Raw genomic sequence first — 61,974 nt, forward strand, 5'->3', positions numbered from 1 at the left:
TCTCTCTCTTTCACACACACACACACTCTCTCTATATATATCACATGAGAATTATCTCCCACTTCTTTCACCTGAGCATTTCATGTCTTCAGGGGCCTTTGAGGCAGAACTGAAGAAAGGAAAGATAAACATCAATAGTTCCTGTGGATGAAGTGAGGAGGGGAGCCATCTTAACCCGAAATTGAGGCAAAAGAGGCGATTCGATGCCGTGTCTCCAAACTTCATCCTGACTTGACAGAGGGAATTTTTGGGGCGAGATTCAGTCATGACGCTGCTGCTGCTGCTGCTGCTGCTGCTGCTGCTGCTGATGATGACTCGTAGAAAGTTCATTCAAGTTGCTGTGCAGTTTGAGTTGTTGACTTTCCAGTAACTCAAATCAAAGTATCCGCAAGGGTCGTTTCTAGTCCTTAGTTTGTATGATTTTCGTGCTAGTCAGCAGTTTCCACCTTGCAGAGCAATGAGTGCTTGAGAATTGGATGTAAATAGCAAAAAAGAAAAAATCTAGTTGCTGTAATGTACCAACTCATACGGCATGCAACCCAAACAGATGACTTCCAGATTCTCCCCCCTGTCCCTCCATCCCCGAGGAGCACCTGACTTGTGTGTCGAAAAAATGATAATAAGCGTGTTGAAGTTTGTTTGCCTGCATGAGCGTCCCATCGCAGCTATATTATTCAATGACTCAGTCGGCTGATGTGCTGTTGGCTGCTGCGTTGTACTCAGCCGGCACCCCAGCTCGTCTTTTCAAGGCTGCACAAACCCCAATGTTTTCTTTGTTTCTGACCTAAGGCACCGCTGGCCTACGGGGAGCTTCAGGCTGGCATGCTGTTCCTGCCTCTGTGCTTGTTAGAGTAGAATATTGGAGTCTCCAAGGAAATCCATTCAGAATAGACGGGCAGAAACCCACCGATATAGACATAATGCATGTGAAATGAGAGATGGATAAAGGATGCCATTTCAATTGTGGGAGTGAAAGAAATGTAATGTATGTATGCATGTGTGTGCATACTGTATATGTGTGTTTGTGTGTGAGAAAGAGACAGAGGGAGAGGAGCGCAAATGTGTATACCCATCATATAAAGGCATGCAATGCAATGTGCATGCGCTCCAGTGGGCACACGGATGTACACACACACACACACATCCTCGATCTCTGTCCCTCATCCTCACCTGGGCTTCCCCCTCTCCCATGGGTGTTCCCAGATTTCAAAGACTTATGTTTCATGTCGTTTAGACTCTCCCCGACTCTACCAGCAGATTTGACTGACATTTTAATAGGACTAGGTGCAGAGAAGAGAGAGGGGCGTGCGGCGTGTGAGGCGAAGATACGGGGGAAGCGCTGGGTATTTCAAATATCAGACAGATAACAAGTCACAGACTGACACACGTCTGATTATCTATTACTATCTCCCTATGGTTCACCACCTCGAGAAAACCCACTGTATGTCTCTGTCTGTTTATCTCTGTCTCTCTGCATGTATGTCTGTTTGCTGGTCAGTGCGTCTTTCTGTCTTTCTGTCTTTCTGTCCATCACCCTAGATCTACGATTCCAAAAAAAAAACCTATTCCCCGTCCCCAGAACAGGCCGTGCGTAATTGGATCCACTTCAGGCAGTCAGGCGGATGACTTTTCAGGGACTTACAGATGCATTTCTGATTCCTCTTAATTGGCTTTTGGAGGTATATACCATAGGACACCGAGGGACTTAGCCTTGGTCAGTCAGACCGCCTCTGAACCCCGCACCTCCCCAGGTGGTGTCACTGAAAGGTTTACTGTGACGTAAAGCTAAAAAATGGTCCCCAGGTTCCTTTTGGCCTTACACACCCTTGAGGGCGTCCTAATGACAAGGATTTAACAGAGTGGTGGACCGGCCCAGGCTTTCCAATGGGATTCCAAATAAAATAGTTCTCTCTCCGTCTGTATGTGTCTGTCTCTCTCAGCGCAAGACACTTTTTTTCTTCCCATAAGGCTCTACATCTAGGTTAATATATGTCCATAACTCATAGAGCAATTACAGAACGTCAACCTGCCAGTGCGCCAGTGAGCAAACGTACTGTTCTTTGAGTCCTTGTTTGCTAACTAATTCCACCTCCAAGGGAAGCGAGACCTCTCTCTCTCTCTCTCTCTCTCTCTCTCTCTCTCTCTCTCTCTCTGTGTGAGCCTCTCCTCTCCTGTACTGAGGGAAAACTCCAGAGAAATGAGGAAGGAGGAGGACAAGGGCCAGAGGAGCAAGAGTCCGGGGAAGGAGTGATTTATTCCCAGGCATTTTCAAGGAACATCATGAATAAAAATTCAGAGCTAAGTAAGTATTCATACATGGCTCTCTGATTGTTTCCCCTGGTCCCTGTGGAGAGAGAAGGAGGGATATTTCTGTTCACAGTGTGTGTGTTTTTTTTTTTATTATTCTCACATTTTAGCAGGGAGATAATTCAGCATGCATTCTACAGTATATCTGCCTCAACTCATGGATATTGTATCATCACTCGCACACTATTTGTGTTGCATTACTGTTCAAAATGTGTTGCGCGATCACATCTGTAAAAAGTAGTCTGAAAATATGAGGATGAGGATACTTCACATTGTAAGTCCCCAAAATGTGATTATAGCACACATTTGTTCACTGAAAAGTTCAGTCCAACACTCAAAAGCTGCGTGTTGTGTTAATGGAAAAGGAGAGGCTTTCTTCACACACACATTCACAGCACAAGAAGCCAAAGAAAGGAAAACCCATCATAGGAAAAGAACTGGACGTCCATATTCATTCAACAGCAACATTTCAATCAAATAGAGAGCATGTTTGATAGCAACATTGTTGGGAGGAGAAAAACAGTGGGTGGACATCATAACCATCATAACCTTGTCCTGTGAACTGATTCACACACACTAAACTGAACTGAACTGAACTGAACTGAACTGAACTGAACTGAACTGAACCCAATCCAATCAAAGCCAGTCACGGGCTAAATATTTATAAGAGGACATGATCTCTACTGCTTTTCCCTTGATGGTGAGAGGGCTTTTTTCTGCTTTGAATGTCAATGGCTTCTCCCTTGTCTTGAACTTCCTTTGACCCCTTCTGACAGTCACGCTTATGCTCTGACTGATCAGATGGCTTCACTAAAGCTTCATGTTCTCTCTTGGTGGACCAGGCTGAACAAGAAAAGACAGAGATATAAACATATTCTGTATTATAGGAGATTGCAAGACTGAGTTGAATGGCAAACGGTCTTTCAGATGCATGCAAGTTGCACCATATGTTCGTTATCTCTGCGGCTTGCATCAATGTACAAGAAAGGACCTTATGACAATGTTTTTTTTCACAAAATACGTTGCATATTTTCTCTGATGCTGAAAGTGAGAGCACCATCTGTATTTCCACCCAGAGAAAAGAGAAAGACTGTTAAAGAGGTTTGAGGTTTGATGTGGTAGGTAATTGACTTCCTCAATAATATAGAATAATATAAATTATTCAGTATTGTAATACCTCCTGGTTCCTAAGACATTCCTTATCCTTGAAACTTTTTCTTTTGAGATGGTTAAAGTCACCCTGAATGAAAGAGGGAGCAGCTCAGCTGTATGCATCAATCAGTAAAAACCTCAGAATGGGAGTTTCTTTCAAGCATTTTTGGACAACTAGACACTTTTACAAAGATAGACATCCATTCACTCACTTTTTCTTACTCAAGTTGGCCCAATTACTTTAGAAAAAAACATATAAAACCTCTCTCTCTCTCTCTCTCTCTCTCTCTCTCTCTCTCTCCTCATGACAGAAAAGAGGAATAAAAAGGTTGAAGAATGCTACGTTCTGTAAATGGAAAGTGCAAAGAATTCAAAGAATAGTTGGGTTATTGATCAGGCCAAAAGCAACCTGGAGAACAGTCCAGACAGCCTTGTCAAAGAATGAAGGAGAAAGGTAAAGAGGTGATAAAATTATAAAATAAAGCTTAAAGGAGTTGTAGAAGAGAGAATATCGCTTTATGGGCCACTTCAAAGACAACGTAACAGACATTCATCTTTCCACGTACCCCTCCTGGACACACACCCCGCCTCCACACACACGCATTTGCTCAGAGAGCTCAGGATGGCCTGCAGTGCATTTCCCCTCCGGCGGTTTGGGCTTGAGTGCCTTGCTTCAGAGCGCTTCGACTGTGACGCTGTGCACTGTGGGTGTCATTCCTCCCACAGCTGGAGTCCACCCTCCTGTCGGTGCCAGGACTCAGACTGATTTGCCTTTTGGTTAGCATCTTTTGTATAGCACTTTTCTTGTGACTGAGTTGCAAAGTGCTGTAAAATAAAAACAACAAAATGATCATTGACAGCCAGTGGCTAAGAGAAGACTCGCACTTCTGGCTCCATAAAGGCCAGCTCAGCAGAGAGTAATATTAATGTAACAGCATAGCAGATGGAAAAGAAATCCACGTCTGTTTGGCCTGTAGTCTTCACAACAAAGAAGGTTCTGAATATTATTCAAAGGTGCCACAACACACATTTACTGTGATTCAAGTGAACTTACACCCTAAAAAAAAACAGGTACAGAGTCGTACAATAGCAGTGTAATGTGCACACACCCACACTGGGTGCTGGACAGAATCATTCCTTAAAACAAGGACAGAGCCCGCACACGTAACTGTGCTTTCCACCATTTACTGTGAAGACAAGGACAGTGGCGAAGATCCATGTGTGTTTTTACACAGCTGTACAATCCAATTCCAAGGTACATTTGACAAAAAGCTATACTGCCTCAGTGACAAAAGGTACAACTCCACCTTATTCTGATAGTGTACTCATAAAATGGATGTAAAAGAAAAGAAATCTAAGAAAAAACAGAGAATAGGAGGAAATAGGGAAGAAAGAGGAAGGAAATGAAGGTTGTAGTAGATCTCGAAAGCTGTTTCAAGACAAGCCCACTGCTTATTGGAGAATTGATTAATGGAGCCGGCCAGAACATGGAATAAGCAGCGGCTCCCTTGTGACTGTGCCGCAGCACACACCGGAGATAGAAGCACTTCTTACTCGCTCTTACCACCGCCAATGACTGTCAAGGAGAGGCTCGAATACAATTGGAGATCATTCCGGACGGCATGTTACAGGAGAGAAAATCAATATCGAATGTACAATTATATAAGTTTCATTGCTGCTTATCATGATCACTTTCAGATTCAAGAAGCGCGCCTTGACTCATCTTCCTCGTCTTTTCTTGTGGATATCTCTTTCCTCTTGATAAATGAGTAAAGATATACATACTATAAACTATTCTCCATTGTCTTCTTTCCCTTCTCTCACTCAACTCCAGTGTGGCTAATAATAACAATCTGTTGCCAGGCTCCAACACTTGGGGGATTTTATGTATATATATGCCTCAAAAGGTATTGCACTTCTGAGTTATTGAGCTTCTTTTTACTCCAACTTTTAAACAAGTCTAACTCTTAACACTGAACAGGAGGAGGACAGATTGATTTTGACACAAAAACACTTGAAGCTCCCAAAGCAGGCAGGTGAGATTAAAACCAATGGACATCGATATGAGCTGCCTTTCATGGCTGAGCAGAGAACAGATGGCTGAAAGTTATGAAGACGATCATTGCTGTATACTTAAGCATTTTATATGGCTCATCGTGACTTCAATCAGCGTGGAGAGTATAACGAGAACTGGCACTAATACAAATGTAGGGAGACACGTATGGATTGTCTAAAATCCAGTATGTTGTCTCAGTGGTGGACCAGCTCACTCTGGGGGATCCCCCGCATTGATAGATTTCTTTAGGGCAATTCCATATCTGCAACATCTAGCTCATAACATCTTATTCCCCTGAGTGTGTGTGTGTAAGCGTGTGTGTGCATGTTGAGTAGCTGGGGGGGTAGCAGGGAAATTAATACTATATGTGTGTTTTTTCCCATAGATCTCACAAGAATGTCTATACTAGGCTTACCTACAGTACAAATTACCTGAAAATATGTGCAGGAATTCCTCTTGCTTTTTCTGATGTTTCTCAAATTGTCTGCATGAATATTTATCTCATTCAATAGTTGATTTTCAGTGTTTTAGGACAGTGGTTCTTAATGTGGGGTCTGGGGACCACCAGGGGCCCTTGAGGTTGTTCCAGGGGGATGAATTGTTAAACTTCACCATTATTTCATTTACAAGAAGTTACCACAATTAGAAAGTGTAGAAGAATGATTATTTTGATCATAGTTTGACTGTTTATCTCTTTACCTACAATACAGATAGTCATGGGATTCTGGACAAAATCATATCTAACAATACAAATATTCTCAGATTTGTGTCCGAGGGACAAAATCTCATCAAATGGGGGTCTGTGGTCCTAATGTGTATTAAATTAGGGGTCCTTGATATGAAAAAGGTTGAGAATCACTGTATTAGGACTGGCATCATCATCGGTGTGCAGGCCTTTTTCAATATCTGTCATTACAGGTGATTTCACACTGCAAAACTACCTTTTCAAAATTGCAACAATGGAAAAATAATTTAGAATTTTCCAGTTCATATTGCAGGAGTTCAAAATGTATTTATCAGAAATGGGATGTTTTTGGAAAGGGGGAGCATGGCATCCTTGCTGTGCTGCTAAAAGGTCTGCTGTGTAATAAATCTACCCAAGCAATGCTTCAGATGCCAGTTTTAAACCCCCGCTCATGCTGATAAAGACTGAAAAACCTGCAGGAGAGCCTTAGAAAACGCTGCAGGCAAGAGCATTAGCTCCATGTGAAACTAATTTGTTTCACATCACTGCAGGGTAAATGCCTTTTCAATAAAAGATCAACCATTTAAGGTATTGTTTTACAGCGTATACCAGGGCATCTATTTGAGGGAACCCACTGAAAAAGTCAATACTTTGAGATAAAATAATACACACATTGCCACCATGTTTGCAGTTATACAGTAGCCAGTAAATGTGTGACCAAGAATCAATACAAAGCAATTGTTTATTGTACCTCAGAGAGCAATATCGCAAATAGCTACTGTCCATCAACTTTGATAATCTTGCGCAGTTACTGCTCTTTACCCTGTTGTGCACAGTCAGGCTGAGTAATCAATGGAGCTGCAGAGCAAATCGTAAGCACAAAGAAATCAATGATGCCAAATGATGAAGGAAGAATACAGACAGACATTTAGGCCACTTTGTTTGTCTCTTTTCAAACTATTGGCACATTGTCAACAATAAAATCTCTGCATGCTCAATATGACTCTGCTCTCCTCTCCTCTCTCATCTCCTCTCCTCTCTTCCCTTCTCTTCCCTCCTCTCCTCTTCTCTTCTCTTCTCTTCTCTTCTCTTCTCTTCTCTTCTCTCCTCTCCTCTCCTCTTGTCTCCTCTCTCCTCTCCTCTTGTCTCCTCTCTGCTCTCCTCTCCTCTCTTCCCTCCTCTCCTCTCTTCTCCTCTCCTCTCCTCTCCTCTCCTCTTCTCTCCTCTTCTCTTCTCTTCTCTTCGCTTCTCTTCTCTTCTATCCTCTCCTCCCCTCTTGTCTCCTCTCTGCTCTCCTCTCCTCCCTTCACTCCTCTCCTCTCCTCTCCTCTTCTCTTCTCTTCTGCTCTCCTCTCCTCTCCTCTCCTCTCCTCTCCTCTCCTCTCCTCTCCCACTCCAGATAACCATTATTGTTCCTTGACCTCTAACTGAAGAGTATTCCTTTTTCATCCAGAAACACAGACTGGCTTTTACAATCCAGAATAGGAGCTCTATGGCTGAGGAACACAATTTTGAAAAATGTGTTTGTCTTCTAAAGCTGATCAGTTTCCACAAGGTAATTACTTTACTTTGTTATTTCTATTTCACTGAGCTCTTGCATTCCTTTCTGCAGGCCTTTCCATTGTAAACAGATAAGGTTAAAGCTGCCGTCGTGACCTCTGATGATCAATGTTCTTTCCTAGAGTATACCGCCTACTGACTATGGATTTAAGGCTGAACGTTAGATCCATTCAAGAAGGTAATGTATATATTACAGTATTACTATAATCATGGTCTCCAAAGGTCAAATCTTCAATTAGAACTGTAGCGAGAAGGAAATACACCTCAAAGAGACAACTTGCTATATTTCACTGTTGTCATGTGAAAGCCGTGTGACTCCAATTTTGGTGATTTTCATGCTTTAAGTTCAATTCAAGGATTATGGTCCTCTGGGGGCTGAGAAAATTATCCTACAACCTTGAGATTGTGAAACCCTTTCAAAACCCATTTGATCAAAAACAAGACTGTTTTTCTTTGTTCCTGAAAAGTTGAGGAGAGATACAAGGTTTTGACCCAACAGCAACGATGTGCAACTTAACCTATGCTATACCCTTGGAGGACAAAATAATGTGAACACCACATGAAAAAGGACTTTCATTTTGAAGTTACTAAATTGTTACTTTTATGAAAGCAGCTACAATTAGCAAAGGCAGCTACACAGGTGTCATATTAAGTTTACAGTAATGTCAATTAGCAGTATTTGTCACCTTTAAAAGAGGTCAGACAATCACTTTTATATGTGAGTTTTCAAAGCAACATGAGGCAACTAACAGAGTTCCAAAGACACTAAATAGTCGGTGGCCCGAATTACAATGGTCACAAGTCAAAGCTCACTGACAAGGAAAGACAGACACTTAACAGGACAGGAGCTAAACATCACAAAATGATGGCCCCAACAATGACCACAGAATTGAATCAACATCTCTGTGACGCAGTCCGAACAAAACTGTGCGTCATGAGCTTCACAAAGCTGTTATTTATGGCAGGGCTTCCATTTGGAAACAGCTTATATCCAAGACCAACAAAGACCCATGACCTGTTGCAAGGAAAACAAAACCTGGACCTCTGAGCAATGGAAAAAGAAATATGGTCTGATGAGTCTCTTTCACCCTTTTTACTCCATCCAGATGGGTTTATGTTTGTAAAAAGCCAAAGGATGCCTTCAAGCTACACTGTCTGTTGCCTTCTGTTTAGCAGGGTGGTGGATTTGTAATGGTATGAGCAGCCATGTTGTGGGAGTCATTAGGTCTGATCAAAGCTCTGCACGGGCTTATAATAGCCAAGGAATATGAGGCCAGTTTACAGGACCAGATGCACCCTATGGTGCCAACACTGTTCCCTCATGATGTATGAGGGAACACGATGGTAATGCTGCTATACACACTGCTAAACAAATTCAAGAGTAGTTTCATGACCGCCAGGATGAAGTCAAACGCCTTCCACAGTTTCCCAATCACCAGACCTAAAATCATTGAACCTTTATTTGAAGTACAGAGTGCAAAGTAGATTTCCACCTCTGTCACCTCTCAAATAACTGGAGGCTTTCCTTCAGGAAGAATGGTCCAAGATCCAACTACACACAGTTCAGGACTTGTATAAAAGCACTCCAAGGAGGACTGAAGCTTTTCTGATGACAAAAGGTGGGCCTACTCCTTGATAGGTACTTGATACTCATATATTATTCATAATTGTTTCCATTATTTTGTTTACCCCTGTGTTCTATTTTTTATTGTTTATAATATCCTATTCAAGTGTAAACCCCTTGGTCTCACGTTAACCATTATAAAGCCAGACCCAGATGTCAGGACACACCCGTTGTCGAAAGAACAACGGTGTCAGTGTGTTCCAAAACTGTGGCCTTTAAGGTAAATAGAAAAATTGATGAATGAATATCGCCTAGATGTGTCCTGCATCGTATGTTTCAAGTGCCTGTCCTGTGTTTGCCCTTCACCCTCATTAGATTTGCCTTCCATCAATGTGACACCCATGTGGAATTTTCCTCTCAATCAAAAAGATGTAGAACATTTTTAAACAGTACCAACAGTGGATATAGGACCCGTTATCAAGACAGTGCATGACGGTCACGCATGGCTAATTATCTTTGCAACTGGTTGGTTACGTGCTTGTTATGCAAATGAGGATGGGTACTGTATCTTCCATTACAACCACTCTTCGCCCAAGCCATAGTGTTTCCCCAGTGAGGAGGAAAAAACTGCTCTTTGATGAGACTAAGCATTCACGCCAACCATTCCACACAACAGACAACTTTCTAGCATCAGCATGCCAGCATTATTGCATTCGCTTTCATCTTTCATCTTATAAATTGTCATTTGGCCTTTGCAGCCCTATTGTAATCCATTTGCCTGTAGCCATCACTCAATTAGCCTGCAACTAGTATCATTCATAGAGTGGAATCACGTTCTATTGGCTGTAATGTCAGTAGTGAAAAAGCAGATAATATACATTGATGCAGCCGTTTGCTGCTTTGCACATTCTACAGTGTTATTAACTCATATTTAACCAGGCCATAGCATATTTTTTTATTTATTTGTATTTAACCTTTATTTAACCAGGCAGGTCAATTAAGAACAAATTCTTATTTACAATGACGGCCTAGCAAGAGGACAAAAGGACCTCTCGAAGGGTAAAGGGAAAAGGGGACAGCAAAGGCCTGAGGGACTAGATGTGGGTGGGAGGGAGAGGCGCATATGCACACACACACACACAAAACACACACAAACACACACACACACATTCAACTAGGAGCTGCCCTTTTCAACCACAGTTTTGTGCCCCTGGCCACTGTGCAGCTCTACTGGGGCAGTTCAGAACTTTTTATGTCACTTACAGATGGAGTGAAAAGAGCTTGGACTCGCTGGATTTTTTTTCCAGCCAGTTTTTTTTTGGTCCAGGGAATCAAAACGGCAAACTTCACAAGCTGTACTGTATATCACACTACTGCCACACCTCCCCCAAATCTTGTTCAAAGTCAAGACTCACAAAAACATTGTTCCACATTGGCAGTTTTATGCAGATAATATTGCATGAAGCACAAAAAACAATGACTTACTTTTAAGTATTGTCCCATTTCATTCCTTTATTAGAATTATAATATTATTATGATTTTATGACATATTATGATACCATTTCAACTGTCAGATTCTTATGTTTGACATTACTCAGTTAGCCTTTGGAGATCATAATACATACACGTGAACTGATGTGGCCATTTCTAAATATCGTATTGACATTGCAAGCAAAGTCAGGGTCTATATAAAGGCTTTTTATTGTTTTAATTTTGATTCTGTTTACATGAGGTCACATAGCCCCAACAGTGCCAGTCTTTTGACATTGATAAATCTTAAAGACCCATTGCTTTATGTTCAGCACAGTTCACTCACACACAGTGGGTCTTTATACTCTCATGGTTCCATAAATATTCAACTTATATACCACTGGTGCTCATTAATTGCAGTATGGTCCACTGCCGCAAGACATTCTATAGAATTGGTGTGTGTGTGTGTGTGTGTGTGTGTGTGTGTGTATGAAAAAGAGAGAAACTAATGGTGTTTGTATCGGCGTCTTACACATTGTGTTATTAGGGATTTGTTTTCTCTGTGCATCCCCATGAGAATCTTGTGCATGTATGTTTCACCAGAGAGGAGGAGTGCTGCTGCCCTAAAGCGAGTATTGTGTTGTGAAACATTGACCTCCAGACACAGGAAGGTCTCTCTAGCCTCCCTGCCACTCCTCGAGTTTGTGTTGTGAGCTTTGGTGCATGCATGTGTGTCTTATGTGCTTAGGTCAGAGGTGTTTCATTACAGTGTTATTGATAAGGGTTTCTGTGATTGGTTTTCCTCTGTTCCCGGACTTCAATTTCTGAATCCAATTTGTGGCCCTGCCTGCCCACTAGCAGTCTATTGCAAAGTCTGTCCTCTGAATTTTACAACTGCTCTTGTCCGTAAATGGATATAATGACTTGTGCATGATTGAATGAAGTGTGTCGCAATTCTGTCATTCTAAATCATTTCAATTACACCGGTAGGTCAGTAAATATAAACAAGGCACGGACATGAGCTGCTCTATCACATGTTTATGGAAATGCATTATCGGTTATGCATACCTAGGACCCACAGCACATACATCACTTAGAAAGCTTTTCTGAAAGACACTTATGACCTGCCATCAGTATGTGGGTTGACAATTGTGTGCGTGGGCTGCAGCGGTGAGCAGGATGCATGCACACGTCAGTACATATATTTGTGTATAAGTGTTTCATAGGAGGCCAGTTTCTCTAAGGTTTTGTGTTATTTGTGAAGAATGTAAGTCAGTGGGATATCACCACAAGCAAATGCAACACACACTAAGCACCTGTGTGTCTGTAGGTGGGTGTGACATTGTGGAGTCAAGGCTGAAGATGAGAAAAAGACAAAGGACTCTACATCAATGGCCCATGAGGGCAATTCTCTGTCTCTTTCTGTATACACGGTGTAGAAGCGTGGAAAACAGAATAGGGCACATCAGCGGCATTTTCAGAATGCAATTGTGGTGAGAAGAATGGAAACTATCAATCTGAGCATAGAGGCGAGTCTATCTGTGGACAAACAAAGTGACTCTCTCTCCATTCATATAGCGGTTTCCAGTGTGAGCGAGGCCGAGCGATCGATTTATGGATGACGAGATTCTTAGCACCTCCTTCTCATTCATGTTCAGTGTTTTCTGGGATTTGCCCCAAGATATTATACAGTTGGTCAAAATCCAACTCTTTTTTTTTTCCACTTCTCAAAGCCAGCCCTTGAGCTTTCTAATAAATTTGCTCTTGTTCAAGGATGACATAGGCAGAGATTGGAAAAAGTTCACAAAAACTGTTGGAGTGTGTTACTCTGACAACCCAAAGAGGCAGTCGGTGCTCCTATAAAGACCCACGTATCTAAATTTTGTCAAGTTTTTGTAAGGACTGAATAACATTATAGAAGTTGGACACAGTTATTTGAACTGTGCGCACTAGCTTGCTCGTTTGCTAATCTGATTTTAAAGCTATCTTTGGTTCAATAATGACGCAAAGACATAAGCTTGAGAGATAGGCTATATACAGTAGAGAACATTACTGCAACATCAAATAAAAGCTTAACAGACCAACTAATCAGCTCACACTGGCATGCAGGGAAGCCTTTTTTATCATTTCCATTACTCACACACTGTGCATTTTGAATACACACTGTAATGAAACATTAGCTACATCAGACGACTGTGGTATAATGTGTCAGTCGTGTCACTTCAACAAGACCAAGTTTATTCTGGTACATATAAATAGCAGCATAGCGACATTAAACCTCATCTATTTACAAGACCCCACTTGGCCCAGCAAAGACTCCATGGCTCCCACACAGATCAGCTCTCCCATTACTCTTAAAAAAAAAAAGACTCTTAAAAAATACCAGCCAATGGAAGGAGGAGGAGGAGGAGGAGGTCTATTATCGTTGGAGCCCGTAATAGGCCGGGCCTGCGTGAGCCGTTTTAGACAATCATGGTCTTTTCAATCTGTCTCAGATGGTGTGATTAGAGAGAGATCTACAGCAGGCAGCATCATCCATGAACCTCATTTTTAGAGCCGTCACAGTGATTTCTCCATCTGGTTGCTGGGACACGGCTTCCCTCCTTAACTCAGGTAGACAGGCGTCAGATTGGCCTTCCTCCTGATTCTTGGAGGGCCCAGTTTTAGGATGCCAATAGGGACGGTATTTGTGTGAGACAGAGAGAAACAGAGACAGAGATGGAAAGTATGGGACTGTCTTGCCGGCTTTTGGTAACACAAGCAATCCTCCACAAACCTTAATCAAGAAGATAACCAGCGTTTCGCCTTCCAGTTGGAGCCGCTTGAACTGAGAAATACCATAAGACACAAATACAATGCCCATACACACGCGCAACCAATCACATTAAGACCTTGCAAGATGCTCGGCGGAAGCGGTGAGGCAGGTGCATGGAGAGCTTTTTCTCGCAGGATGTCCTTGTCGCAGTATCAGAATCCGGCTGCAGCCCAAGCCAACAGGAGCGACATGGTGGATCTACAGCTGTCATGTTCATGTAAATGATCAAACGGGATTCTGCTATATTTTTAATAATCTTTTCCCCACACATGGGCTATAATGGTAAAATAAGATTAACAGGAAGGAGGTATAAAAACAGGACAGAGAGGGGGCGTCCTCTCAAAATATAGATTATCAACATCAAATAAGAAGTCAAAACTGCTTTGCACAACATGTGATGTGCTTCTACATCCCAACAAGTCAGATACACAGCCAAAGCAACTTGATAAAGAGTTTGCCACACACTAAAAAAGTATCAAACTGACTTCTTTCAATTATATATTCTTTTTACATATATTATTTAGTAGCCAGTGAATTATGTACTGTTGTTTTCGAGAACGCTGTGTTGTTACATCAACTTCTATAGTATTAATGCTTAGGAGTTTAGAAGGACGCTCAAATTGCATCAGCAAAATGTGCAGTAAGAGGGATGCTATAACAAAACAGAAAGCTTGAAAACTACCATGATGACTACCAAACTGTCGTTTCCATAAGGCAGACGTAATGAATACGCTCAGTGATGCCCCCTAGCAGCTGTCTCCACAATGCATTTAAACCTGCAGCAATAGCCTGCCTAGTGGATCCATATGATTGATGTCCAGTAGCGCTCTTTGGAGGCCGTGACAGGCCAGGCAGGACCTTAGGGTGCCATGGGGGCAATGCAGTTTACCCTGTCAGTTTAGACTGTTGCCAACTCCTGTTCAGACTTTCAACTCACCAAACACATAAGAGAGTAAGATCTAAATAAAAAATCTCCTCACTGGTGAAAAGGGAGAGATGGGCAGTGACCCAGTTTGTTCTAACATGTGATGTTTGTCCTGTTTTAGGTGCAGGAGGCACAGAAGATTCAGGGTAGGACACTGAAGGACACCCATTCTTTCCAAGGAGGTCGGCTTCTGTGGAGGTTAGGAATCAACTTATTATCCTTATACATCCTTATCCTTATATATTCAGTAAGTTGATAGGTGCTTCCGACACACTTACTTCAATGCAAACTAAGCAAGTACAGTTCCATCATTGTAATTATTTTGGAGCTGCCCTAATTAAAAAGTGCTTTAGAAATCCAATAGAAAAGTCCTACATGATTAGTTCCAAAATACAGTGGATCCCAGTTGGAGTCCACTGTATTTTCTGGGATCAATCCTGTAAGACCATAATATACTGTCAACCACTTACAACATTCAGTCTAACAGGGTTTTGTATTGCATTGTTTCCCATCATCAACTTCAGTCTGAATGTTTTAGGGCTCTAATAGTCCTGCTGGACCGTCCAGACACATTCTACAGGTTTGCTCCAAAATAAAGGAGGTTCTGACAGGATTGCATCATATTTTGCAAAGTATAAAAAATATAGGTCTACACCTTTTGAAAGTGTAAGTTGGAGAAAGAAGGCAACCTATTTACAGCAGGAACACAGCAACAATACCTATAAGAAACAGCAGTAATACCAACATCTTTTTTAGTTTGTCTTTTTGGCATGACATTGATGTTTACTGTTATAAAATAAACTTTTTGAGACACCCAGCTCATTTAAAAGCTCAATTTCAGAGTCAGACCATATAAAATCTAATCAGTTGTTAACTTCTATCTATATCCTGAATTGATACCTTTTTTCTATCTGTAAATTGGACAGCAATAAGACCTAAATAATGTTTTTACGGACAATTACTTTGAAGACAAAATACTATTTTCCTAAATGACCCCGTATGAAGTTAAGTGTGACACTACCCTCTTCTGGTAAAAAGGTTCAACTGCAGGAAGAGAAATGATTTGTAAAGGGAAGGCTGCATCCTGATTTACCACAATGCTAAATTCATTTAGTTGAATTCATTGTCTGGCCAGGAACAGTTCACCTGGACAAACGGATGGAAAATAAGTAGGCCTACAAATCTGTGATTATATGAATTTGTTGACTAATAACTGACATTATCAAATAGTTTATTAGATTGTTGATTCATAAAAGTTCCTACTAAATTATTGTTCCCTTGCAAATAATGGAATTGCGATTAATGAATATTTGTGAATGTCACTGTGATGTAATATTATGTCTGAAAACAATTAATCAACTAAAAGATCCTAACAAATAAAAAAGTAACTAAAGGAAGGAAGGATGAAGACTGTGATATACGGTTGGTTTGACTACTGTTTACAAAATGTACTTATTGTAAGTCGCTTTGGACAAAAGTGTAAAAAATAACCAAATATGAACATAGTTGAATATATATACAGTGCTATGGAATCAATACTAACACATAAACTTGTGATTCAGAAAATCAAGTCTACTTTTTCATCAGTACCTTCACTTAAATTCACAGGATGAGTGACTGCTCATACTGAAATGGGTACTAGTCTTGGTATAAATCAGCAGATGGGAAATTTCAGTTTGCCCTCTGATATGAAATCACAAATGGGAGACACATAAGTTAAGTTGAATATTGCTTCATTTATCTTATTTATGCAAAATGTTCAATCACAAAAGATGAAGTAAACATCTTGCTGAATCCTGCAGCAACTGTGTAATTATTAGTAGAAAGAAGTCAAAATGAAGCTGAAACAACTCCCATAATCCCATTCCCTTGATTCACCACAGCTCTAGCAGATGGTAAAACACACGGAAAGCTGAATGGCACAGACAACAAATATAAAGATTTTTTTTAAAAGAGATGAAAGTCAAAAGGAGCAACAGCACAAACATGTAAAACAGACTGAAAGCTCTAGTTAATACTTGGTAATACTTCTGAGTCGGTTTTGTGGCCTTGATCTCTATTTGCGGGTTTTCATTCCAAAATTCCAATTTGGGGGAAGAAATGTTGTTCACTGATCAATATTTCAAAAACACAGATGATTACATCCTCTAAAATGTTGCTCATTTGTAAGGAGAAACCTCCAGATAACTAAGAACTTTGAGATTATTTAATCATAAAAAAATCTTTCATGTTAGCAATCATTTCATCAGAGCAGGTGTCAGATTTCTCAGTGTTGCCTCTGGACCAGGTGAGTCATCATGTTAATTAATTTCCAAAGAACATGTAATTAAACCTTCTCATGGCTGAGGCGCTCTGATCCTCACGCTCAGTTTCCACTTCCACACTTTTCAAAATGTAATATTGTCAGACAGCCAATCTTCTAAGCGAGAAATGCCTCTGGCTTTTACAATATGAAAATGTTTTTTTAATTGCCACGACAGCAGAAATAAAAAAAATGATTTTCTCTTCATCAGTTTTTCGCTGTGCTATAAGTCACATTATTCATTCTATAATTAGCTGAGGGAAATAACGCACTGTGTTTTTCAATAAGACAGACATGATCAGTTGTGAAATGGAAATGAAGATATTTGACTGACAGAGAAAACATGAAGTGCTTCTGGGTCTCAAAAAGAATGATGTGTGCAATGACTGAGACTTGAGTTGGTAATTAGTATTAATCATGCAGCACTTCATATTAATCCTGCTGCTACTTACAATACGATTATTGAGGACAATTCAATACTAGCCTATTGTTTTGAACTGAAAGTGACTGAAACTGAGATTTCTGAGTTAGGGTTACTACACAAAAAGTTAGTTATGATAAAAAGTTAAAAACAAAAACTATCCTATCATTCACTGCATGGTGAAAGCCATTAATATGACTTCTATTTAAACCAAGTAATTTGATCTAAAGTGATAACTGTCCTGTAACACCCCAACTGACACAAGCTAACTTTCCCACAGTTATCAGAGTGAGCTGTTAGTCTCTGTTAGTCTGAGCTGTACTTCTCTTCTGCCACAGAGCCTGCAGTCTGGGTGCACTACTTTGTCCCCCAAGGATTAATAAGACTTGGATCACAGAGAGAGAGCAAGGGAAAAGGCAAGTAAACATGGACAAGAAAGGGAAATGCAATGGAGACAAAGCAAGAGAAAGACCTGGATCACATAGAGGAAGTGAGAGAAAAGACAGGAGAAAGACTGTATATGAAATGTAGAGATCAGAGAAGAGCAAGAGCCAACAATGGATAAGGAGAAGCCCTTTGGACACACAAACCTTAATACACTGAACAAAAATATAAACACAACACTTTTGGTTTTGCTCCCATTTTTCACGAGTTGAAATAAAAGATCTAACACTTTTTCTATGCACACAAAAGGCTTATTTCTCTCAAATTTTGTTCACAAATTTGTTTAAATCCGTGTTAGTGAGCACTTCTCCTTTGCCAAAATAATCCATCCACCTGACAGGTGTGGCATATCAAGATGCTGTTTAATCAGCATGGTTATTGCACAGGTCAACGCTGATGATGGCTTATTGCTGAAACGCGTCCGTCGTTTGTGCTCTATAGCTGCCCATTCAAATATATGATAAAAGGACATTAAGAGTGCTGGCTTTTCTTTCTTTATGTATTGCACAGGTGTGCCTTGGGCTGGTCACAATAAAAGGCCACTCTAAAATGTGCAGTTTTATCTTGAAAAAAGACATTTATTAGGCACTGAACTATGGATCTCACATGACTAGGGCTACAGATATGCATTTTTTGAAAACCAGTCAGTATCTGGTGTGACCACCATTTGCGTCATGCAGTGCGACACATCTCCTTCGCATAGAGTTGATCAGGTTGTTGATTGTGGGCTGTGGAGTGTTGGTCCAATCCTCTTCAATGGCTGTGCGAAGTTGCTGAAATTTGAGAGAAATAAGCCTTTTGTGTGCATAGAAAAAGTCTTAGATCTTTTATTTCAACTCATGAAAAATGGGAGCAAAAACAAAAGTGTTGTGTTTATATTTTTGCTCAGTATAGATAGAAGTGAAAAGCAGATTAAAATACTGTTATGGTATGGTATCACATGGTTCAGACTATCACCTGACTGGTGATAGTCTGAACCATGTGAACATTCTCTATACCGTATATCTTTATTGAGAACTGTCACCTATGTATTTTACAGATATACAATGGCTTATCCTATTAAGTATACTTTGTTTTATGTGATGTAACTGCACAACAAATTGCCTCATTTAAAGCTTTCTAATCTACCGTTATTGGATATGAAATTATTGTGATGGCTCTTTGTTTAAACTGCAAACACTAGTGTTTCAGGAAGTAGAGAGGAAATATAGAGCCAGTGTTCTTCCTCTATCTCTTCATTTTTTGTGCAGTGATTAAATTGTTTTGTCCAAGAATCTCCATAAATTGGTAGAATTATTTCTTCCATGTCTAACTGAAATGTTAGAAGCATGGTACTTGATTTGAAGTCATTGCTGTTCCAATTATTTTTGCCATTCAGTGAGGCTTTTGTGAAGTTTTTATAAATCATTTACTTGTGCAGATAAGTGAATAAAAGTAATGTACAAACTGTCTTTGACACTTTCTCATCTAGTTCCCTCATGTCTATTGGCCCAACAGGTGGCAAGATAGTTCTATTTATAGACTGCAAACCTGGATTCTGTCATCTTTATTTTGTGGTATCTGGATCACAATTATATTCATTTGAAAAACTGACAATATCAATCTGATCTTGGATTGTTAAAAGATCTGTACAATCCAGATCCAGTCTTGAAAAACTGGGCACATGGCGTTAGGTGAATTACTGGGCTGCAGTACTGCAGCTGCTTGTAGTGCACATAAAGCGTTTTGCTTCCACCTATTGTGAAACATGATCTTCACATTGCAAGATCTGATTTGAGTATGCTTTCTGTCATTAAGCACTGGTTGTTTAGCACACAATGCATGCATATGATTACAAATAATTCATTTTTATTTCAAATCAAGTGCAATTCTGCAGGCATCAGGAATGAAAAAAGTCAATACACTTTCTATAAACATTTATCTTTATTGGCCAGGAGAAACCAGCTCAGACAAGGACTCCGTATTGTTTGAGAACGTCTGTGTATTTTGCAATCTTGCCCTCCACGTTCTTTTCTGCCAGCTTGGTCAGCTTGGTCTGGGTCTTTTTCTTGGTGTAGCGGAGCTTGGCCTTCTCTTTTCTCTTCTCCTCAAGGGTGGCTGTGATAGCCTGATACTTCCAGCCGACCTCATGTGCCAGGCGCCCCAGGAGGGCGAACTGAGAAGGAAATGGAAATCAGACAAAGTCAGAATGTTTCAGTACAAGAATATAGCACACGATCCATCCATTACAAGGGATTCACAATGCAGCAACAGCAAGCTTAGATTGCTCAGGTTACAAACATGTTTGGACCAATTCAATGTGCTATAGCTGATAAATTCTACATAGACTAATAATACTATATAATAATACTATTAAATGGATATACTTTTAGCATAAGTATATTTAACATTTAGTTCTTTGAGAGGCTTCACTAAATTGAAAAGCTTCAGCTTGAGGCACAACGTGTCCCTGACTCAACTCAGTAGTCAGATCCGTAAGGTTTGTCTCATCAATAGATGATCAGCTTCGGGATAAAGAGCTCATCACTGTCAAGTAAGAACAACTGTTGTGGCAGGTAAAGTGAAGCATTTTGACAGTGCATCTGTACAGATGTTGTCAAAGTTTATCCTTGTGCAGTGAAAGGCAAGCATCAAGTCAAATCATTAGAAGTTTGACATTAAAACCTATAGGCTCACCTTGCGAGTGGGCTTCAGACGCACAATCTTAAGGGCGGCTGGGACAACCAGACGCTTCCTCTGTGGAACAGAAACCAAAATCAGATCAAGAAGAAAACAGCAGGTCTGATTATGGAAAGTATAGCATGTCTCAGATAGAGTTTATTTTCAGAGTCAAAACTCAAACAAGGTAGGTAAGGTAAAAGATTTACATCACAGACAGCAAGGGGTTATAGGGGCATTTAAGGACCAGACTTCAGAGACTACTTTAGACAACTAATTTGTATACGATTAATATGGCCCTTGGTACTTTTTGGTAGAGAGACTACTCACCTTGTCGTAGGGTGGGGGGATACCGTCGAACACCTTCAGCCTGTCCTCTTGGTTTCGTGAGGGAGCATGCCTGGGTTGAAGAGACAGAATTCTTGTCAGTTCAATACTGATTCAACAGCGTAAATATTGCAGTTGCATTGCAGTCAGTTGCAATGTTAATTTGCCCAAGCACAACAGTATGTCCCGACTCAACTCAGTAGTCAGATCCGTAAGGTTTGTCTCATCAATAGATGATCAGCTTCGGGATAAAGAGCTCATCACTGTCAAGCAAGGAACAACTGTTGTGGCAGGTAAAGTGAAGCATTTTGACAGTGCATCTGTACAGAGGTTGTCAGTTTATCCTTGTTGTGCAGTAAAGGTAAGCATTTCAAGTCAAGTCAGAAGTTTGACAGTAAAACCTGACCAACCTTCCTTCACACAATAATTGTTATAGGCTCACCTTGCGAGTCGGCTTCAGACGCACAATCTTAAGGGCGGCTGGGACAACCATGCACTTTCTGTGGAACAGAAACCAAAATCAGAAGAAGAAAACAGCAGGTCCAATTTTGGAAAGGATGCCTGGGTTGAAGAGACAGAATTCTTGTTAGTTCAAACATTGATTCAACGTAAATATTGCAGATGTCACAAATGTTAATTTGCCCAAGCACAACAGTATGTCCCGACTCAACTCAGTAGTCAGATCCGTAAGGTTTGTCTCATCAATAGATGATCAGCTTCGGGATAAAGAGCGCATCACTGTCAAGCAAGGAACAACTTGTGCTCGGTCAAATGAAAGGCCATCTAACTACAGGAATCTTACTTTTTGAAGATTAATTAAAGCGAGAGACCAACTGGACATTGAGCCCCCATGTACTCAGAATCTGTTTCTTTATGTTACTGCACTAACAGCATTGCATTCCTCAATGAAGTTCACTCAGGTTGGTGATTTTTTACATGCAGCCTATTCAGTTAACAATGTATTCTTACTCCAACTGAACTGAGTGCTAAATAGCACAATATGAAAATTGAAAGATTGTGAATTTCTGAAGTCCTTCAAGTAATATAACTTTAATCTACTGTAAAAGGGGCCATTGTTCAGTTGGGTATATAATCTATCTGTAATTTAAACGTGATTTATTTCAGGGGAAGTGATATCTTTCAGCACTATTCAAACTATGCTGAATGTTAGTGAGGATATCCAAGTTCCAGTTACTCTACGATCTCACCTCTGACTGTCCTCCAGAAGATCCTGCTGGGAGCTCTGAAGTGGTAAGGTCCACGAGACGGATTGGTGTTCATCCTCTTGCACAGAAAAGCCACTGTTGAGAAGCACATGAGACCATTTGAAGCATGTTACAACTACACACGACAGCAGGTCATGGCAAGAACATTACTTCAATATATGATGCTCATTTCTCAGATGGTAGTGCATGTAAAGTATTCTCATGTCTTTAAACTCTTGGTTTTTGTGAGAGAGCATGCCTGGGTTGAACAGACAGAATTCTTGTCAGTTCAATAGAGATTCAACAACGTAAATATTGCAACTGTCACAAATGTTCACTCGCCCAAGCATAACAGTATGTTCAGACTCAACTCAGTAGTCAGATCCGTAAGGTTTGTCTCATCAATAGATGATCAGCTTCGGGATAAAGAGCTCATCACTGTCAAGCAAGAACAACTGTGTGGCAGGTAAAGTGAAGCATTTTGACAGTGCATCTGTACAGATGTTGTCAGTTTATCCTCGTTGTGCAGTGAAAGACAAGCATCAAGTCAAGTCAAAAGTTTGACATGAAAACCTGACCAACCTTCCTTCACACAATAATTGCTATAGGCTCACCTTGCGGTCGGCTTCAGACGCACAATCTTAAGGGCGGCTGGGACAATGCACTTTCTGTGGAACAGAAACCAAATTCAGCAGAAGAAAACAGCAGGTCTGATTATGGACAGGATAGCAAATGTTCATTTGCCCAAGCACAACAGTATGTTCAGACTCAACTCAGTAGTCAGATCCGTAAGGTTTGTCTCATCAATAGATGATCAGCTTCGGGATAAAGTGCTCATCACTGTCAAGCAAGGAACAACTTGTGCTCGGTCAAATGAAAGGCCATCTAACTACAGGCATCTTGCTTTTCAAACTCATGATTCACCAACTGGGGATCTGAGCCCCATTTACTCAGAATCTGTTTCTTTATGTTACTGCACAAACAGCATTGCATTCCTCAATGAAGTTGAACCAGATTGGTGAATGTTTACATGCAGCCTATTTAGTTCTTACTCCAACTGAGCTCACCAAAACCACAATCTGAAAATTGTAAGTGACTGAATTTCTCAAGTCATTCAAGTAGTATAACCTTGTAAAAGGGACCATCATTCAGTCGGGTACATAATCTAGCTGTAGCCCCAATTTAAATATTTAAGTGATATCTTTCAGTAGTATTCAAATAAAGCTGAATGTTCTAGTGAGGATATCCAATTTCCAGAGTGTCCAATTATTATACGATCTTACCTCTGACGGTCCTCCAGAAGATCCTGCTGGGAGCTCTGAAGTGGTAAGGTCCACGAGACGGATTGGTGTTCATCCTCTTGCGCAGGAAAGCCAGGTACTTCACTGTTGAGATGCACATGATACAGAAACCATTTGAAGCATGTTACAACCACACACGACAGCAGGTCATGGCAAGAACATTACTTCCAATATATGATGCTCATGTCTCAGATGGTAGTGCATGTAAAGTATTCTCATGGTCGTTAAACTCGAATTATTTACTGTGGTAAAACATCACCGACACAAAGCAAGTCAGCCATAGGGCAGAGTGAACAGAGCTTGATGTGACAAGAGAAAAACTCACGTTTGTTGCGGTAGAAGTTTCCAGAGATATTGATGCCCTCACATCTCACCACTACCACTTTGTGGCCTGAGAAGAAAAATGGACAAATTCTCAGCATTTTGACAAAAGAAAAAACATTGATACTTGTGGTGTTGTGTAATCCGTCTCAGATGGTAGTGCATGTGAGTTTTCTCATGGTCGTTAAACTCAAGCAAGGCAGATATTTAACATCATTGACAGTTTGAGGCAATACTGCAGATTCAAACACTGCACAATATAAACAGCTACTTAATTCATGGTCGCAGGGGCATTGGGCATGTTTTAGTGAGTACATAGCTATTATCTTGTATGATTAAGACTTCCATATGATATAAATGTCTATACATACCGAGCAGAACCTGTTTAGTCACGATGGCAGCAAGCCGCCCGAGTAGATGGCCCCTGCCATCAAGCAGCAGAACCTGAAGGCAGCAGGAGAGAAAAGAGACACTGGATTAGGATCTTTGACCAGGAGTCCAGCTAGCTTTCCATCGGCAGGCACAGTAGCTAGCTTCATATATTCACTGGTAGCTCTCATTGTCGCTAAACTCATACTTCTGGTTATCACTGCTAATGAACAAGGCTTTTATTTTACCTTACATTATACTGATACACACTTCAGGCTCTGCGCTTTACGACAGCACGTGGGCAACAGTGGACACTTGTCCGGCATAGCAGAGACATGCTGACACGTTTCAAACTGTGGTGGAGGCTAAACGTGGATCGATTAGCATTGAAGTGTGACGCCAGCTTCTGATGAAGGTACCTTGGCACTTTCTTCGCATATATTTAGTTAAATCAATGTAATTCTGCATGCCCGTAAGCTAAACATTGTACACGATTGGGCCTGTAGCTAACGCTAGCTAAAGACGTTGGCTTGCGAGGGAGGCTGCCATGATGACGAAGGCATGTCTACCAAGCTAAGGCTAGCTGTCCAACATTACGACATCCCTTGCTTAAAATACACGTTTAGCAGATACACCGAGCGAAACAACGACTACACAAATTTGTGCTTTAATAATAATCCCCGGGTTAGCGGTACCAAATGAGAAGATTGTGAGTCTCCCGATGTCACGCACCTTATTGAACGGTCCGCCAATGAAAGTGATTTTCTGTCACTACAACAGCAAGTAACAGAAAGGCAAGGTCCATGTCAGTTTGTGTGTGACATAAAGTTAGTTATGATTAAAAAAAAGTAAAACAAAAACTATCCTATCATTCATTGCATGCATGGTATGGCTTCAATGAGCAGCAGTTTAGAAGAAAGAATCAGTGGAGGAGGAGGCTATTTATATAGACCGCCTTTGTTATGAGACTGGATTATGATTGGTGTGCGTGGCGATCAGCTGGTAGATGACTAGCAACGCGTGACTTCCTTGTCCCGCCTGAACTAACGCGATGCTTCATGACATTTAAACCAAGTAATTTGATCTAAAGTGATAACTGTCCTGTAACACCCCAATAGACACAAACTAACTTTCCCACAGTTATCAGAGTGAGCTGTTAGTCTCTGTTAGTCTGAGCTGTACTTCTCTTCTGCCACAGAGCCTGCAGTCTGGGTGCACTACTTTGTCCCCCCAAGGATTAGATAAGACATGGGTCACAGAGAGAGAGCAAGGGAAAAGGCAAGAGGAAAACATGGGCAAGAAAGGGAAATGCAATGGAGACAAAGCAAGAGAAAGACCTGGATCACATAGAGGAAGTGAGAGAAAAGACAGGAGAAAGACTGTACATGAAATGTAGAGATCAGAGAAAAGCCAGAGCCAACAATGGATAAGGAGAAGCCCTTTGGACACACAAACCTTAATAGAAGTGAAAAAGCAGATTAAAATACTGTTATAGACTGGTGATAGTCTGAACCATGTGATACATATCCGCCGCCCTGCCCAAACGGGAGGGCATACTCTTGATTTGGTTTTTACACTAGGATTGACAGTCAAAGCCCTCTGTACCGGTGACCTCTATGTTTCTGATCATAAATGTATTTTGTTTGATCTCATTTTAAACTTGGACTCTCAACCTTGTAGACGTGTCACTAGTTCTCGCTTCATCAACTGTCTCTCGGCAGAGAAGTTCTCGGCAGCTTTTGTAAACTGTGACTCAAGACAAGTTCTGCCTCCTCATGCTCACATTAATGACTTAATGCAGTATTTTAATGAGGCTTGTTTGTCTGTGTTGAATGATGTTGCTCCTGTAAAAACTAGATCGGTCAATTGATCCCCATGGATAAATGATGACATTCGCTGTTTTAAGCGGAAATGTAGAAAGGTGGAGCGGTTGTGGAAATCCACTAAATTACAAGTTCACTACCTGCATTTAAAGGACCTCTTATCCACTTTTAATGATAAGGTTAAGGATGCTGCCTACTTTTCAAATCTTATTTCCTTCAACAAACATAATCCTAGGGTCTTGTTCAACACCATTAATAACATTGTGACTCCTACACCTCCTGCAGTGCCAATTTTTTTCGAATGCTGACTGTGATAATTTCCTTTCCCATTTTGTGGATAAAATTATTAATATAAGGGCTTTGATTCTTCCCTCCTCTGCCCCCCCTGCCTACTATCCACCTAGGCCTGTAGTTTTGGATAGCATCTCACCCATCTTTCTTCAAGAGCTCACTAACATGGTTTATCAAATGTGATCATTGTCCAGTCAATTAGATATCTTACCAACCTCTCTGTTAAAAAATGTACTGGGATCCATTGGCCCCTGCTTAGTATCAATTATAAATAACTCCCTTGAATCAGGTTGTGTCCCTGATTATTTTAAACATGCTATAGTTCAGCCTCTGCTTAAAAAGCCAAATCAAATTATAGGCCTATCTCTAAGTTGCCTTTTGTGTCAAACATCCTTGAAAAAGTGGTTGCCGACTTGGAAAAATATGAAATCTTTGATAAGTTTCAGTCTGGTTTCCGTCAGAAACATTGCACTGAAACAGCTCTCCTCAGAGTCTCAAATGATATCTTAATGCGTACTGATGCTGGTGACTGCTCTATCCTGATATTGCTGGATGTTAGTGCAGCATTTGACACCATTGACCACTGCATGCTTATTGAGAGGCTTAGGCAGTGGGTGGGTGTTGCTGGGACTGCCTTGGATTGGTTCTCATCTTATCTCTCTGATAGAAGCTTTTCAGTCTCTGTTTGTAATTTTGAGTCATCACCCGCTGCTCTACCATGTGGAGTGCCTCAGGGCTCAGTCCTGGGTCCTATTCTGTTCACTCTATACATGCTTCCCCTTGGGCAGTTAATCATTTAGTCATAGTCATTTTAAGTGTATTTCGTACCATTGTTATGCGGATGATACTCAGCTGTTCCTCTCCTTCAAACCAGATCAATTGGATAAGCTAACTCTTTTTACAAGATTGTTTGGCTGCCGTCAAGGACTGGATGGCAACCAATTTCCTCCAGCTTAACTCTGAAAAAACTGAAGTTCTTGTTATTGGCCCAGACAATATAGCAACTGAGGTTCAGCAGTGTATTGGCCCCTTGTCTTATAATGTGAGATCAAGCTGTAAAAATGTAGGTGTTATTTTTAACTCTTTTATTAATTTCGATGGGCATGTTAAGTTGCTGACTAGGTCTTGTTTCTACCAGCTGAGGAACATTGCTAAGTTAATGCGGGTGGTGCCTCAGCCGCAACTTGAAATGATTATTCATGCATTTGTTTCCTCTCGCCTGGATTATAGTAATGCCCTTTTTACATGCCTTAACAAGTTTAGTCCAGAATGCCAGACTTCTTAGCAGATCCCGTCGGCTCTGCTAAGATCCCCCCCCCCCCCCCCCCCCCCCCCCCCCCCGACCGGCACTAATAACTGAACTCCTGACCACTGATTATGTATATATACAGTACATATATATATGGATACACATTTATTATTATTGTTTGCATTTATTTGCATTTTTGCACTGTCTCTATAGTTTTATATTATGTACATTACCTTTATTTTTTATCTTATTACCTCTTCTCTTTATTATCTTCTGTACTTATTTTTCCCTGGAACTGTTCTGCCAGTTGCTGCTGTGGCACCCAAATTTCAGCAAGGGGATTAATAAAGTGATATCTTATCTTTATCTTAAATCCTGCTGATAATTTACAAGGCATTGCACGCCCAGGCTCCGGCCTATATCACTGAACTTTTGTCCCCACACCTTCCTGGTCGGACTCTAGGTCCTCGGACCAGGGGCCGCTGGCGATTCCTCAGTCCAGACTCAAGACGAAGGGTGATCGTGCTTTTTCTGTTGTCGCACCTAGGCTTTGGAACAGCCTTCTGCTTTACATTAGATCTGCCAATACTGTGGAGAGTTTTAAGCGGCAACTCAAGACCCATTTATGCAGACAGGCCTTTTCTAATGTGTGTTGTTGACTATGTTGTTACTGTATCTTTTTAATGTTTTTAATTTATGATGCACTTAAGTGTGTTGCTTGTATTTTTACTGTCTTTGTGTGTTAACTTGTGGAGCACTTTGTGACACTCGTGCTATACAAATAAAGTTTTACTTACTTTTTAAGAACTATCACATTTATTTTTTTACAGAAACAATGGCTTGTTTACCTTATTAAGTATACTTGTTTTATGCAATGATGAAACTTATTTTATGCTGCACAACAAATTGCCTCATTCAAAGTTTTCTAATCTACTGTTATTGGATATTAAATTATGATGGCTCTTTGTTTAAAGTACAATCAAGAAACACTAGTGCTCAAGGAAATATAGAGGAAGTATAGGCCTAGATCTAGTGTTCTTCCTCTACATCATCTTCATTTTTTGTGCAGTGATTAAACTGTTTTTGTCCAAGATTCTCCATAAAGTGGTAGAATTACATCTTGAAATGTTAGCATGTTCAAGATCAGTGAACTTTGTCAGGCTACAAAAAGGTATTTGATTTCTTCAAGTCATTGCTATGTTTGGAATTATTTTTGCCTTACAGGGAGACTTTGAATTTTGTTTTTAAGTTCTTATGCATTCACTTGCACAGGTAAGTGAATAAAAGTAATGTACAAACTGTCTTTTACACTTTTTCATCTAGCTCCCTCATGTCCTTTTGCCCAACAGGTGGCAAGATAGGTCTATTTAAAGACTGCAAACCTGGATTCTGTGGTATCTGGATCACAATTATATTCATTTGAAAAACTGGCTCAATATCAAGATCAATCTGATCTTGGATTGCTAAAATAAAAAGAGGGGGATTAGAAGATCTGTACACTTAAGATCCAGAATTAAAGTTTTGAAAAACTGGGCACATGGTTTTAGGCGAGTCACTGGACTGCAGCTGCTTGTAGTGCACATATAAGAAGTCTTACTAGCTAATGTGAAACATGATTTTCATATTGCAAGATCTGATTTATAGAGTATGCATTCTGTCAATTAAGTACTGGTTGTTTGCAAATGCATGCATACGATTACAAATAATTCATTTTTATTTCAAATCAAGTGCAATTCTTCAGGCATCGGGAATGAAAAAGTCAATACACTTTCTATAAACATTTATTTATCTTTATTGGCCAGGAGAAACCAGCTCAGACAAGGACTCCGTATTGTTTGAGAACGTCTGTGTATTTTGCAATCTTGCCCTCCACGTTCTTTTCTGCCAGCTTGGTCAGCTTGGTCTGGGTCTTTTTCTTGGTGTAGCGAAGCTTGGCCTTCTCTTTTCTCTTCTCCTCAAGGGTGGCTGTGATAGCCTGATACTTCCAGCCGACCTCATGTGCCAGGCGCCCCAGGAGGGCGAACTGAGAAGGAAATGGAAATCAGACAAAGTCAGAATGTTTCAGTACAAGAATATAGCACACGATCCATCCATTACAAGGGATTCACAATGCAGCAACAGCAAGCTTAGATTGCTCAGGTTACAAACATGTTTGGACCAATTCAATGTGCTATAGCTGATAAATTCTACATAGACTAATAATACTATATAATAATACTATTAAATGGATATACTTTTTGCATAAGTATATTTAACATTTACATAACATTTAGTTCTTCGAGAGGCTTCACTAAATTGAAAAGCTTCAGCTTGAGGCACAACATGTCCCTGACTCAACTCAGTAGTCAGATCCGTAAGGTTTGTCTCATCAATAGATGATCAGCTTCGGGATAAAGAGCTCATCACTGTCAAGTAAGAACAACTGTTGTGGCAGGTAAAGTGAAGCATTTTGACAGTGCATCTGTACAGATGTTGTCAAAGTTTATCCTTGTGCAGTGAAAGGCAAGCATCAAGTCAAATCATTAGAAGTTTGACATTAAAACCTATAGGCTCACCTTGCGAGTGGGCTTCAGACGCACAATCTTAAGGGCGGCTGGGACAACCATACGCTTCCTCTGTGGAACAGAAACCAAAATCAGATCAAGAAGAAAACAGCAGGTCTGATTATGGAAAGTATAGCATGTCTCAGATAGAGTTTATTTTCAGAGTCAAAACTCAAACAAGGTAGGTAAGGTAAAAGATTTACATCACAGACAGCAAGGGGTTATAGGGACATTTAAGGACCAGACTTCAGAGACTACCAATTTGTATATGATTAATATGGCCCTTGGTCCTTTTTGGGTTGAGAGACTACTCACCTTGTCGTAGGGTGGGGGGATACCATCGAACACCTTCAGCCTCTCCAGGGCAGCCTGTCCTCTCTTGGTTTTGTGAGGGAGCATGCCTGGTTGAAGAGACAGAATTCTTATTTGAATCAATGTTTGAACTGTCACAAATGTCCAAGCACAACCGTATGTCCCAACTCAACTCAGTAGTCAGATCCGTAAGGTTTGTCTCATCAATAGATGATCAGCTTCGGGATAAAGTGCTCATCACTGTCAAGCAAGGAACAACTTGTGCTCGGTCAAATGAAAGGCCATCTAACTACAGGAATCTTGCTTTACGAACACTTATGATTCAAATAAAGCCAGAGACCAACTGGACATCCAAGCCCAATTTACTTAGAATATGTGTCTTTATGTTACGGAACAAACAGCATTGCATTCCTCAATGAAGTTCAATCAGATTGGTGATTGTTTACATGCAGCCTGTTCAGTTCTTACTCCAACTGAGCTCACCAAAACCAGGCTTGAGTAACCCATGGTACAATCTTAAAGTTTAAAGTCATAGTGAATTTCTCAAGTCATTCAAGTAGTATAACCTTTTAATCCACTGTAAATGGGGCCATCATTCAGTCCAGTTGGGTATATAATCAAGCTGTAGCCGCAATTTAAGTATTTCTTTCAGAGAAGTGATACCTTTGAGCAGTATTCAAACTATGCATTAACTCAGAATCTGTTTCTTTATGTTACTGCACAAACAGCATTGCATTCCTCAATGAAATTGAACCAGATTGGTGAATGTTTACATGCAGCCTATTTAGTTCTTACTCCAACTGAGCTCACCAAAACCACAATCTGAAAATTGTAAGTGACTGAATTTCTCAAGTCATTCAAGTAGTATAACCTTGTAAAAGGGACCATCATTCAGTCGGGTACATAATCTAGCTGTAGCCCCAATTTAAATATTTAAGTGATATCTTTCAGTAGTATTCAAATAAAGCTGAATGTTCTAGTGAGGATATCCAATTTCCAGAGTGTCCAATTATTATACGATCTTACCTCTGACGGTCCTCCAGAAGATCCTGCTGGGAGCTCTGAAGTGGTAAGGTCCACGAGACGGATTGGTGTTCATCCTCTTGCGCAGGAAAGCCAGGTACTTCACTGTTGAGATGCACATGATACAGAAACCATTTGAAGCATGTTACAACCACACACACGACAGCAGGTCATGGCAAGAACATTACTTCCAATATATGATGCTCATGTCTCAGATGGTAGTGCATGTAAAGTATTCTCATGGTCGTTAAACTCGAATTATTTACTGTGGTAAAACATCACCGACACAGAGCACGTCAGCCATAGGGCAGAGTGAAAAGAGCTTGATGTGACAAGAGAGAAACTCACGTTTGTTGCGGTAGAAGTTTCCAGAGATATTGATGCCCTCACATCTCACCACTACCACTTTGTGGCCTGAGAAGAAAAATGGACAAATTCTCAGCATTGACAAAAAAAACATTGATACTTGTGGTGTTGTGTAATCCGTCTCAGATGGTAGTGCATGTGAGTTTTCTCATGGTCGTTAAACTCAAGCAAGGCAGATATTTAACATCATTGACAGTTTGAGGCAATACTGCAGATTCAGACACTGCACAATATAAACACAACTACTTAATTCATGGTCGCAGGGGCACTGGACATGCTTTAGTGAGTACATAGCTATTATCTTGCATGATTAAGACTTCCATATGATATGTCTATACATACCGAGCAGAACCTGTTTAGCCACGATGGCAGCAAGCCGCCCGAGTAGATGGCCCCTGCCATCAAGCAGCAGAACCTGAAGGCAGCAGGAGAGAAAAGAGACATTGGATTAGATCTTTGACCAGGAGTCCAGCTAGCTTTCCATCGGCAGGCACAGTAGCTAGCTTCATATATTGACTGGTAGCTCTCATTGTCGTTAAACTCATACTTCTGGTTATCACTGCTAATGAACAAGGCTTTTATTTTACCTTACATTATACCGATACACACTTCAGCCTCAGAGCTTTATGACAGCACATGGGCAACAGTGAACACTTGTCCGGCATCGCAGCGACGCATGCTGACACGTTTCCAACGGTTCTGGAGGCTAAACGTGGAGCGATTAGCATTAAACTGTGACGCCAGGTTGTGGTGAGGATATCTTGGCATCTTCTTCGCATATACTTAGTTAAATTAAAAAGTAAGACAAACTTTATACATAACTGGGCCTGTAGCTAACGCTAGCTAGCTAAAGACGTTGGCTTGCGAGGGAGGCTGCCATGATGAAGGCATGTCTACCAAGCTAAGGCTAGCTGTCCAACATTACGACATCCATTGCTTAAAATACACGTTTAGGAGATACACCGAGCGAAACAACGACTACACCAAGTTGTACTATAATAATAGTCACCGGGTTAGCGGTAAAAATGAGATTTAACTTCCACTATTAAGCAAATAAGAAGATTGTGAGTCTCCCGATGTAACGCACCTTATTGAACCGGTCCGCCATGATGAGCGAAAAGAAAGACAGACGGGGCTGCCCGCTGTAAAAGGCAGGGGTTTGACGGAAATGACGACGGGTCTATTTTTTTCTCGCGGTAAGTGTACACAAAATGTGACGTGCATCGCCACCTTTGGATCTAGTACATCCATGCTTTGGATGGGGAGAGCAGCTAATATAAAACCTCATTGGAAGAACAGCAAGTTCACTGTCACCGCTGCTATGGATAGGTTTTGTCCCAAAGAAATAAGGTGATCCTCTCTTGATTCCCGGCGGAGTTATATTTTATCTTCGTCAGCACAGTGTCAGCGACAGAACAGTGACCCTTCAGTTGGGAATGTTGCTCAAGGACACTTCAGCAGGGCATAAGCTTTCAGCTGCAGGGGCTTAAACCCATACCCACCCTGCTGTATATTGATTGTGAATCAGTTCTCACTCTGTATGTTATGTTATCTATATTTAATTAAAAGGTGATGGATAAAAACATTGCTATGGTTGTACCATTATTTATATAGGCCTACCACTGTGTTTATGTCAGTTTCTGTTGTATGTTTAGAGGGAGATTGCACGTTGTAATTATCATTTTGTCTGATACATTTGTAAGGACATGGAAATCTGGTGCATGTGACCTCTGTGTTACTATGCTTAATTTATGATTCTAGGTGCAATGTCAAATTGTAATGTCAGATTTTTTTCCCATGGATTCATGTTGCTGTAATGACTTTAGGTATCAATCATTGCCACTGACATTACAAATTTATTTATGCATTGTGCAAGAAGAGAAGTTGATTGTACCATATGGAGCATTAGAGAACATCTTTACATTTTCTCTAAATGAGTCTTCTGTCTGCAAAATACAGTACACCTACCACACAAAATCTAAAGCTGTAGGGCCTGTCACTAAGCATGCAATGGCAACAATAATCATTTTATGACAACTGTTTTAATAACTTTCAAGCATTTACAGTACACACATCCATGGCTGGCCTGGTGAGACAGTGCATGCAGCAATCTGAGTGATTACTAAAAAGGTATATTTGGCAAGGGCGATGAGAATCACTGGAACGTTTTGGGAGGCTTCGTTCAGTCATCGTGCTTCAGCTTTCTGATCTTTCCCTTGTGGCGGTCAATCTCGCGCTGCAGGCGCTCGATCTCCTTCTTGTGGTGGTCGATCTCCTCTTGGTGGTGCTGCTTCAGCGCAGCCAGCTGCTCCTGCTCCTTACGCCTGTGGGTGAAAATAAAGGAGAGGATTGACTGTGAGAAAAAGAAGAGAGGGAAGAGCAAAGGGTCAGAGAGAGAAGGGAGAAGATAGTATGGAAAGATCAGAAGGAGGGAAGGAGGAAAACATGGTGTCACAAGTGTTGGCATTATAGTGTTTGCTTGATTGGACAATGAATGCTGTGAATCCACAATTCATTGCTGCAAAATAGAGAAATACATACTTGAAGTACATCTCCTCCTCAGCAGCCTGCTTCTTCCCCAGGGCTCCACCTGCCTCTCTGATCGACCCTCCACCTCCACCTCCTTTCCCTGCACCTTTACCCAGCTCACCCAGCTGGGACAGGGAGGGAACAGTACAAAGGGGGGGTAAAAGTTTGTAAGCAAAACGTAAGATCCTCCTCATGGGAATGCACTGAACACATTCTTTATTCTGCAGACAATTCTTGGGAGACAGATTCTTCAAATTTCATATCAATCCGTTGTTCATTTTCTTATTGGGTCTCGTTATCAAGACTTGGCCATGTGACGTTCAGCCTATCTGACATCAAAGATAGAGCCAATTGTAAATAGTTTCTCTGGCTAGTGGAGCCTGTAAAAGCCACGTTTAATCTGAAGGTCAAGTTTCAGTTTATTTCATAAAATAAGGCAAAAGCAAAGGATGTCTTTGTTTCCATAAGTGCCAGCAGGTGTTTGGAACAGACTAGAAGTTGTTTGTCTAACAATGCAAACGCTAGCTGAGAGGAAACCTACACATATCCATTCATAGGGCTGAAATATTTTCCTGACAGGTGACTTTTTCCACTTAAACAAAGCGTAATAATCGAAACTATCCCCAGTTAATTTATCATTAACAATTTAGTAGTCTGCTGCGTCGACTAGTGCTCCAGCTTAGCTTCATTACAAATTCCTCTGACCTAAAAGCAAAGTACGCCACCAATTGTTAATCCATTTACCATACAGGCTCTGTCAATTAGGCACAATCACCAATTCGTTTAAATTGACTTACAACAGTAACATGGCAACTAAATAAAGCGTAAAGTGTCGTGGTCTAATAGGAGTTTCTATCTATTTTACCTGGTCGGACATTCTCAACTGTGAGGTGACAAAACTCCTGACGTTAGGCCTCAGAAATCTCGCCATATTTACCCCAAAACTGAAAAAACAACACTGACAGGGAAGCTTGCCCTTGTCCACAAAAATACACCACACTGGACCGCGCCATTATCCGATTAGGGGAGACCAAACGAGCATCACGTTTGTTTAATTAAAAACCTAGCAAGCAAAAATTGATAATGTATTATTAATGGCGTTTTCAAATTAGTTTTTTTTATATGTGATATTTGGTGTGAGATGGAGATTAAGTAATTAGCCCCATGAAATAGTGTAAATATCCTGTGTTTTTGCGTAATGGTATGGTCTCAAAACGTGCTTTACGTATAGTAACTTCTGACCCCACGTTGAACGTGGTACATCGTGCATAGAGAAAATTTGGGATATTTGCCATATGTTGGTGTGATTAGAAAGGAAAAAGCTATCGATGAGGTCTGACAGGCTAATTTAAGATCATAAAGGTTATTTTGCAATTTGAATGAGTCTGCACAAGAGCGAGAATATCCACGATTTGAATAAATAGATAAAATAAAAAATAACGTAGCTTATTATTGAATTATGGCTGGCATAAAGGTAAAATGAATTATGGTATATTACTGAAATATATCATTAGAAGACCTCCGTTTTTACAATGTAGAATTACAGGGTTTGGAATGAAACCCTTCATTTAAAACTCCCTAAATAGATGTATGAAAGCCAAAGAGTGCCATAAAATAAATATTTCTATATATAGAAAAAAATCATTTCACTTGATTTTCATCACTATAAACAAATAAAACCATCAAACAACCAAACAGAGTAAGAGAGAGCTGCTTTGAAGGCTTTTATTCAATGCTGCAAAGAAAGTATGGTATGCTCCCCTCTTCTAACAAACCAAACACTTGTGTGGTGAAAGGAACTTCGCAGACCCCTTCCCCCCGCCCCAAGTCCCCCATAAATACTTTGCTTGCCAGTCAACTTTGGGCTAACACGCCCAAAACCAAGAGAAGAAACTAAAGAACACATTGTCAACTTAAAATTTCAAACCACATTCAAAATTTTCCACAATTCACTTCATATGCCATTACGCTATTCATCAAAGTTACATATGTACAGGTATGGTTGGACCCTTATTCGCAAGCAAGTGCATTAGAAAAAGGAAAACAAGACACCCGCCCCCCCACCCCCGCATTGCATTGCATGTAAAAATGAAAATCAAAAATCTAATCTCACTTTAAATGATAATTAATTTCTGCATTGTTGTGTTCATAATAACGGTGTCCGCTATCTGGCCAAAGTCAGAGATAGTTAGAGGCACTCAAATTTTGACACCATAAGCATCTACTTTGTTCCATCTGCCAGACTCGGATTTGAATTCAACTACATTTACTATATTGCCTGGAGAGGCATTGCCAAATAAGCAACAGTTGCACTTCTGGGCCAACTCAACAAATTCTGGCCTGTGTATCTGCAAAAGCATTGTCACAAGTGCATAAGAGAAGGTCGGACTACTTTGCATGTCTTTTTTTTTTTTTTTTTTTTTAGACAACCAATAAAACCCACATTATACTGTAGCTTAGATTAACTCGCTTATACGCTGTTCCTCAAAAATCATGCTCTTGATAGTTGGAAACCACATAATTGTGATCATCACAACAGGAACAGGTATACTCAGGTATGCATGTAAAAATTTAGGTTTTATAAATGACAAATTGTTAGGGTTATGTTTCCTTTTTAGAATCAAATAAAAGAAATAATCATAATCAAATAAAACCGGGTACGAAATAAAAGCATCGCGAAAACATAACTATCGGGTTAAATCGTTGCGAAATGTGACCTGTGCTCTGACAACAGCATTTCTTTACACACACACTGCCCAGATGTATTGCTCTCAGCAAGTGCATATCTGGCGTCTCTGTATTTGCTTTAGGAAAGAAAGAGCAGAGAGACTTCACTTCAGGCTCAGTAGGATTTTTGAGGCTGCCTTTGTGCTGATCTGTTTTGGTTTTTTGTTTGAAGCAAAGTTCTAAGCAAAAGGGAACCGTATGGAAAGCATGGCCAACTGAAGAAACAAGTAAAAGAAGATAAAACAAGAAGGGGGAACAGATAGGTAGAAAAAGACCAGGGTGCGTCACAGGGCCAGCAGCGGTCTGCGGAGACCCTTGGGAGGAGGCAGCGGGCGCCGCTCCCCCTTCCGGCCCCGTCAGTCCTGCTTGACGCTGCCCAGCGCTCTGAGGCGCTCCAGGAGGGGAGGGTGGGAGTAGTGCCACATGGAGAACAACCAGTCAGCTACAGGGAAGCCCAAGTTGTCCTTGTTGAGCTTGATGAGGGCGGAGTAGAGCTCAGAGGCTTTGCCCATGCCTCGTGCAAAGGCATCTGCCTGGAACTCAAACCTGCGACTCAGGACTGTCAGACAGAAGGACAAGAGCTGCAAAGAGAAAGTAAGAAAATAAATAAAAATTAAGTGGGAACTCACATTTAACAAGGTACACATTGCCAGTTATGGCTTGAAAGGAACAAGGAAAGGGTTTTCATGAATAGCATGGATGCTGCTTCATGACTATGAGGATGTCTGTAAATGGAACATTTGTTTTACACTGATAGGAATCCCATGAGCAGTGGAAGGTAATGTGGCACTGAATTGCACACTGGACAACATGCTGTATGCATTGAGCTTTGGTTACTACTATTGGTTACTATGTCTGTCTATGGAATCCCATAGTCACCTCATTGTAAGGCGAGAAGATGAACTGGAAGATGATCATCAAGCCTATTAACGTGGGCTGGCTGTCATGGAAGCCAAAAGCTTGGAACAGCTCCTTCCGTCCAATCAGAACAGCGAACAGGAAGAAGCACAGGAAGGAATTCATCTGTAGAGAGAACAGAGAAAATGCAGATCTCATTAGCATAACATTACTCACATTTGTATACATACAGCCTGTGCATTTGATCACATTTCAATATGACCGCTTTTGACTGTAATGCTTTGTGACTGCATTTGATCATGCACATGATCATGATCAGGTCAATTTGCTGCTTTGTTTTGGTGCAATTATTAAATGAGAAAAATCAGCAGCAAGACAATGGACAGAAAAACAAGACAAAAATTCATAAAATCCACCTGACTGATGACGATATTCTTGACAGTGTGGCCGAGCTTCCAGTGGCCGAGCTCATGACCCAGAACCGCCAGGATCTCTGGGTTGTTGCAGCCTTGCTTCTTGTTCTGAACAGAGATTCATGAGAGAACAGCAGTGTTGACAGAAAACACAAACTAAATGAGTACATCAGTCAGGCTCAGAACTACTCTTTGTTATCCTGGCTGTGACCGAGATACTGAGGGGGGCTGCAGGATGGCCTAGTGGTTAGAAAGACCCTCATGTCACAGCAAGGTCCCAGGATCCCTGCAACAGCCAATGTGTCCATTAACAGGCATGTGTCCTGTTGAAGCGTCTTTGAGCAAGACACCGAAGCCCTCCCATTTTACATGTAAACAATGTAAACAAAAAGTACAGTTTTGGTTCTATGAAACCCCACCCACACTTCTTGGACTAGTGGTCCTCAAGGGAAAGCAGATGAGTTAAACCTCCTCCCTGATTATGTTTCTTTTAATATTATGGTGTTTATAGGGATTCCCACACTCACTTGTTTGGTCAAATTCAAGGACTGCATGTTTTGGGCAAGACATGACATTGGTCAGAATTAGGCATCAGAGAGACACCATAAATTGTTTCACACCTTGGGCTTGGCTTTGGACTCGCTGGCTGTATCGTCAGCCTCTGCCTGCTCAGGCTGTGGCTCTCCAGACTTATTGAGAGGAGAGTAGTCCTCCAGCAGAGTGTCAAACAGCACAATGCGTTTGTTCTTGAAGAACCCGTAGAAGTAGGCGTTGCTGTGCGACGAACGCTTGGAACCTGGAAAAATGACACATTTTAAGACATAATCAAGAAAGGTCTACCTCTGACAATATGTTAGATTAGATATACAGCCGATCTGTAGGCAGTGAACTAATGTTGAACTAATAATGGCAACATGTCAAACTATAAGATGAAATTTTAATGATCGTATATCACTATAGGCGTGTGTCTCCATTTACTAGCACCCTGGGTTTATTGTTACTACTTTACCTTCTACTACATAAACCTTGGTGAGGGGGAAGCTAATGGACTTGGCCATAGTCTCAATCTCCGTCTTCAACTCTCCCTCTGGCAATGGAGTGAATTTGTCAAACAGGGGAGCAATATAGTCAGCATAGATGGTTACAAGCACCTGAGAACACAGGAGAACAGGAGAAGAAATTGTATCATCATGAGTTGGTAGTAGCAAACAACAAGCTTGAGTATAAATAGAGTGACCCACATAATACTATTCCAGCATTCTCTCACTGTCCACTTGAACAGCTACATCAAAGCAGGTTGAGGGGAATGCAGCACTAACCAGAGAAACACACAGGGTGAAGAGCCAGGCATAGATGAAGAAGTAGTCTCCACCAATCTTGATGATGCAGAGGAGCAGCGAGGTCACAGGCAGCAGGATACACTGGGTCACAACAAACTTCTTTACAGCATCCTTAAGGAAGAACCCCAACGTCTACGTGGGAGAGAGGGGATCTGTCAGTAATGTGTGTGCGTTTGTATGTGTGTGTGTGACTAACAGTCGCCTGGGTTTTTACATGACAGCTGTTCCGACAAGCGTACCTGCTGATTAAAGCCATGCTTCTCCTCGATGACAAATGTGTTGTAAATACTCCAGGGAAGGCCAGTAAAGGCACTGAACAGAGTGGCAAGGGTCAGAAACACGAGGGCCTGGGAGATCTCATAGTCTGGACCAAATCCAAAGCGAGCCGTCACAGAACCAGCCACACTCCACAAAAAGGGGATTCCACCCAGGAGCAGGATCAGCTACAAAGAACAAGAAAAGGTTTAAGTATAATAGCTCAGATATGTGATTGTTACACATGATGTTCAATGGGCTGTCACCTTACAACGTAATCAAAGGAAGATGTTTTTACTATATATGTCCATTCAACAGATGATGGCAGATGATACGATGCTCCAGACACGGAGTGACATGGGTTTACTCTATCACACTTAATCCGTCATGCATCGATGGACGTTTGTTGATTTCAAATGGGAGTTTCCATTGCCAGTGTGCCTTTGCACTGCTAATGCTTTGCGTTGCGGGTGTTGCATACATTTGGATTTATCCAACTTGTGTGTAGAAAAATACCTAGGCCAAACCAGATGATGTCAACGCAGTAGTTGAGGTTTTAATAAATGTATTAAACTTTGATTTGAATGTTTTATTAGTCATAACAAAGTTAAAACTACAATGTTTAATACAAATAATTTCCCTCCACATATGTCTCTCTGGAGGGAATTTCACATCTGTTCTGCATCTGGCCAGCAGGAGACCCGAGGTGAAGACAGTGCTCTTTGTCAGCCTGCTCTACCTAAATAGGAAAAAATAGCAGATGAGTCTGTCCTCCATCTTGTTTTGGGCACCTAGAGTAAGTGTGATCGTGGCCTAAGTCCTGAACCTTCAAACCAAGTAGAGCACAGTTCGACAAGGCTTTCAGTCCTGGTCTTAATCATGGCTGTTTTACAGGGTTGGCTTAGCCGGGTGGACCCTTTTACACTGATGGTCAACCCACATACATCCTGGGTCGCTACACCGGTGTGAAAGGGGTATATGTGGCAACTTCTTAGTCAAATGATCTGTGTGTTTCAAGTGTCTGGTTGTCTTACCGTCCCTTCAGTCTCAGAGTAGAGTCCAGACCAAAAGCTGAAGTTGCTCTTATCCAGCTGATAAAGACGGGACTTCTCAAATGTTTCAGTATCCATGATCTTCCCTAGCTCCTGTGGCACATGTGTAGTTGACCTGTATATCCTTCTCTGCATAGTTGAAAGAGATCAGCACAATATTATATCTTAATTAATTTATAACAGACAAATAAAGCACTAGCATAGGGAGTTGTGCATACCATTTAGACTGTAAAAAACAGATCAGGAACAGGGAAATTGGTATGCTGGCTTATGGCCTTATAATAAAGAGAAAAAATATGACATTTTACTCATAATCTTTCTTGGTTCGTTTTGTCAAGACCTGAGCTCCATACAGTACTTATGCAATTTATCTCCGTAGCATTGTCAAGATTTGTCTCTTTTCATTCTACCTTTGGGAGACTTGCCCATCATCATCACAAGTTTTGATTCAACTGTCGAAGATCATAGAATTAATTTCTTTTAGCGTTTATTTCCCTTCAAGATAACCAATTTCAAAGCAGTAACTTAAAGTTTGATGGTGAACTTACCTGTCTGTAAGCAAGGTATGCCTCCCACAGATATACTGTCCATGAAAATCCCAGCACAGCATAAAATATCTGTTTTTCAACCGGGAGGTCATATATAGTTTCCATCATCTTTACTCTGTTCTTGGTCTCTGTTATTCAAGCTGGGTTGACTAGCTTGGCAAGCTAACGCTAGCTAGCTTGATTGATAGTTTGATGCTAGCAGCTACTAGCTCCTGCTCTGCCCACAAACAAACAGATAAGACTTGAAGTTGAATGAAGGGGAAATTGTTTCCACTTTAAACCGACAGATACTAGCTAAAAATGTTAACTCGGAAACATCTGCTTCCAGTTTCCATTCCAATCAGGGCTTTCACAATATCACTCCATTCATGCGAGCTTGTCCGTAAAGTGTAGCAACAGATTCTGCCGTTAATGAAACAAGTGCAATGACTTTTGTTCCGCAGCAGATGTGTTTTCTTTTGTAGGATCTCAACATTATCGGCAACATAGGCAACTGAATACGATTTATAGTATGAACAGAGGCCCCTATAGCTAGGCTTCAAGTTTTGTTTGGATTTTGCTTAAAACATAATTCCTTTTTATATATGTGTGATAGGTATATCTTTGGACTTTAGTCTTTTGCTTATTTTGTAACCACAGAAAAAAATAGTTGCCGTATTTAGCCACTGCTAAAGCTAAATAAACGTAATTGCGGATATCGAGACACATCGCGTACCATTACAGTATTATATTAGTAATATCTGGTCGAATTAAATTAAATCCGGAAGTATTTGTGCCAAATGAGGACGGTGTTTAATAAAGACACAAGATGTAAATGCCCCACTTGGCACTAGGGGCGGTTGCTAATTTTTTCTAATGATTGTATGACTTTTACCAGACATTTATGATTAAAACTAATCATGATTTGAGTCTGAGCTCCTGTGTATTCCAATTCAATGGGGAAGCACAACACAAACTATGCCAGGTTGAGCGGTTTGTTTACCCCGGGAGCGACTCGAGCTAAAAAAAAATCTTTGCACTTATGATACTTCGGGTAAAAGCGTCCACCAAATGCAAGCCAAGAAGCATAGTGTGATATACTGTAGCATTGGGGTGAAAAAACTGTGTCCCTGTTTGTTTAGGATGTTGATTACAATCGTACAAAAATAACTATGGTAATTCTATAACAATTTTTTAGAAAGATACTCGACAAATATCACAAAACTACATATTCACACCAGCATAGGAGAAAAAGACCAGAAAATGCGATAAGCACACTAGAGGTCCCTATAGAGGTGTTCGGGTGAGTTGTAATTGAGGGTGAAAAAATGAAAGTAACATCTTAACATACAGTAGTGACATCATGCAAAATAGTTCTTCTGGTGCGTGATTTGAATGGAAAGGTGTGGAGTAGGCAGTTTAATCCAAACAAAGCTTGGCATGGAAATCAATCTTATTCCTCTGTTTGCAAGGAGCTGTAATGTGTCTTCAGTGTTTATGGATTGGCATTGTGACAGCGCCATACTCATGTAAATCAGGATGATCTGAAATCAAATACTGGGACAATATATAATGTAATTACAGAATGAATAGAGTGCATATTTTCTGTATAAAAAACACTGCAATCTGGGACTCTGAATCCAATACTAATGCAAAAACATTAAATACTGAAACAATGTTTTTAACCAACGCATTGTAAAAAAAAAACAATTCCAAACTTTGAAAGGGCCCTAATTTTATTCACCTTTATTTTTATTAGAAAGTGTTACATACATGTCTGCCAACATCGGTCCACTGCATCCAAACACTGTTTTGATACAAATTAAGGTGAAAAATAACCAAACATAATCCTCAAGTACTTTGCAGTGAGGAAATATTTTTAGTTATAAGTGAAAGGCATTGCAATAGGCTACTGACCATCAGTTTTTTTCCCTAACAATCTGAAACTCTGTACAATATTTATCAGGATAACTATATACATTTGTGACAAGTTCAAGAGTTAACAGAGGAGGTGAATAATTTCATACCAAATCTTTAAAAATCAGTCCCATAATGTCTAAAAAATGATAATGAAGCTTTTTTTTGTTAAGCTAATTCCTTTATCTCATCAGTTTGGCAACTTAAAAAAACAAACAGCATAATACTAACATTTTTGGAGAAAAACAAAATACTGATACATAGTTTGTGAAGTTAAAGAAAAAGTTGTTTGCCATAACAATGTTAAAAGGTGCTCAGTTAAACTAACTTCCAAGAAGCAGTTTGCTATTGTTGTCTGATGGGAAGAGGTCAGGCAGGGTGGTGGTGCACACGGGTCTCTCCAGGACCACCACAGGTCTGAGGTACTGAAGCTGCTTAATGGCCAGGTCCCCACACCCAGCCAGGGCCTTGTCCAAGATGGACTTCAAGTTTTGGACTGATGTGAAGTCCCCAGTCATGGTAAGGGGCTTCAGCAGAGGGGAATGAGTGCGTCTGTTGCGGGTGTGAGAGATTCCCAATTGATTGTTCTCCTTGACGGAACAACTGCGTCTGACAGAGTCTCGCCGTTTATTCGGCGTCATCTCTTCCTCCTTAGGACTGCTCTCTTGTATGAACTTTAGGAATGAGGACTCAAAGCCCATAGGTTTATAAGTGGCAATGTCAAAAGAGCGTTGAGGAGGGCTATTAGGCTGGTCATCCAAGTTAGAAGGCTGCTCGGACAGTTCATTTTTACGTTTCAGTGGCTGGCGAACAGGAGGGTTGGGTGCCGACCCGTTCACCATTTTACCACCATCGCTGCTGCCTGATGCGTCTTGGAAGCCCTCCTCAATAGTAAAGCGCAGTGAGGATGGTGGTGAGAGATCAACAGTGACAGGAATTAGAGGAGGATTGATGTTTTGCCATCTTAGTCTCTCCTCCTGGTTGTGACTGTTCTCTGTTGTGGCAGCTGGGTCTTCAGTGTGCCCACCGGTGCTTGGTTCGCCGTACAGCACATCGTCAGCACCAACAAGGACACCGTTTTGCTCTACAGGTGGTGGCTCCTCCTCTGGGAATCTCAGTGGATCGTGATTATCCTCATCCAGTGCGTCTGCCTTGATGGAGTGTAGGCTCATGGGAGCAGACTGTCCCCCAGGGTTCTCTGGTTCTGCCTGATACTCCATTTTGCGAACCCCATTAGGCGCACACGCTCCCGTAATGGTTGGCCGAGCTGACTTCCTCTGAATTAGTTCCTCAAGCTGCTCAGCATTGAAAACAAGCTTGTCTTCATTCTTAAGAAAATCCTTCCTACACATACGGTGGACCTTTAGGTAGTGACGTTGCATGCTCTGCATGTACTTGACGACAGAATCGCAGTCCTGAACCATGCATGGGTAGGTTACGCGCAAACAACGGTCTTGGCACATCTGTAGTGCCTCCTCATGAGATCGGAAGACAAAACTGTCATACGTTTTTCCTTTCTTGTCACTTGACTCTTTGATTTTTTCCTCACTATCCTCCTCACCTGCTTTCTCTGACTGGGCAGCCATTTCAGACTTGGGACTCAGTCTCAGAGACTCTGTGGTAGGCGAATCAGGTTCTTCCTTCTGATGACTAGGTGATGTGACTATAAGCTTGTTTTGGCATCCACTGATTGACTTTTTGTGAGTGCTCTGCAGACGTAGCACAAGTGAATCATAGTATTCACAGTGACTATATAGAATATGTGTTTTAAGTGCACTAGCATAGTTGAACACTCTTGTACAACCCTCATACTTGCACCGCATTGGTTCTGGGGGCTGACAATGAATGTCACGGGTGTGACGCACTAAGCTGCTTTTAAGGTGGTAGGAGGCATTACAGTTGGCAAAGTGACATTTGTATTGGGGTTGAGGTTCATCTGAGTGCGGGGCAGGCCTTTTCTTTGCAGGCTCTTTTCTGACTTCTGGATTCTGATGCACATCAAAATCTTTTTCCAACAGGAGTTGAGACCGATTATAATGATGTACCAATTGTAGGTGGCGCACAAGGCCTCCCTGGGTTGAGAAAGCAGCATCACAGTCTTTCACTACACAATGGAAGGGCTTATTGAATTTTGTTAATATATAGCACAGATTACTTTTGGCTACTAAACGTCTAGTAGTCCTGCCCTGTTGTGAAGTCCCATCCTCACTGCCTGCCTTTCGCTCATTGTCTTCCTCTCTATTCTCTACCTCATCTTCTACTTCCTCTTCAGAGGGAGAGTGATTGTCAATGTTTTTTCCATTTTCTCTTCTCAACATGCTTGCTTTTCTTCTCTGGTACCGCTGTTGCCAGCTGGGGACCTCTCTCTTCCTCGCTTTAAGAGCATTACTCATCAAGGGCAGAGATGTGTGCTTTGCAGGCTCTGTGGCTTTATCCCCCTCATGCTGTACAGCCGTACAGTTTATTTTTTCCACCAAAGCCTCACTGAGTTTATGTATCTGAATATAGTGGGCCCTCAATACACTCTTCTCTCTATGACTCTTGGAGCAGAGCTGGCACACATAAGGCTTAAAACATGTGGTTTTCAAAGAAGTCAACTTTTTGGCCTGTGCTATGCTGCGGCCATGTTTAATGTTATAGTGGCGCAATAAGCTGAAACTTTGTGCAGTCCTAAAGCCACAATCTTTTATCTCACAGGTATATGGCTTAGCAGTGGCCAACAATTCAACACTGCTTACTTCATCAGTTGCTGATGGTTGATCGGATTTGACTTTCACCCTTTCCTCAAGCAGGTGTGGTCTCTTTTGAAGCAATACAACAGGGGACTTGGCCATGATTGCCTGGTGAAGGGAGATTTGTGATGTACTGCACTCTGAGATGGATTGAGAGGGCTCACTTGGCCCATTGGGAGAGCATGAGGAATTCAGGTCCAGTTTGCTGAACCCAATAAGAATCTCTCTTAGAGCATCATTTTGTACAAGGCTTGAAGAGTTTGTGCCATTGGATTTGGGATCTGGGGATGTTTTTTCTTCTTTCTCAGCCGCCTTAGGTGGATCTGGAGTTGAGGGCTCATTTTTTCCCTTTTCCTCATCGTTTGGTTCAGTTTTCATCTTTGGCTCTTTGGACTTTGAGCCCCGCTCTTTGTCATGTTTGTGTTCTTTGTTCTCCAACTTCAGGTGCTCTGGGTGGGCACATTTCAGATGTCTCTGGACATCTCTGGCTCTGGAGAAAGTCATGCCACACTTCTCGAAACCACAGGTGAACTTACTTCCATCAAAACAGACGGCCACTGCGGTCATCGTTCCCTTGGGGTCCTTGCAACTTGATGTATGCAAAGAGGAGGCACAACCCATCGAGGAAGAGCTTTGGTCATCACGATTGACCAGCTCCTCTGATACAGTCTTTGAGTCATCTGGCTTCTTAGCGCATGCTGTCTCCTCAGTAACAGTCTTAAAAAGTTTCCGTTTAGCCTTCCTCTGAGCCTCAAAGTCATCTTCAGAGAAGGTAATGTTGTGCGTGGATAAATGCCGGATGAATTCCTTTTTGGAGAAGTAGTATTTCTTACATTCAGGGCTAGTGCAGGTAAATGCTGCGTCTCGGAAATGCTGTGCTTCATGGTGATAGATCTGTCCCAAGTCAGAGAAAGTCACATAACAGCCTTTGAGTTCACACTGGTAGTTCAGCTGATAGCCATGCGTCTGTTTGTGCGTGACCAGTTCATTGGAAGAACTAAACTGAGCGCCACAACCTATAACCACACATGTGTAAGGCAGATCACCGTAGTGCACTCTCCGATGCTTGCGGTGGTGGTAAGCAGATGCAAAATGGCGTCTACAAAAAATACACTTCTCCCGCCTGTCTCTCATCTCATGAAAATGTTTCACATTCTCATCGCCTTTGTGTTCTGACTTCAAGTGGACATATAAGTACTTGGAATGTTTAAAGGTCTTTGTACAGTGAGTTCCTGGACATGGATACTCATCCCGGTTCTGCAGTTTGAAGTGAATGTCAATGTAATTGAATGTGACATGCTCGTCATCATCCACACGCTTCAAATTTACAGATTTGGCTTGCTGCACAATGTGGTGTAGAACATCTGGATCATGTGTGGATTCGTAATACAGCATTAAGGAAGGGTCAATGGTGATCTCACCTGGCTCAATCTCATCCTCCTCCTCCATCTGTTTCTGCAAATCCTTTTTCTTTTCATACTTTTTAAAGTTTGCTGGATTCTGAATGTGTTGTTTCATGTGAGGAACAAGTTCCTTTCTGCTCTTAAAACTTTGCAAGCAAACAGGGCAGGGGTGGATCTTGCCTTCTCCATGTCTTTTGGAGTGGTGGAGGATTTGTGTTTCAGTAACTGACCTCTTACAAATCTGACAGTGGAACTTATGTTTCTTTGTCTCTATTTCACCTTGAATTTCTGGTAAGTTAGAAGACTCCTTTTCATCAGACTGCTCATGACCATCAAGACTGCCATTTAATTTGTTCTGGTGCTCGGATTCTACAGCCATCACCTTTTTTTCCTGTGGCTCTTGTTTAACCCTCTCCTGTCTGTCTACCACTTCCTCCTCTTCCCCCTCTGACTCCGGCATCAACCCTAGAAGGGAGATGCAGTGATACTTTAGAGTTTTCCAGTCCCAGAATTCGGGGTCAAAAGGCCAGTACGCTTTCAGTGCTAGGAGCAACTCGCAGCGTAGCGAGTTAGGAATAACACCATTTTCCTGGTCATACTTCTGGTCTGGGCGCAAGTAGAGCTCTTCAAGGCAACCAAAGACCTCCTGGCTGGGGCCAAGCAGGAACTCAGTGAGCAGGCAGGCACGCAACACCTCAAGGTCATCTGGAAGGAGGCAGGACACCGTTTTACAGACAGAGATCCTTGTTTCTGAGTCGTCCTGCTTTGGAAGTTGGAGGGCTTTAACACAAAGTTCTACCGATGAAGCTAGTCCCAGTTCTTCTGCCTGAAAAGAGAATGATATCTTATTAATATTTAGCAGTGCCGCAAGAGTCACATTATCTGTTATGCCAATGAAATAGATATTGGGTTATATTTTTATCATTGAAAAGATACAATGTCATTATAATACAAAACGCAAAATGGTTAGGACCCATTAAGTTAAAAAACACTGCACAAGAATAATACTATCCAACTTAACCAGTGAATCAATGCAAATACTGAAAGGGACAAAAATGTCTGTTTAGGCTCACCTCTGTCCGGATAACACGGACCAGGTAAAGCAAATGGTAGACTGTTTTGGCAATGGCACCTAGCTGAAGGCATCGTTCCAGAAGAGACTCCAAAGAGGGATCAATCCTTCTCTGAAGCTTACTCCACAACAGTGTCAACTCCCTTTGGATAAAACGAACACATAATAAGAAAAATAAGCAACCCTCTACTTCTCTCTCTCTCACGCACACACTCTTCATTTACTCTTATGACCACCACATGACAAAACATTTTCTGGAAACCAATTCATCTGATGAGCCATCTAATCTAGATATGAATCACACTCACTGACTGTACTCATACATGTACCGAACCCCTTGGCTCCTGACCATGACTACTCACCAGGAGCAGTAAAGGCTCTGCTGCTGAAGCTGCTGTGTCAGGAAAGTGGTACACAAAATGAAGGCTGTGTTCTCCTCCCCCTCTGTCTCCAAGTTACATGTGATCTCCAGTACATCCTTACAGTCGAGTCTGGATATCTGTTCAGGGAGAAAACACAGTGTAGAATGCTTAGAAAACAGTAGTGCAGAAAATATTCAGGCATTTTTTTATTTAGCTGTAGAGAGGCAAACACAGTGAGAATTAAAAGCAGAATCAAATTTCCACCTCAAGCATTCTCACAACTAGTGAGAATAACCTGTCAATCCATGTTAATGTTGTTTCCTTCCACAGAAATCATCACCATAATATACCAAAGTCCAACACAAATTGCAAAGGTAACATGGAAGGCAAGGCTGGGCTTGAAAGGAACTATCCTTATGTTGGGGATGGCTTACATCCTCCACAGAATGAGTGGAAATTTTAAAGTGAAAAATGAAAGTAAAAATAATGGCATCACTGAGCAAGAATGCATGTAACAAAATACAGGTTTACCAGTGCTTTTTGTAAGTCAGATATAATGGAGCGATGACCCACAAAAAATAATTGAAAAAATAAAAAAATAAATAAATAAAAAAACAAGAAAAAAGTTATCTTTCAGTGATATGGAGCCATGGGGCTCTAATGCAATATGCGCAAATGTATGAAATGTAAATCATAAGAGACATGTTGTATGTCTAGAGTCTTAAGATTTTATTTTTAGATTTTAGATTTTATTTATGCTGCAAAACTGCCAGGATAATGTGTGGAAACTGCAATGCATTTGACCTTGGCACAAATATTTCCCGGGATTCTTTGACTTTCTAATTTTCAGAAGAAAATCAAATAAGAATAAATGTCATACATCCTTGGTACATGTTAACGATTTCCAAAATGACTGCAATGCAAGCTTTCAGGATGGGGCTTGGGAAGAAAAAGCACCTCAGAAAATCATTTGAGATTTGCACACTCTCCAGGGCCAGCTCAACAAAACAGTAACAAGAAACAATGTAATGAAAAAGTACAAGTATTAAAATAACACAACCACATAACACATATTATACATGCAAAAATATGTAACTCTTTCTGATAAAATATGTTGGATGATAGCCCTTGTGGCCAGCACATTAGGTATTTTATTATTAGTCAACTACTTGCAAATGTAGCTAATAGGCTTTACAAGTACACACCCTGTAAAGCACTGTAAAATCCTCCAGACAAGCACAATTTTAATTTGAAATGTTTCATAGTATACTGAAGACATGAAACACTGAAATCATATTTCATGGGTGTAGCGAAAGAACAAAAAATTTGTAGAGCCCAGTACATATCTCCAGTGAACCTTAAAAACTGAACCCCACCCAAAAGCTGCCCGAGGGATTGGATCCGGCCCTTATCTATCAAATATTCAATTATATTGACAGAGGCAGTGGATTATTATGCAACATTTCATTGTAGCTGTCTAGGCTTCAGAAAAGGAGACACAAATGTATTAAAATGGTTTCATACCAGTTACTGAAACTCTAATGAAACTAGTTGAAAGTCCCATCCCCAACTGTAAGAATGAAGCATCGTCATACCTCCATGATGGCTTCTTCATTGGGCAGCAGGTGGCAAAGCAGGGAGACATAGGTTTGACGAAAGGTAGCTTGATTGGAGATGAAGCTACATTCAGTGCAGGCCTTGGCCAGGACCACTGCCTTGGCCACCTCGCCCATCTTCTCCAGGTGCTTCACTCGCATCTCCATGAAGCCTTCCCCTTCTAAGCTAATGTATGCATCAACTAGAGAGGGAAGGGAAAACAGAAAGGCCAGGAGAAAGACAAAGAAATAACTGATAAGCAACTGCAACGACAAGGCAAATGGGGCAATAAGCAGTAAAAATTAAAGTCTGCTGCTGCCATCTCCAAATATCCTAGGTATGCTAGCTAGATTCAAACCTTCTTCTGGGATGGTGGTTTGGCCGGTGAGGAGGGCACTGAGGACAGGATTGCTCCATGCCCCTCCCTCTCCTGTGATCTGGAGCAGGGCTTGGAGGTCTGTGCTCCCATACTGCAACAAGGTGTCATGGGCAATCTGCAACACATAGGGGGTGGGGTAAAAATAATTGCTTAGACTGGTAGAGACTGTAAAACCTGAAAATGTATTTTTCACATCTGAATACAGTAGTTTAAAAAAAGTGTTCTGACAATCGAATAAAAAGAAACATCATGGTCATGAAATGAATTCAGCAATATTTCCCCTCCATAGAGGCAGCAGCGGTGCCCTCTTGTACCGCTGCCATGAGATCATGAGTTTCGCAAACACAGGCTACTCAGAGGCAAACGGCCCATTAGTTCAAAGAAGCTTGTTTGAATCCTACATTACTACCAACTGCTGAAGAAAACTCAGGGACGAGAGAGAGATTGGGAGCTAAGAAACCCAGACTCTGACAGGAATATACCGAATTTTATAGCATTGACTATTCAGGTCTAACCTAACTTTGTTCCAAGGCTTTTCTCCGCTGAGGAGTTGCTGACTTGACCACCCAAGCAATGATTTGTATCGACCTTTCTATCGAGCATGTATTATATTTATATTGAGTATAAGTTATATCACGATAAATATAGTTATCTTTTTATCGCCCAGCCCTAGGTCTATGATAATACAGGTAATTTCTATTAGTAGCATTGGTTAAAGGTTACTTCTTCACTATACCAACCAATAATTATTGTTAAATGTATATTAACATTGTTAAATGCACTTTAAGAAAAAGGTGAAGTCCTTCTTTTCTGGTCATAAACACATTACTCATTATTTTCCAAAGACACTTAGCCTCCTAAGAGACAGAGGCAGCTGTACATCTTCAGCCTCAGAAAAGAAATAATGAGTCTTGTGCTCATAAATAAATCAACTATATCAAAAGGCATCTTGAGTTTCACAATCTTTAAATGGTACAGCAAATGTATATAATACTGGCTGGCAGTCTTGTGCTAGGCACCCATAGTCTCCAAACTGGATAATATATCGATGTAAGGTCAAAGGCACAAACTGAATACAGGGGAAAGAAGAAGAAGGGGAAAGTCTGTAGTTGTTTAGCAGTACTTGTCCATCTCTCCAGCACTCCTGCTTCCACACAACCCAGATTAATCTGTAGGTCCAATTAAACAATTCCTCTACCCTCGAATCAGCAGAAGAACAGTGTTCTTTTGGAAGCCACTGTTCATATCAGGACATGAAACTGAATGACAGCTGCGTTTACGCTTCCTGGGTTTCATTTACTTTCGCTTTGAATGTCAACTCCTGCTGACAAAAATGAAACATTTTCGCTCATTTAAGAAGACACCAGACAACGGAACCTGTGATGTGTCCAGCCAAATATAGCACACTGTGCTTTATGTGTTAAATTGACTCAGTCGGCTATAATTTGACAGCAGACACGTTGGAAATCGCAGTGCTGTTCATAACCTACATAGCTTGTACCTTACACTGCAAACTGCAGTGAGATAATGAGTTCACATCAATCTCTATACTTAATATCAATTTCTCAGAGATGTAGCCAACACTGTTTGGTGGATACAGATTTGGATATTTGTTAAAATCTCAAACAAGGGAAAAAAGGAGAATTGTGCACTCCAAAAAAACCAAGCCACTCTTACTTGTATAGTAAAAATGCCTTTATTTTGGCATGTCCAACAAGGAGGATAAAATCATACCAGTGGGGATTGTCTAAGCCACACATAGCAGCTTACCTTGCCTTCATCAGTGGATCCTGATGGAGAGTGAAGAGTGCCTTGGTTTTTTGGAGTGCACAATTCTCCTTTTTTCCCCTTGTTTGATGATCAAGCCTTGTATCCAAAGGGCACCTTACTACATACATTGGAATTCAGCTGAGCACGTCTGTTTCCTCTTATTGACTGCATTTGTTAAAATCTGTTGCTATACTGTTTGTGGCTCTCGTCTGATTCTCATCTCAGCTGCGTGTTGGATGCCCTGCTTTGATGCAACTTGTATGTCCACAGGAACAGCGGGGAACAGCTGGCACACAACATCAGCTGAGGTAAAGTTACAAAGCCTGAAACAGCCTGCAGAAAAAGGAGTGTATTTTCTAAAGGGACTCATTTATTCTTTATATTCTGTTTCGCATGGTTTCATCAGAAGTGATTTGTTTATTTATGTATATATTCAGTACAGTCAGTACAATGATAACACTAAAATCCATTTTTGTAGTGAGTGTAGTTGGCCACAAGTAAACCCGAGAACCCCTGTGAAACACATGTGCCCCACTGCTGGAGAAACTCCCAAGGGAAACACTGAATTAAGACTAGTAAAAACAAGAAAGCACCACAGCAGCTGGACCAGTGTCAAATAATAGAAACTGAACTGTAACATCCTGTGTTGGCTTGGTTAGAAATTAGCCTACTTGCACAATGCCATCTGATACTAAAACAATTTTAAACAATTCATGACATTACAAAAATCAACATTAAAAGGTGGCATTTAATTAGCATAATACCTACATTAATAAGACCAAAGGCAAGATGTATAAACAAAGCATATGCTAAAATGCATACACTACACTCTGTATATTTTGGATTTATAAAAAGATTTTATAAAAAAAACAGACTGTATAGAGGCACTACACTATACACATTTTCAAGAGCATTTGAATGAGGAATATTGCAACACTAAAGAGTAAAGATTTGGTAATGCAAAAAAAACATAGCCTGTAGAATGTGCGTGCATTTTCAGTGTTGGACTTTTACCTGGCCTTGTGTTTTGCTCAAAGAAACATTCACAACAATATTTAGAGATGGAAATATGTGTTATATGGGTTACATGTTATGATCTTTTCTATATATTGTAAAAGGGACACAAATTTAACAGGAGAGTGATTTATCATATGCCTATACTGTTACAGCTGCAATACAATACAGTGCAAAATACATTTATTACAGTGGTAGTCCTGCATACTGTACTGTTTCTTGGTTTAGACTCAACAAAACATTACTATCCAAAATAGCCTTCACAGCAGCACAGTTTCTCAGCCTTGAACCAGCCTCCATTATCAGGATTTCGATAAAACACCCTCATGCACAGCTAATTCAGCTCCCAAACTCTTGCTCTCTGAACAATTGAGTAACTTGCCGAACAGTAACTGTTCACTTATTCCTCACCGATTAAGCTTTTCTCTATCACTTAAATCTGCAACTTATCGCCAAACCAGTTTTTAAAACCAGGTCCTTTACCTGAACAGAGTGGTGGAACTGAACCCAGGCCTCATAGGGGATTTCATTTTCAGGCACTGACAGCAACAGTTCAAAACAGCTCCTGCAAGAAAGAAAACCAAGGTGTATGGAATATCAGGCTAAATCCTGGAACTTATGGTAATTGTGGACAGTTTTCTTTTCGACACAAATAACCAAAAGCAGAAGCTTATAAAAACCATGATAATTGAACCCAAGCTACATATAGGCTATGTAGTGACTGAAAAGAAGACTGTTTGTATCAATTTTAGTGTACATCATTATTGAGTGTACTGACGGTACAAGAAAGCATAACATTCTGAGTTGTCACAGGGAGAGCTCTATTGTGGGACTACATTCATATTTTAGAAGAGTTAGCCTTGGTAAGCCTAACAGCTCAATCAGGCTTGCTTAAAAATGTAAGACATTATTGTGAAGTGCCATTATTCTATGATTGAGTACACAATCTACAGCCTCCACACCAAACCATCCCACATCCAGAAGTTAGTCAAAGGTAATTTCATCTATTGAGAAATGCAAAATATTGATTGACTTTTTCCCCTCAAAAACACACAGTGACAAATAAAATAGCTCCATAACACAAGAGTGCTTAGTGTGCATGCGAGACATGCTCACAAACTCAAACACAAGCACACTCATGCACAGACCATGGACAAAGTCTTAGCTTTACAAAGCACTTATCATGTATGTTTGTTGCTGTGACTGTCTCTTGTGCTTGTGTGTACTGGCAGTGCGAGTGTGTGTTTCTGACTCCTTTGCTGTTGGTGTGACTCCCTCCCCACAAATTCCCTCTGGTATTAATAAAGTAGGCTATATCCCAAATCACAATGAATCTTTTTACTGGAATATCTGTCAGCACTCACAAAGCTAGTCTCTTCAACACGAGGGCCACGCTGTCGGACTCTGCAGTGAGGTGGGACCTGGCGGCAGCAAAGCAGTTTATGGACAGGCAGTAGACCTCCAGAAGAGGCAGACCATGCTCCACAGAGTTCCTGCTCCCGGCATAGTGCATCAGTGCCTATAAACATACACACATCAGAAAATGTAAACAACAAAGAAAAAAAAAAAAGGATGGAAATAGATTGTAAATCCCATAACCCATCAGCAGTTATTAAGCACACTATATTTGAGTCATTAAATACTGCTATTTTCAACTCTATTGAGTATTGAACTTCAAAGACGCTGATGAGTTCTGATAAGAGAGACATTTGTCTGGATGAACAGAGGTTTGACACCTGGGGGCGATGCCAGTCTATACCTGATTGATCCCAGTTGGCACTCTGTCTAGTGTGGAGTTCTCTTGATTGGGCCTAAGGGGAATTGTCTGTACAGCATATGACATCCCTGTACCTCCAACTGTGAGCAAACATGCACAACAAAACCTGACTCGAGAAGGGCCATGTATCCTCAGAAATCTTTTGACAGCAACACTGGTTCACATAGGCCTGGTACTAAAATGACACTTCCCCCGCCTCGCCCCAATAGTTTTCTATGTTGAATGAAAGCATAGTTCATTATGCAACAGAGTAAATTACTTCCTCTGTATTATGTCTTCATAAAATTTTCAAAAACTAATAGAAAATTACAATCTTAACACCTAACCACTTAAGGCTTTGAGATGCCCTTTAGCACAATAGAATCACTGCTGATACCAAGAATAGTTACAATCCAGAAAGGCATCCTTTTTGTTTTCTAATGCGATTTTAAGCTCAAATACATTTTCTTACTTTCTGCAGTGATTTCCCTCCTCTCATTATTTTGCTTAGTATTTTGGCCAAATGTGGCAGCCCTTTGTTGTTTTCCATCTTTTTTTTTTTTTATTCTTTTTTTTTTATTACTTTTTATTTAATACATTTCATCCATGCCTGTACTTTGGTCAAGTCAGGCTGGTTTACCATGCATATAATAAAACAAAGACAAAAAATACATAACGAAAGCGTCATATATAAATCCGATATCAATAAAAAAAAAAAGGTAATAAAATAAAATAAATAATAATAAATAAAATATAATAAATTAAATGTAAATAAAAGCTGATTGCGAAACTGTAACAGAAAAAGGGACTATATGTCGTAGTAATAGTTCCCCTTACTCAGCATAATACTTTGGAATCATATTTCCCCGAGGACTAAAGACAATAAAAAAAAACAAATAAAAAAAAAACACAAGACATCTGCAAACACATGGTCAGTACTTGATCCATATTTGAAATTATATATAAATCACTTTTCATGTAGGTTCATGTATATATATATATATATGTATTCTTTTATATATGTATATCATAATGTTCCCAATGTCTCTCACTATATATATTTGTATATGTTGTATACATTTCCCATCGTATATCACCCAGCTTCCCGTACATATGTCTTCAACAGATATTAATACAAAGTAATCATACAGATGTATTTGGCATACATATATCCGTATGTGGGTGTTAATATTATATGCAACATACACCTCTGCACTATATATCATATATATATATATATATATATATATATTGCCATCCCAAGGTTTGATCAAGTATTAACTACATACATACCATACATTTGCCCGTACAGTCCCACATATTTGTATAATCATATTTGTACGTGTATGTATACAGAAAGATGTACATAAGGGAACACATTGCTATTTTTACTTCCCTCTATATCATCAATTATGCACATACTTAATTACAGTATTATAATTTTCTCCATCTATTATCAGCTATGTACCTTTGGTTTCTAATTGTATATGTTATCCTTTCCATATGCACTTGACTGATCAGATCCCTCCATGTCTGTATTTGTGGCTTGTATGTCTGACACCAGTTGCGTGTGATCGCTTTCAGTGCCGTATTTCTAAAGACTCTTGCCAAGTATTTGTCTTTTTCTTCTATTATTTGTAACGGGCTCATACCAAGAAGGTAGTACCTGACATCCAGTGGGAAATTTACTTTCAATATCGTCTGGACTTCCTTATGTATTGCTTCCCAGAATGATTTTAATACTGGGCAAAACCATAAGATGTGAGAGAGGTTAGCAGTGTGATCCCCACAGTTCCTCCAGCACTTTGGAGTAATCTTGGAGTTGGAGTTGTATCTTCCAAGAATACTCCCGCCAAAAAAGTGAATTTGTTGTTTTGTGGGTGTTGATATTCGTTTCCCTCCATTCATCTTCTGATATATCGGTTTCTAATTCCTCCTTCCATTTTTCCTTTGCCCTTATTTCATCCTGTCTGTTGGTATTAGTAAGAATTTTGTAAACCGCAGATATTTGGTTATTTATTCTCCAGGTTTTTAAAGAATTATTTACCCAAGTATTTTCTGTCCTTTTTGTAACATTTCTTCTTATTCCTAAGGCTATAATTATAGGTTGGTTTTCTATTAAGTTTACTTCTATTGATCTCCATTTGGCAGTTGAATTTTCTTGCATCCAAGTTCGAATCGACTGTACTTGTGCTGCCAGATAATAGTTTTTAAGATCAGGTAAGGCAAGCCCGCCTTTTTCTTTGGACAGCTTCAACGTTTTAAGTTTGATCCTAACTTTATTACCGTTCCACAGAAATCTGGTAAGCATTGTATCCCAGTGTTTGAAAGTAACACTGTCAATTACAAGGGGAGCATCTGAAAAAGAAATAAAAAACGTGGAAGCACATTCATTCTAATCACATCAATTTTACCGGCCAATGTCAATGGTAACATTTTCCATCTATTCATATCTTCTTTAAGCTGTAACTCTAAGTTCCCAAAATTTAATTTAAATAAAAGTTCTAGCTTCTTAGGGATGACAATGTCAAGGTATTTAATTCTCTCTTGGTCCCATTTCCATTTAAACATCCTTTTTACTGTTGACGAAACTGGGTCACCCAGAATCATGGCCTCTGATTTTTGTATATTCAATTTGTAACCTGACATACTACTACACGTGCTGATTGTACTCATTAATGCAGGAAGTGATCTCTCCGGATTGCTGATATACAGAATAATGTCATCGGCATATAGTGCCAATTTATGTTCCTGATCGGCTATTGTTACCCTCTCTATCTCTCTCTGTTGTCGAATGCTCTCTGATAAAGGTTCAATGCTGAAAGCGAATATTAAAGGAGACAGAGGATCCCCTTGCCTGGTTCCTCTACGCAGATCAAAAACTTGTGATATTGTTCCACTGACTCTAACCGATGCTTTGGGCTTTTGATACATAGCTTTAAGCCAATTAATAAATGTGTTGTGGAAGCCAAAGCCTTTGCAAGATTCAAAGATGTATGGCCAGAGGACCCGATCAAAGGCCTTTTCTGCATCAAGGGTGAGAAGCAATGTTTGTCTTCGTGAGTTATTAACATATTCTATGATGTTTAAGGTGCGTCTGACATTATCTGCTATTTGTCTATCTGTGATGAAACCAATTTGGTCTGTGTTAATGATACTTGGAACTATCTTCTTAAGTCTGTCAGCTATTATTCCACTGAGTATTTTCTGATCTAGGTTTAAAAGTGATATAGGTCTGTATGAGGCACAGTCTGTTGGGGTTTTTCCTTCTTTGTGTATAACTGAAATTATTGATGTGTTCCATGTTTCTGCCCAGATTCCTTGCTGCAATGCCCAGTTAAATGTCTTAGTCAAGACTGGGATGAGCTGGTCTCTGAATTCCTTATAGAATTATCCTGATAATCCGTCACTACCAGGACATTTCCCAGCCTTGAGTTTCTTTACTGCTCCCTGTACGTCTTCCTCTGATAGGGATCTAATAAGATCTGCATTTTGCTCATCTGTAACTTGAGGTAGCTTGAGAATTAGTATGTGTTCTGCAATATCATGAGTAGAGGTACTACTCTGGTCTGGGCTATACAAATGTTCATAATACCTAGCAAATTCTTGTGCTATGTCACTCTTGCTTATGAATGTTTTCTTTGTCTGGTTATTCTTGATTGTTGAAATATAGGATTTTGTTTGTTGTTTTTTAAGTTTATAGGCCAGGAGTTTCAGAGCTTTCGGACCATTGTCATAGTATTTCTGTTTGGTAAATGTCAGAGACGTTTTCCATCTTTTTACCGTCCACCAGCCCTAAAACTGTGTGTCACCTCCATCCTCACCAGCTGGTTCACACAGTTGACACTGAACCATCATAGCACTATCTGCATCCCAAGAGTCCCATTTGCCAGACGGCAGGCACCTTGCTGCTTGGTGCCATTCTTGTCTATAAAAGCTACTAAATTAATTCCCCTCAGTCTAAATATGCATCTCTCTCTCTCTCTCTCTCTCTCTCTCTCTCGGGCAGCTAAGGATAACAGCTCAACCCCCGGAGACCTGCATGGGTGTACTAATGACATCCGGACTGCTTCCGATTTGAAGAGAAAATCTACGCCAATACAGAATTCCCATTATTTATTTACACCTAAAACAAAAATCATTAAAATCACCCAGAGTACTATAACTAACTGGACAACAACAGCCACCATCCAAATCTATACAGTAGTTATTTGCATGTTACTGTATGTTTTTATCCTACAATTCTGGCACGTTCACAGAAATGTGGATTAATGCACACTGTCCCTGTAAAGTAAATGTATGTATATTTCCGGTGTGACTAAACAGTTTCTCTTCTCTGCAAGCCTCTTTGGTAGGTAACCAAGCTTCATTAAAAAGATCCTATTTCATTCAAAACAATCTAGTTGGCTTATGTAATGAAAGTGAAACAGTGGCAGGTGGTTTTGGGGATTTACCAGCCACTGTGGCCAGTACAAAAAGGTAGTTTCCTGCCCTATCTGTCAAAGTATGCACAAACATGCCTCCTATTCATTGTCAATGGAGCAACTACTGGATTTGTAGTTGCAGAAGATTCAGAGAATCTTGCTTGCTCGTTTCTAACGGTGGGAAACTTACTGATGCTCACAAATCTATAATGTTAGGAAGAAAAGAAATGCAAATGGGTATATAGAACTCTGCTGTTGCTGAGGAAAAAAATACAACATTGTCAGTCCTTTTTTTTTTTTTTTTTTACATAAAAATATGCTTAAGTAGTCGGCCGCACAGACTATGTGACACCGTGTTATTATAGGAAATTAAATTGATTTGCCTCAAACACGGGTAATACCTTACATAGCTACAAATAATGAAACCACTTGCAGCCTATTTCGCATTCATACCCTCCAACTGGATAAATTTAAGATAAACAAAACGAGATGTCGCCCCGCCCCACACACATGTAACTTATGCATCTTGTAACAGCAGTGGCAGTAACATGTGCATGTCAAACCTCTGTTATATGTTTTCTAAATTGCCTGCATTGTCTGAAATAACAGTTGGCCAAGTTATATTAAATAAAACTAAAGCGAGCTGACAACTTGAGTCCGCAGACATGCAGGACATCCCTCGGCTGGCAATGTATCATTATCCTTATACTAACTGGCTGCTAAACATGTTTTGAGGTTAATAAAAATGTGTGCATATATGAATATGAAAGAAAATAACCAGCGCCCTCATGCTCTCCGAAAATACACCCACCCTAAACTAGCGGGCCAGCGGCCGTCGTACATTAGCTTGCAGGCTACGAGAAAAACAATCCTGGGTACTAAGCTAGGCTAACGATAGCTTCGATGGTGCATGTACACATTACCTGACAGAAGTTGTCGCAGTACTCGGTGGAGGATATTGCGGATATGTCTTGTTGCCTGAGCACATCTTCAAAGGCTCTCAATGTGGCCAGCAGGGTTTCCATTGCAACCAGAGTGTCCTCAGCTATGTCCAGGGCCCGGTTGCTCCATTCGGGCTCTGGTTCGACGTTATTTTCCGCCATCTTCACTCTCCGCCACGGCGCGTATGCAGTGCAGTCTGATGCTGCCTTTAAGAGCTGTCGGAAATATTGGGATTACGAGTCGCATAAACGACCCAACAAAGACGTAAATAAGAATGGGAAAGTGGGACTTTCTTATAATATCCGAATTGCCGAGATGTGGCGTTTAGGGGAGGGACAGGACAGAAGCCGTATCAACAAGTGATTCTATCATTATCTATTTGACAGTCCATGTAAGTAAATAATTAATGTTATTGTATGTTATATATAACTTTTACCAATAAATTAGTTAAAACATCTATTACATGCGTGATGCGCAATTTTATCACATTCTGCTCCTGCAGCACAAAGTGGCTATGTGCTGCTTTAATTCTGAAATTAAACAACCACCATCAAAAACTACTTTCAGGGTCCATTTTGTTATTTCCGTCCAAAAGCACTCGATCCACAATAGCATTCAGAAACTTACGAGGAGTACTTGAATGCGGCATGTCATGTGACGTGACCTACTCCACTTTCGACCAGGTTCCGAGTAGCGTTGGAGTAGGAGCGTCTATAAAATATACACTGTAAAAATTCACTTTTGTGGTTGCAAAATTGTTTTTGAGCAAACACAGTTTAACTGATCTTTCATATTCCATAAAAAATGTTTTGGTTCCGCTTAATGAGTTGTAATCTTTGAGCGTTTGGTTAATTAGAGGAAATATAGGCCTATGCATGTTTCTTATTAGAATACTAGTAACACGTAATTACAAACATACCAATCTTAACAAAAACACTTATGTTGTGAGTTACAACTTATAGGCTACATAAGAACAGAAATACTGGGAATTCGATTACAACAGAAAAAAACAACAGAAAAAATAGAAAAGAGACAAAAAAGGAAGAGAATGAAGTAGAAGCTACAATAAAATAAAAAAAAACTAAAGTTATTTATCACGCCTGGGGACTGCTGTTTATCTATGGTGTTTATTAGTTTTTTCCTAATATAATGGGAGTGTTTAGTGCCTTTTTGTTAGTTTTCACAACACATAGGGAGTGAAAAAAAATAACAGCCTACTAAGTCTATACAAAATAACGAAGAATTAGGTTTGGAGCCCATCACCCTTGACTTATGTATGTGGAATTTAACAATTAGGCATATCATTTTAAGAGCATTATCTAATGGAGATAAACCAGTTGGTTATAAAAATCCATCAAACAAGTCCGTAGGCTACTTTCTTTGATATCTAAAGTTTGTTTGTTAAAAACATCAAAAA

At 40.5% G+C, this 61,974-nt stretch overlaps 4 protein-coding genes, 11 non-coding genes and 1 pseudogene across 16 annotated transcripts; all 16 read right to left on the reverse strand.

Annotated features, from left to right (window-relative positions):
* Window positions 1–19,605: 19,605 nt before the first annotated feature.
* Window positions 19,606–21,982, reverse strand: LOC139916449 (large ribosomal subunit protein uL13-like; annotated as a pseudogene). The gene is made up of 4 exons (XR_013507299.1): window positions 21,895–21,982; window positions 20,690–20,759; window positions 20,378–20,437; window positions 19,606–19,856 (listed from the first exon to the last, which is right to left on the reverse strand). The product of XR_013507299.1 is annotated as a large ribosomal subunit protein uL13-like (transcript).
* On the reverse strand, window positions 20,158–20,233 carry LOC139916594 (small nucleolar RNA SNORD50). The gene has a single exon (XR_011784870.1). It is a non-coding gene; the product is annotated as a small nucleolar RNA SNORD50 (small nucleolar RNA).
* Window positions 20,880–20,955, reverse strand: LOC139916539 (small nucleolar RNA SNORD50). The gene has a single exon (XR_011784859.1). It is a non-coding gene; the product is annotated as a small nucleolar RNA SNORD50 (small nucleolar RNA).
* LOC139916545 (small nucleolar RNA SNORD50) lies at window positions 21,355–21,430 on the reverse strand. The gene has a single exon (XR_011784860.2). It is a non-coding gene; the product is annotated as a small nucleolar RNA SNORD50 (small nucleolar RNA).
* A 277-nt stretch (window positions 21,983–22,259) lies between the features above and the next one.
* On the reverse strand, window positions 22,260–22,335 carry LOC139916551 (small nucleolar RNA SNORD50). The gene has a single exon (XR_011784861.1). It is a non-coding gene; the product is annotated as a small nucleolar RNA SNORD50 (small nucleolar RNA).
* Window positions 22,336–22,661: 326 nt separating this feature from the next.
* LOC139916565 (small nucleolar RNA SNORD50) lies at window positions 22,662–22,737 on the reverse strand. The gene has a single exon (XR_011784863.1). It is a non-coding gene; the product is annotated as a small nucleolar RNA SNORD50 (small nucleolar RNA).
* A 637-nt stretch (window positions 22,738–23,374) lies between these two features.
* LOC139916532 (small nucleolar RNA Z195/SNORD33/SNORD32 family) lies at window positions 23,375–23,458 on the reverse strand. The gene has a single exon (XR_011784858.1). It is a non-coding gene; the product is annotated as a small nucleolar RNA Z195/SNORD33/SNORD32 family (small nucleolar RNA).
* Window positions 23,459–23,656: 198 nt separating this feature from the next.
* LOC139916584 (small nucleolar RNA Z195/SNORD33/SNORD32 family) lies at window positions 23,657–23,737 on the reverse strand. Its single transcript, XR_011784868.1, has one exon. It is a non-coding gene; the product is annotated as a small nucleolar RNA Z195/SNORD33/SNORD32 family (small nucleolar RNA).
* Window positions 23,738–29,010: 5,273 nt separating this feature from the next.
* Window positions 29,011–32,641, reverse strand: rpl13a (ribosomal protein L13a). The gene is made up of 7 exons (XM_071905311.2): window positions 32,577–32,641; window positions 31,832–31,904; window positions 31,472–31,537; window positions 31,127–31,228; window positions 30,104–30,189; window positions 29,801–29,860; window positions 29,011–29,268 (listed from the first exon to the last, which is right to left on the reverse strand). Exons 1-7 carry the CDS (start codon window positions 32,595–32,597, stop codon window positions 29,059–29,061), a joined length of 618 nt encoding a protein of 205 aa, XP_071761412.1. The 5' UTR covers window positions 32,598–32,641; the 3' UTR covers window positions 29,011–29,058.
* Window positions 29,581–29,656, reverse strand: LOC139916559 (small nucleolar RNA SNORD50). The gene has a single exon (XR_011784862.1). It is a non-coding gene; the product is annotated as a small nucleolar RNA SNORD50 (small nucleolar RNA).
* LOC139916572 (small nucleolar RNA SNORD50) lies at window positions 30,271–30,346 on the reverse strand. The gene has a single exon (XR_011784865.1). It is a non-coding gene; the product is annotated as a small nucleolar RNA SNORD50 (small nucleolar RNA).
* Window positions 31,329–31,412, reverse strand: LOC139916579 (small nucleolar RNA Z195/SNORD33/SNORD32 family). The gene has a single exon (XR_011784867.1). It is a non-coding gene; the product is annotated as a small nucleolar RNA Z195/SNORD33/SNORD32 family (small nucleolar RNA).
* Window positions 31,606–31,686, reverse strand: LOC139916587 (small nucleolar RNA Z195/SNORD33/SNORD32 family). Its single transcript, XR_011784869.1, has one exon. It is a non-coding gene; the product is annotated as a small nucleolar RNA Z195/SNORD33/SNORD32 family (small nucleolar RNA).
* Window positions 32,642–33,512: 871 nt separating the features above from the next.
* atp5if1b (ATP synthase inhibitory factor subunit 1b) lies at window positions 33,513–35,012 on the reverse strand. Its single transcript, XM_071905408.2, has 3 exons — window positions 34,884–35,012; window positions 34,031–34,143; window positions 33,513–33,813 (listed from the first exon to the last, which is right to left on the reverse strand). The coding sequence occupies exons 1-3, from the start codon at window positions 34,947–34,949 to the stop codon at window positions 33,672–33,674; spliced, it is 321 nt and encodes a 106-aa protein (XP_071761509.1). The 5' UTR covers window positions 34,950–35,012; the 3' UTR covers window positions 33,513–33,671.
* Window positions 35,013–35,729: 717 nt separating this feature from the next.
* zmpste24 (zinc metallopeptidase, STE24 homolog) lies at window positions 35,730–41,582 on the reverse strand. Its single transcript, XM_071905419.2, has 9 exons — window positions 41,212–41,582; window positions 40,646–40,792; window positions 39,596–39,799; window positions 39,336–39,488; window positions 39,026–39,167; window positions 38,637–38,812; window positions 38,020–38,124; window positions 37,625–37,768; window positions 35,730–37,326 (listed from the first exon to the last, which is right to left on the reverse strand). Exons 1-9 carry the CDS (start codon window positions 41,317–41,319, stop codon window positions 37,102–37,104), a joined length of 1,404 nt encoding a protein of 467 aa, XP_071761520.1. The 5' UTR covers window positions 41,320–41,582; the 3' UTR covers window positions 35,730–37,101.
* Window positions 41,583–42,905: 1,323 nt separating this feature from the next.
* rlf (RLF zinc finger) lies at window positions 42,906–60,724 on the reverse strand. The gene is made up of 8 exons (XM_071905343.2): window positions 60,539–60,724; window positions 54,800–54,954; window positions 53,919–54,000; window positions 50,631–50,766; window positions 50,272–50,474; window positions 48,677–48,813; window positions 48,316–48,457; window positions 42,906–48,068 (listed from the first exon to the last, which is right to left on the reverse strand). The coding sequence occupies exons 1-8, from the start codon at window positions 60,716–60,718 to the stop codon at window positions 43,431–43,433; spliced, it is 5,673 nt and encodes a 1,890-aa protein (XP_071761444.1). The 5' UTR covers window positions 60,719–60,724; the 3' UTR covers window positions 42,906–43,430.
* Window positions 60,725–61,974: the final 1,250 nt, after the last annotated feature.

This window comes from Centroberyx gerrardi, chromosome 17 (genome assembly GCF_048128805.1).
Source record: "Centroberyx gerrardi isolate f3 chromosome 17, fCenGer3.hap1.cur.20231027, whole genome shotgun sequence".
Taxonomy (NCBI): Eukaryota; Metazoa; Chordata; class Actinopteri; order Beryciformes; family Berycidae; genus Centroberyx; species Centroberyx gerrardi.

What these genes read in the sequence shown, in the direction of transcription:
- rlf (XM_071905343.2), bottom strand. Translation starts at nt 60,718, where the DNA reads ATGGCGGAAAATAACGTCGAACCAGAGCCCGAATGGAGCAACCGGGCC. An exon ending in GTGTTGAAGAGACTAGCTTT is followed by an intron (nt 54,001 to 54,799) that starts GTGAGTGCTGAC and finishes TCTTTCTTGCAG; the next exon opens with GAGCTGTTTTGAACTGTTGC. An exon ending in AGTTCCACCACTCTGTTCAG is followed by an intron (nt 50,767 to 53,918) that starts GTAAAGGACCTG and finishes TATGTGTTGCAG; the next exon opens with ATTGCCCATGACACCTTGTT.
- rpl13a (XM_071905311.2), bottom strand. Translation starts at nt 32,597, where the DNA reads ATGGCGGACCGGTTCAATAAG. An exon ending in GGCTAAACAGGTTCTGCTCG is followed by an intron (nt 31,538 to 31,831) that starts GTATGTATAGAC and finishes TTTTCTTCTCAG; the next exon opens with GCCACAAAGTGGTAGTGGTG. An exon ending in GTCTGAAGCCCACTCGCAAG is followed by an intron (nt 29,269 to 29,800) that starts GTGAGCCTATAG and finishes TTTCCTTCTCAG; the next exon opens with TTCGCCCTCCTGGGGCGCCT.
- atp5if1b (XM_071905408.2), bottom strand. Translation starts at nt 34,949, where the DNA reads ATGGCGAGATTTCTGAGGCCTAACGTCAGGAGTTTTGTCACCTCACAG. An exon ending in AGTTGAGAATGTCCGACCAG is followed by an intron (nt 34,144 to 34,883) that starts GTAAAATAGATA and finishes TCCCTGTCCCAG; the next exon opens with CTGGGTGAGCTGGGTAAAGG. An exon ending in GAGGAGGAGATGTACTTCAA is followed by an intron (nt 33,814 to 34,030) that starts GTATGTATTTCT and finishes TTTCACCCACAG; the next exon opens with GCGTAAGGAGCAGGAGCAGC.
- zmpste24 (XM_071905419.2), bottom strand. Translation starts at nt 41,319, where the DNA reads ATGATGGAAACTATATATGACCTCCCGGTTGAAAAACAGATATTTTAT. An exon ending in ACTCTGAGACTGAAGGGACG is followed by an intron (nt 39,800 to 40,645) that starts GTAAGACAACCA and finishes TGTTCTTTGTAG; the next exon opens with CTGATCCTGCTCCTGGGTGG. An exon ending in CAAGGTTTATGTAGTAGAAG is followed by an intron (nt 38,813 to 39,025) that starts GTAAAGTAGTAA and finishes TCATTTTTCCAG; the next exon opens with GTTCCAAGCGTTCGTCGCAC.